At 39.8% G+C, this 72,089-nt stretch overlaps 1 protein-coding gene across 3 annotated transcripts; it reads right to left on the bottom strand.

The window, feature by feature from the left end:
• Positions 1–25,693: 25,693 nt before the first annotated feature.
• rnf24 (ring finger protein 24) lies at positions 25,694–66,821 on the bottom strand. 3 transcript variants are annotated; one of them, XR_003928404.1, is made up of 8 exons: positions 66,300–66,821; positions 47,416–47,565; positions 44,948–44,992; positions 42,128–42,170; positions 40,315–40,356; positions 30,418–30,497; positions 26,846–28,467; positions 25,694–26,712 (listed from the first exon to the last, which is right to left on the bottom strand). XR_003928404.1 is itself a non-coding variant. In XM_030054647.1 (7 exons), the coding sequence occupies exons 2-7, from the start codon at positions 47,556–47,558 to the stop codon at positions 28,329–28,331; spliced, it is 492 nt and encodes a 163-aa protein (XP_029910507.1). In that variant the 5' UTR covers positions 47,559–47,565; positions 66,300–66,821; the 3' UTR covers positions 25,694–28,328. The 3 variants fall into 3 exon arrangements, 2 of the variants coding, with proteins under 2 accessions (XP_029910507.1, XP_029910518.1); XM_030054647.1 differs by having other exon boundaries at positions 25,694–28,467; XM_030054658.1 differs by lacking the exon at positions 44,948–44,992 and having other exon boundaries at positions 25,694–28,467; positions 66,300–66,816.
• Positions 66,822–72,089: the final 5,268 nt, after the last annotated feature.

The raw sequence follows: 72,089 nt of genomic DNA, 5'->3' as shown, positions 1-72,089 counted from the left end.
ATCCAATGCAGTTTGGGGAAAAACCATCAAGTACTAAGTGTTATTTTCTTCTATTTAAAAATGGTATATTACTCCTTACTGGGGCTGAAACAGTCTTGGAGTTACATCAATTGGGCATCACCGGAAAGCTGACAAAATGTGTGTAACAAATAGTATAAACCCAAGAACTGCTGCAACAACTTATGAGACATAAATCGGCATGGGAATGGCCAACATATGCTCCCATCATAATGTTCTAACCCTTATACACTACAAATAAAATAAAATAAATAAATAAATAAATAAATAAATAAAAGGTGTCTTTAAAAAAGCAATGTTTATTATAGATTTATGGCTAGAAAAATGCGTGGTCATTGTGCTGAGCTGCATCTTAAAATGTACTTAAGGTTCCCAGCTCTCAGGTGATGAAAACCACTGCTATTTGGCATCTACTGTTGACCTTTTATCTCCCCGTCAAGATCCCCTGTCCCCACTGAAATGGATCTAGAAATGGGAGTGGAGAGGAAGAAGTTAAACAAAATATTACATATCAAATGATCAACTTCCCAACCAGGAAAACTCCTGATGACTGGTCTTTGATCTCATTAAGACATTATTCTTGCTTCACAAAGCCATAAATCTCTGGAATGCTAAAATTAAGGTTCATGATTTTTCTTTATTTTTCTATTGCAACCTCACTGCCCATTAGAATCCATGTCACCAAATAAATAAAGCATAACACAGGCCCCATGAAAGCAAAAACAGTAAATAACACTGAGTATATTCATATTGATGCTAGACTGAAAGTAGATGGTATCTGGAATCCCCTCATTTGAGAAAATGGCTGTGACCAAAATCCCTGACCAGCTGATTTAACGTCTCTACCTGCTTAGTCATCATATGCACATTAATGATGACTGTTCAGCAAAAGTCTCTTGTGTGTAAATATCTTCTGAAAACATTATCAACAGTCATTCCTACAATATTGTCACAAAATTGATATTGAGGTATTAAATTTTTTCCATATCACCCAGCCCTAGTTCAGTATTTGCATATTGTAATATTTCATCAGAAATAGTTTGCAATTTACATACTATTTGATTCATCCTATGGTTTCGGATGTATTAAAAAATCTCACATACTATTTTAGTGCACTAAACAACATGTTAGTATTTAGTATAGAATTTCAGATGCAGCCAAAAACTCTACCTTCTGTCACCACAGTGGCTCACCACTAATCATTACTGGTATTCCCAAAAGAGCCTGAAGATGGGGAGAGGCATATGCTTGAAAAGCCCTGTTCACTAAAGGGAATGGGAAAATAATCCACAGATGACAGGAGGAAGCTTGTGTAGTAATATGACATTGCTGTTGGCTAGCGTCTAAGTGTTTTTGCCATCTAACAGTAATAAGGAGAACAGAGTAAGATGAGCAAGTGGGTAACTTTGGTTTTCTGGAGATGAGATCAAGATGGTAAAGCAGTACAAAAAATGACAAATAGAGGCTCAGCTTCTTTGGATGATCTAAAAAGAGCAGCAAGGTAAGTGGGGAAGTCCATTCGATCTGTGGCAAAGAACCACAAGATGGACAGAATGACACTGAAGAGGTTTAGCAACAAATCAAGTAAAAGAGAACAGCCTAGCAAAAGCTGATCAGATTTTTTATAACATGGAGCTTGAACTTGCCAGCCACATAATGAAACTCGCAGAACAGTTTCATTTATTAACTCCCTTATAATGATAACTTGCATTTGAGTTAGCAAGCAAGAACTGTTACATCTGCCCCCATGTCCTCCACTTCTCCCTAATTGTCTCACTAGAAACTGGTGTGTGAGGACCAGTTTGACTAGAGCCACACCAGCCCGAACTGTTCAGTAATCACTCTAGGCTCTATATAAGCTCAGCTCTGCTCTTCACTCCTTGTCAGATCCTTGCAGTAACCTCTGTGCTCTCTGTTTGCAGTTCTGCATGCCTGGACCTCGCCTAGCCTTGCCAGTTCAGCCAGCATAAACTACAGCCTCAAGTATTGTTTGAAATTTGCATTTTTTGCCTTTCTGCTTTTCTGTCTGGTTGGGAATAAAACTCTGATTTTCGGAGTTATCCTGCCTCTGCGTGTTGAGTCTGCACTTGGGTTCAAAACTGACTAGATTCAGCTTAACAAGAACAACATTACTTCAGTGGGTTTTCACCAAGGTCAGACCAGAGGCCTGTATCACAAAGCGGGATTAAAGCATTAGCAAGATAACTTCAGGCTCAACTCCGGATTTTCTATATCACAAAGCTGGTTCACCTCTGATCGGGATAGGACACCTATCCTGAACCTGTCCTGAAAGCTAGCCTGCCCCGGAGCAGGATTGAATCCTACATAAAGCACCGCCCCCTAGCCAATCAGCTGTTTGCCAAAACGTGGCCTGCCCAATCACTGAAGATCACATTGAACAACGAGTTCAAATAGTGAGGAGAGCATTATGGCGTGAAAGGATTTTCCTGGTCCGATCAAATCCGTTAGATTTTGCCGACGACTATCTGTATGAGAGAAAGGATGTAATACTAATGTGAAACAGCACTTCAGCCTGGATAACTGCTGCCAGCTATACAGAGCTGACACTCTGTAGGAGAAGAAAACAGAAATGAGAGATCAATAAAAGGAAATTTGGTAATTAAAAGTATTTTTAGAGGCATTTCACAACATTTTAGGGATATTTAAAATGGCACAATTAATTAGCTCTAAATATTTTTGGGGGACAAATTATTCCTGGGTGAGAGAATGGGCCTAATCGGCAGCTTGCTGATGCAAATGTGAAAAAGGATCATTTGTACCCTTCATTCAAGAGGGCGAGAAGGCCTTTATAGTTGCCTTTTGTTCCTGCTAAGTTCTAATGCAGCTCAGTATATGATTTTATTCAGGCTATCAACTTGATGTACTGACGTGATTGAATTTTGGCGTCAGCTTTATTTTATTATAGCCTGTATAGCAGGCTATAATAAAAAGGCAAACTTACCAAATGCAATGATGTTCTTGTGTTGTGTTTTTACTTGCTCCCACGTCCCTTTTTAACCCCTGAGGGATTACACCTGAGGAATTCAACTATACCTGTTGTACACATTTAGATTAGTAAATCAATAAACAAAGATCCATATGACCTTGCACAATAAAATAAAAAGTAACAATATATACTATCAGACAGCAGAGCCTCTAAGTGTGTGTACCCATTTCCCTGCAGTTAGCACAGGTGCACCAATTTAATGTTGCCCCATGTGGGACATCAGGACCCAGTTAGCAATACCTGAATTACTACTAACAAAACTAATGCAGAGTTGCAAACTGCCTCCACTGTCCTAACATCAGCGGTGATCTGTCTCATAGCTATCAGGAAAACAGCAGAGTGTATATCCCTGGTGATGTTTTTTTCATGAAAGAAAGGCTGTCACCTTTCTCACAGAGTTTTACTTTTTTTTTTTTTTTTTTCCAGAGCCCAAGAGTCATCTAACCTTAGTTTTGTCTCAGGCTAGCATGCAAATACCTAAATTCATCTCACAGCAAAAACATTTTAACAGTCTTTGTCAATCTCATGCCAAGTAAGCTTTGAAACATTGCAACCATATAATCTTGTCTCATATAGCTTGTAAGAAATTATACTGTCCAGTTACATGCAATGTAGCTTATAAGATGTCGCCAACAACATTTCATTCCATCACATGCAACACTACTCTACATTTAGAGGCTTAGCAATCAATATGGGCTGAAAACACAAGCAGTATTTCAGCAAAACCATGCACTATATTTGTGTAAAATACTGCAATACTCTACCTTGTGAGTCGACATGTTATTTGGCCTCTGACTTCATCTCTGCTGGCTCTTAATCCTTCAGCTTGTAAACAAATGCACATGTGGATGTGTTTTTTACTTCTGAAACCATGACTAGTGTTGTAGTCAAGACCACCTAACCCGAGACCGAGTCACGACCGAGACCAGAGCATGCCGAGACCAAGACAAGACCAAGACCAGAGCATGCCAAGACCAAGACAAGACCAAGACCGAGGGGGGGCGAGACCGAGTCAAGACAGAGACTAAACCAATCATTCAATTATTGACAAATTACAGTATGTACTATGTTGTATGATCAGTATATGACACTGTATATAATCAACAGACGCATTAGTCTTCGTCATACTGAAAAATGTATTTATTTTAAATGTAAAGCCATTTGTAAGGCCAACAGGCCTGCAGTAGAAAATAATTTCTCCAAATGATGCTTTCAAAAGTGCTGTCACAGTCAATACATGAAAACCATGAAGACTTGAAATGCAAGTCTAGAATAAAACAAATTTACAATATAGAGCGGAGTGGCAACTCTTCCCTTCGTTACACAATCTATGTCAGTGCGCTGCTGTAGCCTGGAAAGTTTATTTGCCTTTCCATGTTAAAAATAGATTCCGTCTTATTTGGCTAATTCCGCGATTCCGTGATCGATAAATTCACCCCCCCCACCCCCTACCCCCACCCCAACCCCAAAAAACCCTCCACCACCACCCTAAAAAAAAAAAAAAAAAAAAACTTTGTCGGATCTGCACGATTCACACAAATCACCCAAATGGCCACAAAAAAGCGAGTTACGCTTTTCGGCGCGCCGTTTGCATCCCTGAAATAAAAGCTCAAGCACACAGACTGACCTTTTTCTATCAGTGTAACTTATAACACGATTCAATGTAGTTTTTTTTCTGCTAAGGCTTATGTAGCCTATATAGTATGCGTTTATGTGTATGCTCATTAGCAAGCTAACCTGTAATTAGCTTCTGAAAAATTAAGAAAGCTAGCGCTGACAAACTGTTGGTCATGTGTTAAAGTTTTGTTTATGGTAAAAAAAAGAAGAAGAAGAAGAAGAAGAAGAAGGGACGACAGAGCACATAAAGCTAATTAATAACGACATTAATGGCATGTTAATAGCTAGCTTTGCCAGCTTGACACTTACTTTTCCTCATGCTTCCTTTCGAGGTGACGATAAAAGTTCGACGTGGTCCCAGCCGTCTCAGTCAGCGTTATTTTACAGAGATTACACTCTGCCGAGTGTTTTCTCTTTCCAGTTGACTTGCAAATAAATGCAGTATGTTTTGAAAAAGCAAATTTTATTATCGCTGACTTTGACGACATCTCTGCAGCCACAGACGGTGCCCTCCTCTCTCCCTCGTATTCTCATCCCTGGCAGTGGCACATGTGGGGCAGCCAGGGGGCAGCGTTAACACTTTTAAAGTGACAAACTTTATTGATACATTTGAAACAGGAAGTATGCAGTTTTAAAAAATCACTGCAGATGCGGTCTTGGCTGGTCTTGAGGAAAAATCCCAAGTCCGGCTCATCTGAGACCGAGACAAGACCGAGTAAAATTGCGGTCGATACCGAGACAAGACCAAGACCTTGAAAATGTGGTCTCGAGACCGGTCTCGAGACCAAGACTGATCTCGAGTACTACATCACTACTATTTTATGAAAAAATGCAAAATGAGGAGGTTGCACCGGTACATTGCTGAACAGCCAAGACCTTGGCCTATAATGATATACCTTCAGATTTTGTAATTTAACTCACTTTTTTTTTTTTTTCAAAATTAAAACCTGTTTTATCCAAATTCCCAAGAATCAGTGAATTGTTTTAGACATCCCAAAGTTTCCAAACATTGTGAATATGTCCTGCAAAATTAAACTGGAATGTGTATAAAATTATGCAACACACACCTTGATATTCTCTATTTGATGTAAAAATGTAGTCATAAAACAACGGTGGCTTGGATTGGAATATTCACCCTGAAGCTTCAATGAAGCCTTTAAGCCAGCAGATAGCTAATATGGCTGTGACACTGCTGTACGGGGGGGTGGGGGGAGTGTTGTTTTTAATTTTATAACATAGGTCATTTCTTCAAACACTCAAATACAACCAGGAGGAACATTTTCAAAATTATTAAATTATACAAAATTAGGAGTGTCTCTAATATGACCCAAAGGACCATTTCCTGAGCTCGCTAGCTATTAGCTCATTAGCTAGCAATTGCTTGCTAGCTAGAGAGCTAGCCCCGATTACACTATTACTCAGTTATGGTCAGGATAATGTAGCTATTTATTAATGGTTATGAAAATGTTTCTTATAATGGGCAAGGTTATTAAAGTACTAGCTAATGTTAGCTACCATTAACTTACAGCAGCAAGCTAATGTTAGCTAACGTTTGCTGATACTATTTAGCTAACGTTAGCTCACTAAAAACAAACACAGCTCTAGCTTAGTTTTTTATGCAGGTTTAGCTGAGTGAAAGTTGTGTGGATTAGCCCACCATGCCACCCCACCAGCCTCCTTTCTTTGTCGTCTTCTTCATACTACACCAATGTGTGGGTATTTACAGCACCGCTAGAGGTCGCCTAACTTTAAAACAAAACATAATAAGCTGCTGTATAAAACCCAGATGGGATCGTTTTCTGCCAGTCTCTGATAACTTCAGCTGAGGTTGATAGAGCTACAGATGGTAGATTTTGTGATCGTTATGACTGAATCCTATCAAGAGGTGGTGGGAAAGAAAATATCACCTACACAAGGCACTGAGTCCAGCTGTAGCCCTGTAATCATAGGCGGAAATCAGGGGGGTGGGGTCAGGGGGGACACGACCCCTCCATCCATAAAGTTGCCCCCCTCCAAAAAAAAAAAAAAAAAAGAAAAAAAAAAAAAATATATATATATATATATAAACATTGTTAACAGTAATAAATTATTTTCAATAGTATAGTAATATTCAATGAAAGTACAATGCAAGCAGTGCTAATTATAAATGTAAAACAGTGTGTTTTTAAGTCTTAAAAAGTTATGACCCCCCCATGCCTCACAGTGGTTTGGTCCGCATCCTGCTGCCGGCAGAGCGGCAGCTCGGTAACTTTCAGTCCGTCAGCCTGAGAGGCAGCAGCCTGATGAGAACTAGCAAGAAAACCTCCTCAAGTGAAAGCCAGTGAGTCATTTATCACACCACTTGTTCACCAAGCACATGGTTGTAATATGAAAAGCGATATTTTTCCCCTGCTTGGTCCAAACCCTGCCTCTTTCAGCTCACTGTTTAAGCTAACAGCTAATGATTGTTTCCAAGCTGAAGCGAGTGCAGGACAGTGAGGGAGAGAGAGGACAGACCACAGGAGGAGCAAATACTGAGCTTTTTAGTCTTTCAAAAAGTCTGTCAGGATATTAATGTAAGAAATAGTTAATATTTTACTAATATTTTGAGTTTGTCTCAAGATATATATATATATTTGTATTTTAAGTTGCATTTTTATGTGGCATAGTTTCTTTTCATTTCCTTATTTGATCTAAAAAGGGACAGTGTACAGCTCAAACATATACTGTATGTCACTATTTGATGCTAGTTCTTGCTTTGTTTTTTGTTGACACTACAATAAATTTTTAAAAGTTTTTTGAAGAATAGTTTGATGTAGTTGGATTATTCAAGGTATTTCCTCTAGTTTTAGAGCTTCTTTTGAGTTTGCTTGTAAAGCTACTTTGGTGGACTGTAGTGGAAATAGAACAGTGAGCAAAGAAATTTGGTTAGAGGATTATTGCTTTTAATAGCATTATTTAAAACATATGAACATGTTGAGCGCTCAACACTGTACGGCAAGTTTCTAAGGAGCGTAAGAGAGAAAGAGGGAGGTACAGTCGTGCCAGACAGCAATTTTTTCCATGTCCCCCCCAGAAATTACTCTCTGAAATTTTGCTGTTTATTGTCCCCCCAAATAATGAAATGGGATTTTCGCCCCTGCCTGTAATGTTAAAAATCAAAGTGGTTCACCATTCAGCTCAAACTCACAAGTCACATTTCAATACGTTCTTGTTTCTTTTGGTCAGACATAAGTTAAAAGGGATGTTATTTACCTTTGACAGTTTCGGAGGTAACTTCTCCTTCCTCAGAAAGCATCCAACTGACAACTTATGTCTGACCAAAAGAAACAAGAACATATTGTTAGTGAAAAGGAAGACATGATGAATGTGTTCAAAATAAGTCATATTTCATTTTTTTTCCCTAGAAATGCCTCAAAGGCAGGTGTGTGTGTGTGTGTGTGTGTGTGTGTGTGTGTTAGTTACACACCTAACTGCAAGCAAATAAGTTTTAGCTTGGCAGCCCTTCATCATGAGTGAAAAAGTCAGTAAATGTCTAAAGAAATTAATGATTGGGGAAAAAACATGAATTTTCACAAAGCTGTGGCTCCTTTTTTTTTTTTTTTTTTTTTGAGAGCATGTGGCAGGAGTTTAGAGCACGTTTTATCAGTACATGACGCAGAGCTGAATAATTACTCACCAGAGACAGATCCTCCATGTTGGATGAGGATCAAGAGGCCTGTTGCCAACAACCTGAGCTGTTTCACAGGCAGACAAAACACAACATATAGAACATCATGTTATAATTCCCAAAATAAAAGCGAGAAACAAGCTGTGCTCATAAGTAATGGAAAGGACTCAAGTGAAAACAGAAATCAAGAGGAATCAAGGTGAACTACAGGATTTAGTGCAGAGAAGTGAAGATGGGACATTATGTTTTGATGTGGGAATACACACATAGATAGACAGACACGCCTATCATAACTTCTATCTATTCTTTTTATTTATTTATTTTTTTTTTTTTTTAAATCTGTTACTTTACTAAGTACTAGAGGCTTCTGTGAACCAGAGTCAGATTTCTTGTATGCATAAGCAGGCCTAAAGTTGATGCTTATTCTAATTCTGACTCTAAATAAATAAATAAAATCTTTGTGTTAATTTTCTGCAGAACCTAACCTCTCATCTTTAACAGTGCGTCACTGGATGTTCAGTGAATCATATACATTGGTTCCATAGTTCCATTCAAATGAGTCGACCTGCATTTTATCTCTGGTTTATTATTACTGTCAGAAACATTTCATCAAGCACGCATCACTCTGCGTCATCCAGGACCTCAAATTCCATCTGTTGTCAAACCAGTTATAGAGTGTGCATGGCGTGTGTGCATTGATTGAATGTGGAGGCATATGATATTTACCCTTATGCTATAACTGACACGCTGTCACTCCTGCACTTTACACAACATATTTATTGGTAGTGTTTTTAATTGTCTTGATGTTTTTATTATGATGTTTTTATTGTTTAACTATTGCTGCTAGTGTCGACGGGAGGCAAGACCTAAGATTTCTGCTCTTTTTTATATGTAATATGATGAAGATGCAATAAAGTGAATCTGAATCTATAGGGCAGAGGCAAAATAAAAGGTAAACTAAAATCATGTTAACGTCACAAAAGTTAAGTAGTTTTCATGTGCATCTGTGATTCTTCTTCTTTATATTTTTCTTTATTATTATCATTATGTCAGGTCATCAAACTTGCTGATGATGGTGGCATCCATGAATCTTGTCTTCTGAATATTATGAGCTTTGAGTGTCTCATTTAAACTGGACTGCACAAATATTGCAACGGAAATATATACAGAGATAGGGTTGTTACCAAATATCCCATGAATTACCGTTCTCTTCTCCCCAAGTGCGAGGAAGTGTACAATGTGGTTAGGTATCCAGCAGCCCTATAGGAGTCCCTTGCTGGCTGTGTGAGAGTTCACCAAACATACTGAGATATAGCAGGAAGGTTGTTGATGCCTAAAGAAAGAAAAAACCTGTAGCTAGTCATCAATCAGTGCATGTCATTGTAAGGTTGAGGCCTTTTGGCACAACAATTGAAAAAGCTTTAACAGCAGGTAGTTCTCAGTGCTGCAAAGACACAAGTAGGACCTGGAGATCATAGCGACAGAGTATGAGGGCATAATAAGAGTCTGTTGCAAACTGTATTAGTAAAAGCCATAAAAGGATATCTCCATTAGGGAGAACAAATACACGTGGAGTAAATACACTGGTTGTAAGAAGGAGTGCACAAAGACTTTTTCAGGCAACGTGGAGTGTGAGAACAAATTTGGAGGTAAATATAGCTGGGGGAGGCCATACATGGATATTGGATACAAACTAAATTATGGGTGCAGCTAATAACATTAGGGGAAGTGTAATTCAAAATTATTACTGTTGACTTTCTAATTACCACTAAACCTCATCCCATCTGTCACAGTGTCATGCAAAGCAAAGCAAAGCTCAAAGAATGCATTTTACAGAATCCACCAACTTTCAAGAGCTTTCCATTAATAAATGTTACCATCGTTTCTCCATCACTGAGGTTAACCTTCTCACAAACAGAAATCTGAACTTACAAACATGTCAAATTCAAATAAAATGTTGGATGTGGAAGTTTTGTTTTGTTGCAACTGTAGTTATTATAGTGAGGTGCATATTGTTTCTTGAGCTTTACCATTAAAGGGTTGATGTAGTTTTTCATAATTTTGTTGAAGTATGTCTTTGTAAGTGAGCTTTTTGTGGGGAAAGCTTTGCCATAGTAGCCAGCCAAATTTTGTAAGCCTTGCTAAATGTTAGCCAGCAAACTACTTAATTGTTAGGTAGCACCACACACCTTACCATGTTGTGACTGTGTTTTTATGGCATGCTGCTTATCATAGTTTTTTGTGGCCCCCTAAAGGTATTTTCAACATGTTTGGGGATACAGAATTTGTGGGAATTGTAGAACTGTATGTGGTAAGCATGTGCTGATACCAAAGAGTCATACATTATTTTGATAATGGTTTGGTCAGATCTGAAGTCAGTCCACTGCTTTTTTGCACATTGCAGGGAATCCAGATGTGACTTCACATGTGGGCAGAAACATTTCACATTAATTAACATTTGTGCTACTGCTACATCAACTGATGTAGTGGCCCCAGAGTAACCTCAGTCTCTAGAACAGTTACATGTTGACTGTCTTCTCAAACTTGTATGCAAATTTACTCAGTCTCTTAGGAAGCACACTTTTCTTAGGAAGCAGGCTTGGTATTTCTGTGTTATCAGTGATGTCAATCATGAGATAAACTAGTCCAACAGAGCTTTCAAACCTAGGGAGAAAAAAAGGTAAGCTAAAAATAGCAGCCTGAAAACATAACATTAAAAAAAGATAGATAGATAGATAGATAGATAGATACTTTATTCATCCTGAAGGAAATTTGCAAAAATTTGTACTGTAATATTATCACAGCATTGTTACTTATTATTAACAAACATAAGTGCTAGCAAAGCATGCAAAAGTTTTACACAAGTACATATTCACTGAATTTCAGCTACTGCAAACTTATCCATTCAGAGCTGCAGGTGTAGAAATTTCCTCACAAGAATTAGTGCCAGTTGTGCTGTAAGAGCTTTTGAGGCCCCTTCACATCTTAACATCCACTGGCAATGAGAAGCAGTCAAGCTGCATACCACCACTAACGTAACAGGTTGTGTCTCTATCAACTTCATGGGCCTTAGGTAAACAAGAATAAGATTCAGTATCACATGACATGAACAGTATCACATGACAAAGCTGAGCACACTTCTTTTGATCAGGAGTAGCAAATAAGTAATTATGCTCTGAGACTTGCCAGAACAGAGAGGTCAGTGAAATTTTGCCCCATGAAAATTAACTTAAAATGGTGAAAATAAAAATCAAAACAATTCCTCATCTTACTCTGGGCCTCAGTCAAGTTTTCGCTTGCCAGCTTAAAGGTCAAATAGAGTCTAAAGCCGAACCTCTTCACTTAGTCAAACAGGTTGGTAATGTGGCAGGTTCCGCATTCCTCCAGTCATCTCAGAGTCACCAAGTCATTTCAGCTAACCCTTGTACTTTACTGTATCATCTCTCAAGCTGCTAACATAGATCAACAGACAGACAGACAGACAGACCTTTCTATCTATCATAACTTCCATTCATTATTCTCTTTTTATTATTCCTATTTTTTCTATTCAAATTTTTGTCTCTATCTATTACTTGATGTAAGTACTAGAGGCTACTGTAATCTGGAGTCAAATTTCTTGTATGCACCAGCACGTTGTATTGGCCAATACATAGACAGATGCATACTTTATTGTCCCCATGAGGAAACTTGTCAGAGGCCCATGGCGCCATTGATTCATAATGATAAATAAGACATAGCAATAAAAAAGAAATTGCCATACAAAACTGTCATTCAATTACAATAAACCCCATCATTAAAACACATTATTATCAAATACACATGCACACTTATAACCATTTTAACCAGTTTAATGGCTGTAGGTATAAAGGAGTACTTATAGCTGTGTATTTGCACCTTGGTGTCCTATATCTTCTGCCGGAAGGAAGAAGTTGAACTGAGGACATTTAGTGCTACAATGTTTTCAAGTGCAACCTAATAAAAGATCAATATAAGCTTCTGCTCAACACCAACATTGAACTTTGCGGGAGAGTGTCATCAAAGTGGACTCCAATATAATCCAGTGTACATCTAACTCCCAGTGCTGGTTGATCTTACTGCAATTAAAACTAGCAAAGATTTCAGTGTGTGTGCATTAATTACTCTGCATGTTAATTTGCTTACTGATTGACACTGCCTACTTGGCCAGACTGACTTGTAAAAAACACTTCTAAACTGGTCTGCCCTGGTTAAAGTTTAAATGAAAAAAAGATAAATAAAAATATATCATGAAAGCTTTCGAAAGCTCACTGACTCTGAGCATGATTAGCACTAGACTGATTATGTTTCACATACCACTGGTACAAAACCTCACCAAGCATCCAAGATCTTAACTTTCACCCTAGGTCACTTTGAATAACATTTGGGATACTAACAACTGAAATAAACTCTGGAGTATTCCCAGTAGCTTAGGCTTGACAGTCAGCTGGCAGATGTAACAAGTTTTAATAAACATAGCTACATCCAGCTTTAAGGGAGATCAGAAAAAGTACTGTGGGTCACTAGCATGTCTTTTTGACCCTCAGGTGCCAGGCACATCACCATGGGCCATCTCCTACACCTCATCCTTGAACTTAGTAGGAGCAAAGATATGAAACCCTTGGTAGCCCATGGAACAGTCATCATCAGGAAGCCACTGACAAATACCTCAACTAGAGTGAATTAATGTGAACTATAGCTGTCCATCTCTTTAGCTGGCAAAATGCCCTCACAACCCCTACCGGTCAGACTCTTCTCAGTGGCCATGCTAATAGCTTGTTTCAAGACAATATAAGAGGCATGTCCAGCAAACAGAGGAGTAACATTATCAGGCTCTTTGTCACACAGGCTCAGCATGACTCACTGTGTGTCACAAGACACTTCACACAAGTGAAATAAAATTCCTCACACTGCCATTTATCTCTTTCAAAAGGGCACGGCTAGCTCAACAGTAGGACAAAGTGTCATTTTCACCACACCCTGCAAGACGAGAGTGTGAAAAATTCCCATACCTCCATGTCATGAAGGATCTGAATGAATACTTTTTGTGGACTACCAACCATGAAGATATAAACTTCACAAAAAGGGGATCAGCATGAATTCTTAGGCGACTGCACAGAGTCAAGATGCCCTCAGCGTCTGTATTAAGCCCTCAACCACTGTCAGGCTTGGTGAAGAGGTTGCCTGTGCCACAGGCTTAGAGTAATTAGTTTCCACCGCCACTGATGCCAGTGATCCAGATCTTTAGGCAGCCATTTACACTGTTGGCTCTTTCAGCACACACATTTTCCACTGGTTGTTGCCTAAACAGTTATTGCAAAGATAAACTGCAACCTACTCTGCCACAATCACCATAATCCGGACTAGATTAGGGTGCACTTGATCTCCCGCTGGCGTGACAACCTTTGTCAGCTTACACAAACTCAGCTGGCAGCATCATCAGCCGCAGGTTTTACCATTATGAATGTTTTCATTTCAAATTGGCCAAGTGCCAATCTGACACTGAACATTTCGAAAGTGCTCCACAGCAGTCAGTTTGCATAAAAAATGAATGTTTGCATCCAAATTGCCATACACTAGTGGTTGAAATGGTTTCCTAATTTCAACATGTTTGCTTTTTCACTCTCCAGTTTCAGAACTGTTGTCTGCATGCATCTTGAACCAGCTTGTAAGCTTTTAGAACAGCTACCATAAAGGCCAATGCCTGCGATGCTGTTTTATTTGGGGATTGAGATGTGTGTATGTAGGAGTATACACACAGTTGTTGTATCCAGGGCTGTTGTGTGTGCCAGGCACAAATACAGTGTGGGAGCTGGACAGAAATGCACAGCATTTTGTGCTGATTAAGGACTGATCACATTTGATTAACAATACCCAACCACATGAAGATATTTTGTCCACTGAAAACTGCTTCCCACCAGCACATGTGCGCACCAGAAGACTGTTCAAATTAATATTCACAACAGCAAAGTAACATTGGCCAGAAGAAATCAGGCCAGGGTGTTCACTTTGATGGATTACCCATCTCAGGCATGGTTCTCTGCAAATAGATTATTGGAATGTGACAAAATGAATGGAAACAAATGGATAGCCGAGGTCTGATGTTATTTTGCAGGGTAAAGATTAAACTTTCAGGTAATAAAAGATCAATACAAAGGTGATGCTGTTGGAGAGATGTTAATATTGGAGGAAAATGTAGTATATCACATGGATATCTGTCTAATACAGCCCTTATTTTTGACATTTGTCAGTGCCCTCATTTATATTTTCCTTGGGACTAATTTTTGGACGACACCAAAAATGACAAAGATAGTAATGTACTGCATGCAAAACAGTTCAGTTCCCCATGGCTGCCTGTGGGTGAGGGGTGGGAAATCTAAATCTTTTAGATTAATCTCTTAGTCCTTAGTTAAAATGTGTATACTATACATACAATGCAGACAATAGGCCAAAAATTAGAATTTTTCTTTCCACAAGTACAGCAACAGGGAAGCCACATTCAAAGCATTTCAGGGATAAAAAGAATTATCCACCCAACATTTATGGATATTGGTGCTTTGCAATTTGTACTTGTGAGAACTAAGCCAAACTAAACTAACACATCTAAGACCAGGAATACATTAGGAATACACAAGGATTATTTTGAGATGATTTGAAATACTGAGATATTGAGATAATTGCAAACATAATTTGAAATACTACACGTATTTGAAGATTAAGTAGAATATTAAAGTTACCTCTGAAGTAAATTTGATTTTGAAGGTGTGTCTATCACTTGTGGGAGGAATTGTTATGACTACAAAGGAATGAAATGCACCTCAAAAATTCAGATCCTGGCACTCCCATGGGTTGTCAAAATTGAAAAAGCCTCAAGGCTTTAGTTATTAATAAAGGGTTAGGCGTGTCACATGTCAGTCTTTTGTTGTCATGAATTTTACCCTGTCATTGTGCCTCTTCAACATCCAACAACACCTGAAGTTTTACTGAAGCTACCTGGTGGCTATATTGAATGTTTATTTCCTTGCTGTGGTTCTTATGCTTTTTTTAACATTGTGGTGTCATCTGTTGATGTACAAAGCTGTGATTGTGTATATGCATGTGTTTGGAGTAGGGAACCGAAGAATACAGTTACAGCATTACTTACCAAGCAGCAGGGGATAAATTTTGCAGGAACAAAAGTAGAATGGCTTTCCACGTTAAAGGTTGGTAGTAAAAAGCAACGTCTTCTCGATAAGATAAGCCTTTTATTAGTCCCACCACAGGGAAATTCACATAGGCCAATATATAACAATAATGTGATTTGACGTTCCACTTTCCTCTATGATCTGCCAGTATTTTGTGGATGTTTTGTGCATTTTTTGTGCTTTGTTCTACATCATTGCTCCTATTACGTTCAGGGATGAGGACTAGGAGATGGCCCGTGGTGATGTGCCCAGCACAGGGGGTCAAAAAGACTACAGTCCCACAGTACTTTTTCTGATCTCACTTAAAGAAGGATGTAGCTATGTTTATTAAAACCTGTTACACCTGTCAGCTGCGTCATCAGAATCTGCTTGAACAGTTTCACTAGGGAGGTGACTGGAGTGAATAGATTTGGAAAAAGTACCATGCACCCCCTGACCTTCAATTACAGTTTTTCTCAACTGCTTACACACTATAGCTGGGCCTGTTAACTAAACTTCAGTAAGGAAGGATAAAACTGAAAGGGAAAGGTGAGTTTTATTATGAATGGCCTATAGTTTGGTGGTTATACCAAACTATACTACTACAATCAAGAGCATGCATAAAAATGATGATGTAGAGGTTGGCTGGGACTGGATCCCCTGGAGTCTAGACCCTGTTGGTGAAGTGACTGCAGATGAAGAGTTCCTTTGAAGCTGGAGGTGATAGGGAGGAGATGGTTGGAGCACTGAGTCTGCAAAGGCAGACAGAAATCAGCTAAAATAGTCCAGCCTCATTCAGCTGACGAGCTGGCTAAATGTGGGCTGAATTGGATACCTAAGATTACACAGCAATTTGTGAATGAAACACAGAGCTTTAATAGCTCAGGGAGTTGTAAATGATGGTGGAGCACAGACATTCAAAATTGAGAGAGATTATCTTGTATATTGAACTTTCCCATAAGCTTCATATCCTAAATGATAACACCATCTTCCAAAAAACAGACCCATTTCCCAATACTAGAAATACTACTCCCATGTTTGATTCAAATTTGTTTAATATTATAGCACCTAAAACAGCACTTAATGCATCATGTGCTCATTTACAAAAGCACTGGTATTCAATATCAATGTAATGTGATTTTTTATTTATTTATTTATTTATTTTTAATGTACGTATTGCCTTTTGAAATAATGTGTTTTTTAATATTGTATTTAATTATTGTGTTACATGATGGTTGTGTGATACTGCTGTGATGACCCCTCCCCTCCGGATTCTGGGTGTTTGTCTTTGTTTCTCTTTGTAAGAGAAACAAAGACAGGTGGGCCAGGTGGATGAGCCACACCTGCACCTACTTCCACTAATTGTGCACAAGATGACCATGGTGTGGGGGAACCAATTGTGCAAGTTGTGGTGCCAGAAAAGTTCAGAGAAATGCTTTAGAGCACTTTCACCAAACTTTGAAATCACTCTTGCGTGCTTATTGCACAGAACTTGATCGTGACTGGGAGGAGGGCCTACCATGGCTGTTGCTGGCTGCAAGAGAGGTGGTTCAGGTGAGCGCTGGTTTTAGCCCAGATGAGCTGTTTTTTGGGCAAAGGTGCGAAGACCTTTGACAGTTTTGCAAAGTGGTTGCCAGGCTTAGGCACAGGCTCTATATGCCAGAGAAAATGGCAAAACACATTAAAGAAGTCTCAAAAGAAAATGAAATCCTTGTTTGACCGCAAAGCAAAACAGTGGCAGTTCAGTCGTGGAGATCAGGTCATGTGTCTTCTGCCGGTTGCGGGTTTGCCGTTCCAGGCACGTTTCTCTGGTCCATTTACAGTGAAACGGCATGTTTCTGAACAGGACTACTTGATTTCCAGGCCTAAAGGAAAGTCTAGGTTGTGTCATGTAAATTTGTTGAAGCCTTACTTTGCTTGTGGGGCCTCTTCCTCTGGCTCCCCAGAGGTCGGGTGTGTAAAAACGGCCCTGTGTGTCAGTACGGAGGTGTCTGCTCCAGTGGGGGTGATTTGTGGGGAGGGGGAATGGCCGACTGATGGGAGTGTTCTGCAGATACGGCTAAATAACTCGGAGGCATTAAAGTCTTTACCGTCTGAATTTGGGCACTTGGAGGAAGCTAGGCGCAGTGAGCTTGTTTCTCTCATAAACGACTACCCGGCGCTGTTTTCTGACACACCATCACAAACACATCTTATTGAGCACGGCAAAGATGTTGGTGATGCTCAGCCCATCAAGCAACATTTTTATCGTGTTTCCCCAGAAAAGAAGGCCCAACTGGATAGAGGTTAAATATATGCTGGACAACAACTTAGCAAGTCCCTCCAACTTGAGTTAGGCATCCCCCTGCTTGCTGGTCAGAAAAACCTGGTTACACTTTTCGTCCATGCACGGATTTCAGAAAAGTTAATAGTGTCACTAAATCAGACTTGTTTCCTTTGCCACGCATGGAAGATTGTGTTGATCAAGTTGGTTCAGCCAACTTTGTGAGAAAATTTGACTTACTTAAAGGATACTGGCAGGTGCCACTGTCTCCGCGGGCCCAGGAGATAAGTGCTTTCATAACTCCTTCCGGTTTGTATTCCTATAAAGCCCTTCGGTTTAAGAAATGCCCCTGCCACTTTCCAGTGGCTAATGAACCTTGTTGTGGCCAGACTGTCTGGTTGTGCTGTGTATTTAGATGATGTGGTCATCTTTAGCGACACTTAGGAAGATCATGTGCAGAGGATACGTGCCTTGTTTGACAGACTGGTGTGGGCCCGTTTGACTGTCAATTTGGCCAAGGGTGAGTTTGCCACTTGAGCAAAGTGGTGGGGCAGGGGGAGGTTCGCCCGGTTGAGGCAAAAGTGGAAGCAATCCAGAATTTTCCTCCTCCACTGACTAAAAAAGACCTAATGTGTTTTCTTGGCATGGTGGGGTATTATAGATGTTTCTGTAAGAATTTCTCTTCAGTTGTGGCACCCACAACTGAAGAGAAATTCAGTTGTGGAGCAGTTCTCTCTCTCTCTCTCTCTCTCTCTCTCTCTCTCTCTCTCTCCCTGATGACAAGATGGTGGTGTTTTTGGTCAGTTTTTGGTTGTGGCATATTCTCTTTGGCTGATTTGTGACATCCTGACTACAGCCTTTGTTCACGTATGCATACACCACTTTCACCACTGAAACACTGATACTCACCTTAGATGTTTTTTGTACAGGGGTAACTGTTATAAAATTAAATTTATTTCGTTTAAACCCGTAAGTATCTGTGTGGGCTCCCCTGTTTTTGTCTGGACTTTGAGCCAGTTCATGACACTGCAAAGCAACAAAGTATAGATTCAGATTCAGATTCAGATTCACTTTTATTGCATCTTAATCATATTACATATAAGAAAGAGCAAAAATCTTAGGTCTTGCCTCCCATCGACACTAGCAGCAATAGTAAACAACAATGAAAAATAAAAGCAATAAACATAGTAAAAACATTAAGACAATTAAAACTCTACCAATAAATACATATATTTAATGTTGCCTATATATATATATATATATATATATATATATATATATATATATATATATATATATTTAATGTTGCCTATATATATATATATATATATATATATATATATATATATATATATATATATATATATATATATATATATATATTGCAGTATCAGGTTTTTTACTGTAGTGTTTTGAATTGATCTCATCAATGTGTAATGGCTATGGCTGTTCTGTAATGGGCGTGTATTTGATGGCTTTTGTGTGATGTCTGACTAAATTTGGCTCAAATGGAAGATCTAATCACTGATCAGATCGTTGTTAGTAATAACATTAGCGTTCATGCTGGTGATTCCACTGAATTTCTACAGAGCTGCCCTTGTTAGCACGTCCCATCCTGGCCTCTCTCCACTGGCTGCCTGTGCACTTTAGGGTTCATTTTAAGATTCTCTTATTTGTTTTTAAATCCCTAAATGGTCTGGCCCCTTCTTACCTCTCTGAGCTTCTTCAGCCCTACGCTCCTGCTCGGTGCCTCAGGTCAGCTGACCTGCTGCTCCTGGAGGTACCGAGGTCAAAACGGAAACTCAGAGGGGACAGAGCTTTTTCAATTGCCGCTCCGAAACTGTGGAACGAGCTACCCCTCCACATTAGACAGGCCTCCACACTGTCCATTTTTAAAACTCGTCTTAAAACCCATTTCTATTCCTTGGCTTTCAACCCCGCATGAGACTCCGTTTCTGTTTTAGTGATTTATGGTTTGTTTTATTTATTGTTTTTATTTGTTTGTGTTTGTTTTAATTTACTTTTAATTGTTTTAGTGTTGTTTTAGTGTTTTATGGTTTGTTTTATTTATTGTTTTTATTTGTTTGTTTGTTTTAATTTACTTTTAATTGGTTTATTCTCATTATTAAATTGTTTTATATTGTTTTAAAAACAATCAAAACAAACAATTATTCTAATATTTATTTTCCTGTTATTGCCTATTTTTGTACAGCACTTTGTTGCAGCTGTGGTTGTTTTAAAGGGCTTTATAAATAAAGTTGAGTTGAGTTATGTAGGCCTACGTTATGTCTGTTATGTAGCTTATAGGAAAGATGGTGTGGCAGTGTGATGTCACAATATGCGTGAGTTACACTGGAATAACAAAGGCTCATGCATCATACAATGGGCAGCCACCACTTTAACATGCTGTACCGTATAATACAGTAGGTTGGGTTCAGTCTATTAGAGGCTAACGCCTAGGTCTGCGACTGTCCAAATATCTTGACTATGACTGTGATCTATTTTTGCTTTACAAGAGGAGGTGCTAGATTCCTTGCTTGTTTTTCTGAATTCCTCCAGTTTGGCACCTGCCTCATACTGCCAGTCCACACCTATGGCATGCTTACGTGCAATGTGTCAGAGCTTTAGCGGTAGGGTAAGGTAAGGTTGTTACAGGTGGGCTACATGATCTGCACCTTGCCAAGCTTTGAACCCCAGTGGCTCAATAAGGTGCTCTGAATAAAGGTGCTCTGTAATATAAAAGCATAATTTATAGTCAAATAATCAATAAAATCTTTAAATGTATTTTTAAAGCAATTATTGCAAAATTACCACAAATAATAACAATAATAATAAATAAATAAAGCAGAAATCAAATAATTTTTTTATAATAATGTGTTTTGAAATCTGATTTAACAGGCCCACCTGAGACTCACACAAGGAATTCCACAGCTTAGGGGCCCTCACGGTTAAAACATCAGAAAGCAGAAGAACAGTATTTAATGAGAGGAGGGTTCCCTTCCTGAAGGTGCAAATTTTCAGGCTGCACTCAAACTCAGGGTTAGGTCAGTAATGTAGCTTGGGGCTATAACTTTAGCAGCTCACAATAAAACCTTTACAGTTAGCCAGTGAAGTTAATTCTAGTTAACTAGAATGAGTGTAGTGTGGTCCTGTACCTTGGTGTTAGTGAACAGCCTCGACCGTGTTTTTTTTTTTTTTTTTTTCTTAGCAATTTACAATACCATTTCTCACCATAAATTTTGACAGAACTTTCTCTCACAACAGGTTATGTCAGCTATACCTGACAAACCATTCTCACCTCTCTACAGTCTCAGCTGCACATGCTGTAAATATTTCAGAACAGCTAGGCCTACATATTTCAAATATCAATGTGAAATTCTAAATGCCATATGCATATTAGTAAATCCATTATGAATACCTTCTTTCATCCATCCATCTTTCTTAAATGCTTGTTCTTATTCAGGGTGACAGGGAGCTGGCGCCTCTGTCAGCAGGCACTGGGCAGAAGGCTGGGAAACACCCTGGACAAGTCACCAGGCAACCAGTCAAATGCAGGTTTATATTTTTTAGTATTTTAGTATTTTTCTAGTATTATTTGTCTTTATTCTGCTGTATCTTTTTATGATGCTGACAGTTCCCCACAGATATGTACCAGTATTTTCCAACAGTCCAGTTTACTGCTGGTTTTGTTATATCAGGATGCTTGCCCTCAGTTGGAATCTGTGAATTCAAAGATGGTCTGAAACCATTCGCTGTAGAGGGCACACCATGCCTTGAATTGCTATATTGTTGTTACTTGTCAAATTCTTTCAGTCAGAGTCATATGACAAACTCCTGTGGCCTGAGATGGTGTTAGTTAAGCCCTGTTTGATTGCTCAACATACCAGTTTTCAATATTAAGGTTACACAATATCACCACCAGATGTCACTGTTGTTCTTTTAAGTACTTCCCCTCTCAGCTAAAGCTATTTCTTTTCAAACTATGGCTCTCAGGGGACTGTCACTGCATCAAAATAATATTCATTTTGAAATATGACAACATGAATTGTCACTGAATATCAAAACCAGTGAAAATGAACACCCAATTGCCTGAGAACCATCAGACAGGATAACAAACAAATTCAAGGAAAAACCCACATCAAATGTCGTAATGAAGTGTTCAACCACCAGAACAGCTTCAATATGTCTTGGCATCAATTCTCCAAATCTCTGGAGCACCATTGGAGCAGAATGGAGCACTGTTTGTCCAAAACATACTCCCTGGTGATTTGATGATGGTGGGGGAAATCATAATTTTCATCCACATCAAACCACACAGTGAGCCCTCGTGCCCTGTGGATGGGATCATTGTCATACTGGAAGAGACTGCTCCCATCAGGATTAAAATGTTTCATCATGGGATAAAGGTCAGAATAACTTTGCATTGATTTGCAGTATCCCTTCCCTCTGAGGGGCAAATTGGACCCAAACCATGCTAGGAAAATGCCCTCCGCAGCATACACTATATTGCCAAAAGTATTCGCTCGGCTGCCTTCACACACATATGAACATGAGTGACATCCCATTCTTAAACCATAGGATTTAATATGATGTGGGCCCATCCTTTGCAGCTAGAACAGCTTCAACTCTTCTAGGAAGGCTTTCCACAAGGTTTAGGAGTGTGTTTATGGGAATTTTTGACCATTCTTCCAGAAGTGCATTTGTGAGGTCAAACACTGATGTTGGACAAGAAGGCCTGGCTCTCAGTCTCCGCTCTAATTCATCCCAAAGGTGTTCTCTCGGGTTGAGGTCAGGACTCTGTGCAGGCCAGTCAAGTTCTTCCACACAAAACTCGCTTATCCATGTCTTTATGGACCTTGCTTTGTGCACTGGTGCGCAGTCGTGTTGGAACAGGAAGGGCCATCTCCAAACTGTTCCCACAAAGTTGGGAGCATGAAATTGTCCAAAATGTCTTTGTATGCTGAAGCATTAAGAGTTCCTTTCACTGGAACTAAGGGGCCGAGCCCAACGTCCGAAAAACAACCCCACACCATAATCCCCCCTCCACCAAACTTTACACTTGGCACAATGCAGTCAGACAAGTACCGTTCTCCTGGCAACCACCACACCCAGACTCGTCCATCAGATTGCCAGACGGAGAAGCGTGACTCGTCACTGCAGAGAACACGTGTCCACTGCTCTAGAGTCCAGTGGCGGTGTGCTTTACACCGCTGCATCCGATGCTTTGCATTGTGCTTGGTGATGTAAGGCTTGGATGCAGCTGCTCGGCCATGGAAACCCATTCCATGAAGCTCTCTACGCACTGCTCTTGAGCTAATCTGAAGATCACATGAAGTTTAAAGGTCTCAAGCTATTGACTCTGCAGAAAGTTGGCGTCCTCTGCACACTATGCGTCTCAGCATCTGCTGACCCCGCTCTGTGATTTTATGTGGCCTACCACTCCGTGGCTGAGTTGCTGTCGTTCCCAATTGCTTCTACTTTGTTATAGTACCACTAACAGTTGATTGTGGAATATTTAGTAGCGAGGAAGTTTCACAACTGGACTTACTGCACAGGTGGCATCCTATTACATTTCTATTACAGCACCATGCTGGAATTCACTGAGCTCCTGAGAGCGACCCATTCTTTCACAAATGTTTGTAGAAGTAGTCTGCATGCCTAGGTGCTTGATTTTATACACCTGTGGCCATGGAAGTGATTGGAACACCTGAATTCAATGATTTGGATAGATGAGCGAATACTTTTGGCAATATAGTGTAACTTGTCTGGAATATGGGGAAGGACAATTTATCTGACCACATCTCTGCATCTCTGTGGACCAGTGCCTGATTTTTTTATTTTTTTATTTATTTTTTGCACCATTTGACTATTAAGTGTGCATATGTCTTTGTAATAATTTATGCACTGCAACCCTCCAATATCCCTCTCTATGTGCAGTATCTTTTGGAATAATGTTGGTAGTTCATCCCTCCAGTAGAGTTCTGGTGGCTCCTGGTGTCCCAACACCTTGCAAAGATACATTATGTTGGTTTTTCCTTTGTCACCTATCACATTAGTAAGATCATCTATCCACAAGAGTAGAGTACAGCACAAACTCGAAATCTGTTCTCAATCTGACCAAATCCAAGTAACACCTCAGTTGGAAGTTTTGACTCGAGTTAAAAACATCTCATTTCATCTTTCATAAAAAAGCATCATATATGGTGCCTGGTTCAGTACCCAACTCCTGTCAAAGTGAGAGCCTATCAAAAGTACCCTTGAGCAAGACACTGAACCCCCTAACTGCTCTTGTTGAGCAGCTTGGCACCTTGCGTAGCAGCCTCTGTCATCAGTGTGTGAATGGGTAAATGTGAGGTAAACATCATTAAGTACTTTGAATGGTTGGTAGACTAAAAGGTGCTATAGACTTGCAGTCCATTTACTATGTATCACGTTTTTTGGATCATATGCAGGGCAGGGAATGCAGAACTGATGAGTAGAGAAAGAATTATGAATATGTATGCAACAAAAAATTACAGAACATTTCCAAAACTTGGAAATTTTATTTACAATTCAAGTCAGTCACATGCAACATTTTCTTAAAATGAATAAACATGAAATTAGCAAAAACAAGAAAAAAGCATCTTATTTTCTCCAAAATAGCAATTAAATATACAAAAATAGAGCTTACAAATACTGTACAGCAATTGTCTCCAAAAATATTCTGCTGCAGAATTCTTAGTTTTACAAACAATGTCTGTGAGAGTCCACAAACAGAATCAGTGTTAACAAAACAGGTGTGGGAAATCGGGTAGGAGGGCTAGGAGGTGTGGGACATGGTGAATACAGGGCTACTCTGGTACAGACAGGAGGGGTTTGTTTGGACATAGTGCGAGAAGTCAGCTGAAGGTTGGAGGGGCACTATATTAGAGATACAGAGGGGAATAAACACACACCATATAAGAAGAAGAAAATTCTGTTCAGTGGCAGTTCAGGCAGTGATAGAGATTATAAAGTCCAAATGGTCTGGTCACTAAAAAGAACCGTGGAAATGACAGAGATAATGAAATCCCGCATCTATGAAGGTGAAGGTGTCCATATCAGTTTAATGAATATACCAACTGAGTTTTACCACATATTGCCAAAACACTTGCACTTTAAACGCTTTTTTAAATAACACTGTCTGAAATATATATTTGTGCAGATAGGGGAAAAGTCATAAAAATGTGTTTCTGACATTATCAGTCAGTCATTTAGAGGCAGCACTGATGTCAATGGTGATTACAATGGGGGGAAGCTATTTTTTTTTTTCCTTTTTTGTTACTACATCGTTAATGATGGTTTCTATTCTTTTTGACCACAGTGTGTGAGTGACTGTTGATGTGTCTGTGTTCACTGAAAATGCAAAGCCTTGTTTCTTAATGCCAGGGACACTAACTAAAATCCCTGACTGTTTACGTTAACTGCTGTGCTGGCACTTCTATCTTACGTGGAATCAGGACGGCACAGAGGAAGAAAACAGGGAATTCACATGGAAAGGTGAAAACTTTCAAACACAATGCTAAAATGGCCAAATGGCAGTAAGTGCTCAGCTGCCATTTAATTTCTACAAAGGAGCAATTTTCAGTGCACCTTTCATTATGTATAAATACACTAACTATACTACTCTCTATGTACATTTAACAATGGTGATTTCAGTGGCAATTTGCTTACGCAACATAGCATGCGTTCACATGAACTCTTCTCTTATATTCTTTTCTCCCCTAAACCATACATTCAAAGACCAAAACCATTAACAGAAGGAAAAACAAAACTTTAAGACTTGTGTTATTATTAGCATTGTGCTAGCCCCCAAAAATGTTGTCTTCAGGGTCTGTGGCAAGGCTACAAATCAGTGTGTACTCTAGCCAAGCGTCATCGTTGGTTCTATGATGTTACATCTGTAGTGAGATACAAGGTCAGTGAAGCATCACAAGAAGAAGAAAAAAAGTAAAAAAAAAAAAAAAAAAAATCACACAAAATACTGAGAAGGGTCCTCACATGTTTGCTTCTCTTGTTCAACAATAACCCAGAATCTCTTCACCAAGGACAAAAATGAAAATAAATAATAATGTTAATTTCTTCCTGACCTCATAGTATTTCATTATCATGGAGTGAAATGATTCGGATACTAACCATCAACACAGGCCTGTGCTCTTTTTGTACTTATGGCCGTCAGCCCATATTTATTTTTGTTCAAGTAAAGCTAAAGTGGACAATATCTTTGTGAGCGTCTTTGAAGTGTTAAATTGCACCTGATAGTAGAGTCAGGATCGTGGAAATGGGATGGGTCTCACTAAAGACAAAGCATCAGATAAGGTCCAGCTGAACTGCTAGAGCCATCCGCGTTTCAGGAATCTCTGCAGTTCAGTCTTTGACAGTGTTTGGTTTCACAGGATAACATCTAATTGATAATATAGTGTTACTGAAGAAAATGCGCAACTGCCTTTTGACAATACATAACACAGGCAGTAAGACATCTCTACTATATGTTAGGTCCATCACTCTGGCACACCTTTTCCTCTCCTTCCTAAACTCATCAGCACAGCACTTTTACCCACAGAAACTAACAGGGGGATGAGGACAAAAAAAGCACAAAGGCATGGCTCAGGGGTCTGTGTAGTGATGAACAAAAAAGGCTGTACTGTACAGAAAGAGGGAGAGAGGGGAAAGCACCAGAATACTGGGCCCAAAAAGCAGGTCTACTGTGTGTGCATGTGAATGAAAATGCTGCTTCACTCCAACCTGCTGACCACTGCCTCTCTGACAGCCCATGGCTAGTATGTACTCATGTGCCTCTCTCTGGCTGTGTGTGTGTGTGTGTGTGTGTGTGTGTGTTGGGGTTACTAAGTAGTGCGTAACAAAAAGGTATGCTGATGAAGTGTGTTGATATGCTGAGTGAAGTAACTCACTTTGTACAGGTAGCTACAGTGATTTAAATTAAATGAAAATAAAATTCTATCTGGGTAAAAGGGAAGATGAAACAGATTTGTGCAACTGTGTATGAGTTGAGTAGCAAAGAAGGGAAATACGTGGATCATTCTGGAGTCTGCCTAAACTGAATTACCATTTTCGGACCAGATATGTGATACTACATCCTTGAAGATAATAATTAAAAAAAAATAATAATAAAAATAAAAAATAACAGTTACATATTAGCTGTTTTGCACAGTGTCTTTTCAATGTCAGTCAAATTTCTGGCATTTTTTCTTGTATTGTTTGATTTTTATGCCACTTCATTTTCAACAATGCCATAGAAGACTGGTGTTTGTTCTGTGAAAGGATATAAAGATGTTCAAGACAGTTTGGCAGATGAATCACCAGGCTACACTCTCTACACTCTCACAGAACTGGTTATCTCGAAATCTGATTCACATTGAAATCTTCTCAGTTGTTTCAAAAATGGCAATGCCTTGGAGAGAATTATTTATGTGTGGTCAGTGTGCTCTTCAAACTTATACAGAGGATTATAGCAGGTAAATTCCTTTGGGCAAAATATAATTTGTTCACTGTATTTTGCTGCATTCACAGTATTTTCTTTTTTTGCACTAAACCATCTCAGCACTGATGCACTACTTTACACCACATAGTTTTAATGGTTGGTTCTTTTGAAAGTACGACAATGGCCACTGTAACAAAGACAAACTGGTGATAAGAGAATAAAGTGTTTAGCCTTCCTATAAGGTAGATGCGCGCGCGTGTGTGTGTGTGTGTGTGTGTGTGTGTGTATGTGTATGTGTGTGTGCATGTGTGCATTTGTGTGTAAAATTCTGGGTTTCAACACACTCAAACCCTTAACCTTAATTCACATTTAGCTGGACATCAAGTCCCGAGGTTGCTTTAAGCTCACTTTCTTATGCGTGTAAATGTGTGCCATCAGAGCACAAAACACTGACTGCATTTCCTGACATACACTGACATACTGTAGGTATTGTTGTCCCTTTAAGATATATTTTGTCCTTTAAAAATAAAAGTTCACTCAACTAAAAATGAAAACCCATGTGGCTTTGTACATATAAAGAAATAATAATTAATGTTAATAAAATATAAAATCTGACCTTGCTACTACGATTACAAGCAATTAAGGTTTGACTTCTCATAAAGTGCTTGTTAAAAGAAAGCAACCATTTATTTTTCAATGTTTTGTAGTTCTTGGCTTTTGTTGTTGTTGTTGTTGTTGTTTTTCCTCCTTGTCTTCTGCTGGTGTCCCCAGAAAAGTGCTTTGGTTGTGAAACAGTTGCTGACCAAAGTTTGGCCGAAAAGAAAACTTAGACCTCTTCTTCATTGTCCGTGAAAAGAACAAAATGAATGAGAAATAGCAGTACAATATCAATAGGAGCTGACATTCTAATCCTTTTGTGATCCAAGGCAAAGATAAGAGAGGAAGGGAGAGCAGCAGATTCACATTTTTGCGAGTCTCTGCATAGTAACTCCAGCTTCTCCTGTCTGTACTCAAGACTCATATACAAGGGTACCTGTACAGCTGAAAGCGTGTGTGTGTGTGTGTGTGTGTGTGTGCTGGGATGCGTATGTGTTTGTGTGTGTCTGTAGTGTATGGTAACAGAAGGTCTGTGTCTGCTACACCAGGTTCTCAACGCCAGGCAGAGGCTGTATTGGCACAGGGGGGTCCGTGGTGCCAGCCTGCTGGGCAAGCTGCAAGACGGGCATGTTGCACAGCGGGCACACCTTCCTCACCTCCAACCACTTAATGAGGCACCTGGGAGAAAAGAAAGGAGTGGGTGCAGGGTAAAAGAGGAGAGGACAGATGGAGGTGGGTGGAGAGGTATAGAAAAGTAAACATGGTTAGGCTTGACTCTCAAAAATTATTCAACTCATGATTTTGGCCTCATATATGACCACAGATTATATTAATTAAGTTTCAGTTGCTCACTAAGTCTAACAGTATGAGGGACAATAAAGGACTGTTTCATGGTGCACCTCATATGTATTCTATTTCACAAAGCAGCTGAGCAATCAGAGCTTTAACAGTGGCCAGTGGCATAGGTGACATAGCTGCCTGCAGCACCCTCTAGTTAGGGACAGCATGGAAAGTTACTGTTCCCCTCAAATAAGTGGGGTTTCTCAAAACTTGACTTTTGTTTTGTGTTGCCAAATGAATTGAGAATCCCGTGTAAACCAGCAACAGCAGAGCCCCATTGGTGTGACGCCTGAGCATTTCTATAGTTACAGGCGTTACTTACAGTACAGATCATGTGTGGGAGAGTGGCTCTGCACTACGAAATTATTTGCAGAGTCCAAGGACTATTTTGGTGGTGGCGTGCGTGTGGGCTGCATGTCATCTCTGTAACAACATGGCTTATATGAACACACGCGCACTATGTGAATGTTTATTCAGTGAGCGGCGTTGACTCTAGCTGTGACTGGTGGAACAAAACTAGGCCAAGGGAGGTGCCTTGCTGAGATAAACAGCTCAGTTAAAATGGTCAGGACTCTCGAGTGGGCGGGTGGGAGGGGGGGAGGGCAGGAGAGGTCAAAGTAAGCCCATTGCCACCAGACTCCCCTCCCACAAACGATCCATAATGCCCTGCAGGAGTTCTCTACTTCATACACACTTGGCTCCAGTCCGGTGTGGAATCAGGTTATGTTAATTTTTTTCTAGTTGTTCTCATGACAAGGATGCAAGATAGATAGATAGATATAGATAGAGAGATAGATAGATATAGTAAGTACACATTATATACATATATTATGTGTGTGTGTGTGTTTGTGCAAACAGACAGCCTGCTGTATCAGGGCCAATTATTAGCCCTGGCCTATGGAATGGAGAGGTTTACATATGGATGACCTGTAGATGTTCAGTCAGACCATAAGCCCCTTGAAGACACAGTCCAGTGCCTGAAAAAGACTACAGCACAAACAGATGTGACTAGGGGGTGTGAAGTTAAACTTTGATCCTGCCTTAGGAGGCATTTACCCCTGGTTGACTCACTGAGCCGAGCATGCTGCAGGAGACCAGAGGCCCGGCTGATAAGGAGGCTGAGTGAATCAACATGCTGCATTACCTGCCAGTGTCTACTGACACACTACAAGCTATTAAGAAAGCCACAGCACATGAATCAGACCAACAACAGCTGCATAGGCACAAATTAAGCGCTGCAGGGAAACTGACATCATGACCTAATCTCATGTTAGGATTTGATTTCTCGCTGTACATGACAAGATCCATGAAAATGGGCCAATTTGCTGCTAAGTTGGCTAATTAGTTCCTGGACGCTCCATCAAGTCATTCATTATGAGTGCTGTGGTTGCCTTGTGAGCAAGCTTGCTAACCCGGTTAATGTTAGCTAATGTGCAGATTAGATGGCAACATTTAGCTACAGGACGGGACGTTGCCCAGTTGTAGTGCTACGACTGAGCTTAATGTCCTGTCACTAACACCCCAACCCATTTGTTCTGTGTAGGGTACTGTGTCAAACAGCAGCATTTGTTGGTGCAAAGTCTGCACCAACAAATTGAACATTATTAAAAATCAAAATTATATTAACAAAATCATGTAATGTGTGTAAGTGAATTTTTTAAGCCAAAACTGTCCCTGTCTGTGTGTGTGTGTGTGTGTGTGTGTGTGTGTGTGTGTGTGTGTGTGTGTGTGTGTTTGTGTTTAAGTGTGCACACACCCATGTCACAACAAAACATGTTCTGTACTTACTTTCTGTGAAAGGCATGTTTGCATGGGCAAATCCCTAGTTCATCTTTCTGCTTGAACTCCTCCAAGCACACTGCACATATCTGAGAAAGAGAGAGAGAGAGGAACAGGGAAATGAGACAGGAATTTCCACAGATTTCCCCACTGCACTGACACACACAAACATGATGCAACAACAATCAGCTGAAGCTCAGTACCAGCAAAACCACTGAGCTTGTGATGGACAACCAGAGGACCAGGAGGCTCGATGTCCTGCCTGTCATCCAGAGAGAGGAAGTGACAAGACTGAGTTACTGACCATTATGATGTCACAGATAAGGTGGCCTCTGACCTTTTGGATATAAAAAGTAATGACTTCATCATTGTATCCTATTAGATATTTGTGTAAAACTTCGTCACAATTAGAGTATGAATCTTTGAGTTACGGCCAAAACATGTTTTGTGAGGTCACAGTGACCCTGACCTTTGACCTCTGACCACCAAAATTTGATCAATTCATCCTTGAGTCCAAGTGAACGTTTGTGCCAAAACTGAAGAAATTCCCTCAAGGGTTTCCTGAGATATTGCTTTCATGAGAATGGGACGGATGGATGGACAGACAACACAAAACATACTGCCTCCACCCACAGCTGTTGCCCGCACGAAGGCATAAAGAAATGAAAATAAAAAAATACTGTCTGCCCAATACACTTAGCCTCTTCCTCCCTCTCCTCTCCTTCCTATCGAGCCAATGGCAATCAGCTGACTGACAACTTAAGAGCAAAACCCTCAAGCTCAGCAGTTGAGGCCTACATAAATTAAACAAGTCAGATGCCCCAGCGACACAGATGTACTTTGAAAGCAAATGAGCACAGGCTCTATCAATATTCTGACAAATTATCTAACTCATATATGCTCATCCAACACAAGGGTTACGTTACTTCAAGCCAAGTGTCAATATATGAAACCTGCCTATAGCAGCATTAATGAATGCAACAATTTAAAAAAAAAAAAAAAAGAAATTACCAATTGTTCTTTGGTACTTCATATCCTAAATAGTTTTTTGGTGGCTAAAGTAATAGCAAGCAACCAAAGACAAGCACTGTATCAACAGTTTAAAAAAAAAAAATCTGAAGCAATAATAACTCATTCACGTGCAGGAGAAGTGTGACACACCAGAACAGTAACAGACCTAAATACGGTGACATAAATAACTTTTACTTAGTGGCACTGGGGACTAATTCATTTGGTCAGTACAGGCTGCCTATTCCTGGCAGTGATTACAAAATTCACTGTGATGAGGATGGGGATAAAAGCCTCATCCTTGTACCCTTATTCTGTTGTTTCCATAAGAAGAAACTGCGGAAAATTTGCATGATGGCCAAGTGTTAAGGAGAGGCGACGCTGTTATAACACCCTGGTGCATGTCCATGCAAGTAGTTACAGGAAGTTATAGGAAGACTGGTACAACCTGAAACCTAATCTCTGCAGGCAAAAAAGAAATGCTCTTGATCAGTGTCAGTGATGAATCAGTTATGTAAGACACAGAGAAGGACAAGAGGCAGAGACTCATGTTTCCAAACACCGTGGTGGCAATGAAGAACTACTCAAGCACTTTTATGTAACAGGCGTGGGAGTGAAATTTTTACATTGTAGCCTTCAAACATAAATTTCATCCCAACCTTGTCCATCAGTTTGTGTCACTTTTACACACATACACACACAAAATACAAAATAACACACAAAATAACCTCTCACAACTTGATCAATGCCAACTGTGCCTGAAGCCAGTTTCATTCTGCTACACCTGTGCCATAACTAGGACAATTCAAGCAACAATGGAGACAGAAAAACAAGTAATAAGTCAATCCTGTGATTTTTTTTCTATCAAATGAAACTCCTAGTATCAGACTTGTCAACACCAGCACATCTATTTTGCAGTCAGGTGTGTTTAGAGGTACTTAAAATTCTTTTGTAAGTGCGACAGCAGGAACCATTAAGCTACACGGCTACATTCCAATAGTGATGTACTTGACACATAAATGCATAACATAGAGATTATTTATAGCACTTAGGGAACATTGTTGTTAAGTCAGTAAGCGTTGAAAAAATATTTATCAAAGCAGCAGGACAAAATCTGCTGCAAAGTGTTTGCTGAAAAAAAAAGGCATGGCTTGTATTAATTATAGTCCTGGAAGATGTGTAATGACGGCGGTTGGCATCTTGACAAAAGATGAGGAGTTGACAGTGAAAAAAAAAACAGACACAAAAACAGCCACTACAAGTGTTGTGTGAACTGGGAGGCTGAAGTTTGGTTCATGCTTGCTGCGGACACGGATGTGACCGAGGGTGTGTTGCCAGGAGCGTTGGCCCGTCACAAGTGGCAATTAAAACAACAGGGCCGGCAGCCACGATAAAGCGCCTCCTGCGACTGAGAGGTGGGAAGGAACTGGGCAAGGAGGTGGAAATGAAGTGGAGGACTTCCACCAAGGACGGAAGAGATGGATCAGCATGAAAAGCATGAATGCCTATTACTTGTGGATGCAGCTCGCGCCCCCAGTCACATCCGTGTCCGTGGGAAGCATGAACCAGTGCTCCCCACTTCATATTCATTCAGGCATTCTTTCCACCTGATTTTTACCCAGAAGATAACACTGCGCCTTCCTCAGTGAAATTAAATGGTGGTTAGATCACTGAACGTTACCATTAGTGACACGCATTGGCAAGAGTAAAACACTTGATAACTGGAAGTCATTAGATGGCAGTGCACACAAGAGAACAGTCAATCACTGCCACAGAATCTGTGGAGGAGGAACATCTGACTCAAATGGCAGCATGCGGGGAGGAATGGATTTTTTTTCAGTGCTTATTCATATCTATCTCTGTCTCTCTATTTGGAAATATGTAGCAAAGAGCAATAGTCTTTCTCACCATAATCCTTTAATAATAATTCTGCAAGCATAACGAACCAAAGAAATGCATAATTAAGGCTGCGCTATTTTCATCCGTCCAACGTCCCCTTGTATTTGATCTAACTTAAGTTAACAGAGTAGCCTAGTCTCCTTGCTTCCATGAAACTATCGCTGCTGTTTATGGCAGCCTAGATGGCAGGGCACACCAGCTAATGTTCAAATTTGGAAACTGGTTATTGGGTAATCACTGGGAAGGTATTCCTGTATTCCTGGTTACATCATACAGTTTTTAAAACCATCGACACTGGCCCGAAACAAATGAAGACAAAGCAAAATAGTCTCTACAGCGTCATGTGAACTGGGAGTGCCTCATATTCATTACAGTGTGCCCTCTAACACAATGGAGAAGGACCTGATGAAGTAATCAGGAGCGGCAGAGACATAAAGAGTACAGGCAAAGTGAGTGCAGTTTGTTTGCCATGCGGCGGGACAAGTATTGTGCATGTCCATGAAAGCTATTTAAAGCTGCTGTGTGTTGGATATTTATCATTCGCAGATCAATCCTGATAGCATAGTATAATAGCAGGTTTTTTGACAGTCAAAGTAGAGAGCGACAGGAAAGGCAGGGGAGAGAGAGGGGATGAGATGCTGCAAAGGGGCAAAGGGTCTGAGCTTGGATTCAAACCCAGGACGCTGTGGTAAGGACCCAGCCTTAATAAGTGGTACGCGCTCTACCAAGTGAGCTATCAGGGCAACTGATGCCACGCATATTTGACTATTCTCCTAATATACTCATGTTTCTCTGCAGCAACTAGCTTGTAAAGTTGACAATTTTGCTCTGCCCACTCAAACTGCTATAATAATTAAGCAGTTAATGGCAAAATGCTGATGGACATCTGATGCATGAGCTACTGTTCGCAGTGGCACGGCCATGAGCTAGCTAAGATGACCCAGCTGCACTGTCTCTGCTACAGTGATGTAAAACACTACTACCTGGGACTCAATGGGTCACCAAATTTATCGTATTTGATGCTATACTAGTGAAGCTTTAAATTACATACACTGACAAATAACCAGCATCACCATGGTGTCAAAATTATTCAAATTAATTAAGCCAATAACAGTAAGTATGCATTTTGTATGGCCTTTTTTTTTCCTTTTAGTTGAAAATTATCTATACTGTCAACAAAAATCATCCTTAAGAAATATGGTTCCTTTTCACTGGATCATTGCATTTGTCTTGTGGACAAATGCACAGCCGATTTTACTGTTAGTCACAGCCGATTTACTGTTAGTCACAGCCGATTTAAAACATGTCGAATAAAAGTTGTACTTGTCCAGAAGCCATGTCAGCTGGCAAAGAAACATGTCAAAAGCAAGGAAAAACTCAAACATCAGTAATACACTTGGAAATTTCAACAATTAGCCTGATAAAATGTCTGGCCTTACTAGGGCTAAATGACGGCTAGACTCCAGCTCATCACAAACCAGCCCCACGTTCAAACCTGTGCTGACATTTCATGTTTTCTTCGCTTCCAACACACTCAAACAGCCCTACAACAGAAAAGAGCACTGGCCAACATACCTTCAGTAGTACCAGGTGAGATACACACAGGTGTGCATGTCTCTTTTCCTTTTTAGGCAGCATCACTGAGCTACTCTTACAGCAACTGGAACAAGCCAGCAAGCAAGCCAGCAGTCTGTTTTTTTTTTTTTTTTTTTTTGGTCAATCAGTTAATATTTCAATTAATACAGTGCTAATGTCAATATTTAAGGTTGTGGGTGCCAGTCACTTCCTAACTACATTCTGGCAAACATTAGCAGGCCTTTAATCTACTCTTTATCAACAACAATGTCAACAACGTAAGTACTTACATAATCAAAGTGACAACAACACACGAATGCACAGGTTCACTGAGTCTTACAATAACACATATATATCTTACTCTTAGATAGGACAACAACAACAAAAAGCATGACCTCTAGCTTATACCTCCAGGAATAGAGCACTGTAATGCCATCATACCAGTTAAGCTTGTTTAACACAAGGAAATAATATTGAATGTGTTTTCACACCAGTAGTCCATTTGCTGTGGTGACAATCAGTGGAATAGCTGATATTTTGTTGCATTGTTCATTTGGTTTGCTTTGTTTTCGGATGACAAAAAATTCAAATGAACCCAAATGTATTTATTTATTTATTTTTTTTTTTTTTTTTTACCTTTCTCACTTGGGTTATATACCAACATATTTCCATGTCAACTCATGCTTCATTGTGTTCCTGTGTTGCTAACTGCTAGCTGCTAACACTATTACTATTACACACTATTAGAAAATCTGAGGTTGCTCAAACATTATCACAGCAAGGCTACGGCAGAGTTATCCACTTCCAGATACCCAGATATGGTCTCCCTTCACAATACAACCAAGTGTCTCATCCTCAAAGTACAAAATGTACAAAAGTAGTTTGACACAAAACTGAGACAATATTACACAACAAAAAGAACATCACACTCAGTCAGACAGTATTTTATGCATTTAAGCACAGGGGGGAAACAACAGTTGCATATGCTTTTGGTCCACCTGAGTTACAGATACAGTTAAATGTGACTGCTTTGTTGCACTATAGCTAAAATGTTATACACGTTTGCCAATGTTACATATTTTAGATTTATACAACAGAAGATTACAGTCAAGCGATGTGATTGTCCTGAGATCCGTGCGATTTTTACCGTAACATCACAGAAGCCGCATCACTTTATCTGTATTCTTCTGCTACAACAGCTGTCAGACTAACAGGTGATTATCCATCACCTACAGGTGATTCTGATTCTGTTACACTAGCTAGCCGCTGACAATAACTAACTCAAACAATATTCTCTGTGTTGCTAACAACAGATAGGTTTCTATTAGATTATGAGTCTGAATAAGAAAACAAAAACAAGACAAACATTACTGGGCATGAGATTTCTGAAACTCTTCACCACGTAGCGGTCACAGAAAAAGAGGAAGTTAGCTCCAAGACATATGGCAAAGGCCCTTGACTTTTTTAACACTTGGCTAAAAAACTAATATTGTAAGAGATGTAATGTTGCATGTAGGCTATAAGCAATTCTATCCCTCAAATTGGTTTATGTTGCTAAACAAGTTTTAGTTTGGGAAGAGCACTTTTTGACAGGGCATTTAAAACATTTCAAACTTCATGTCAGCAATTTATTTGAGATATTGTTTCTGCAATAGAACGCTCAAGGCCTGTGTATTATAGTAGCTAAATCACTCCTCTGTGATGTTATTTACTATAATACACAGGCGAGTGTTGCATTGTTGCAACATGCATGACATTAACTTTCTAGGTTTAGCTATGTAGCTGTCTTCCACACAACATATCAGAGTGTCACAGGGATGCTGGTATCATCCTTTAATGAACAGTGCAAAGTTAGGATGTATCAGGTTACACCATCATACAAACTTCAGCACAGTGTAGGAGTACTTATCTGGCCTTTGAGAAAAGCCAGAGCCCTGATCAGCACACACCTTACCATAAATATGTAAGAATAAAGCTGCTGAGAATTGATACATGCAACTCAATCTATACACAGTTCAAGGCAGTCCCTTCTGGAGTAGTTGTCTTCAAAAGTGGGTCATTCCACAGGCTGGTGTGTGTGTGTGTGTGTGTGTGTGTTATTGTCTTCAGCTACACAAAACAAAACAGCTTGGCTGCTCTGTCACACACTTCACTCACATGACACATTCTGAGGCTCTCTCTCAGTTTCTAATAACAGAGAAAATGAAGGGCACAGGGTGCAAACTGAAACCCAGCAGTGGACTGTGGGAAATTCCAGCCCTGATGACAAGAACTTTGTTTAGATTGGTGGCGTGGCATGATCCCATTAACATGTAGATACTACTGCAAGCATTTCATTTGCAGCAATGCGTTACAAAGGGACAGTGGTCTTGGGTGACGTGTCCCATGAATGAAGGACTGAATGAAGACCTTTATTTGAATTTGATTTGCACATTATAAGCATGTACAATAAGGCACACTGAGCTCATCAACAACATAAAGCATCCATTTTCCCACTGTTACAACTGTTGGACAGCTGTGTGTGTTAGAGGTTATAGTTTTCCAACTGTGCTGACATACAGCAACAACAGTAAGGAGGTCATCACTGCACCATAAGATGCTAGTTTTCACTGTACAATATGTCAAGAAGATTTCAATATGGCAAGAAATTGTGTGATGTAATAACTCAAAACAGACCAAAATCAAACCAACATGCAGTCGCACATGCCCGCAAACCCACTGACTCAAGCCACGATGACACCTAATACATCAAAATGTGTCTGCACAGCAGAAGTCCACTGATTTCAAAACGGAGACTCTGTCACCAGTGCAGATTCTGCGTTGTTGTTGCTCTGAAAATTTTCTGAAGGCGTAGAATGCCTGCCTCTGTTGGATTTTTTTCAACTGGTGCATGGGACAAAGCATGCATCAGCCAAGCTTAATGGCGACATTTCATGCAATTGTTTTCTATCATCTGTCTCTACTCACTATCACATAAGACAAACAATCACACACACACAACATTACAGTTAGCTAGTATTGCAACTTTTTTTTTTTTTTTTTTTTTGGCATTTCTGCTTTATTTGACAGTCACAGGAGAGATAGACAGGAAAGGCAGTGGAGAGAAAGGAGATGACATGCAGCAAATGGCCTGAGGTCGGATCCAAACCCAGGATGCTGTGATCAAGACTAAGCCTTAACACGTGGTACGCGCTCTTATCCAGCGAGCTACTGCGGTGCCCCAGTATTCCAAGTTTTTTTATTGCAATTTTCGTCCCAAACCACAAGTTAGCAAACATGTACCATCTTGCCTGGTACCTCCTAAATTAATGCTATTTTCCTCCATTTGTATTGTTTTTTTCTGCATTCTGGCTCTGGTATTTGTGAGAAGGAATGAAAACACGTCAAATTCAATGCATCAGTGTGTCCATCCTGCAATTACTTTGTGTCTTTTGACGCAGTAAATGTTACCCCAGCCAGTTATCCCAGCCTGACATACTGCAAACATCACCAGCTGCACTGGGATGCTAACTCGTGGAGCAAATCTCTGCTCCTGATGCACATTGCATAACATGTTCATGCTATTTGGGGCATTTTATTGGCCTTCCTGAAGCTATTAATGTTTATGTTGATGGCAGCAGAGTGTACTGCCCCTTCAGAGTCACAAGGTTCAGCGTATCATTTGGAATTAATATTTGATGGTACAGTGCATCATCAGATTCCATTCACTGGCACAACCTGGAGGATGAAAACAGATCAGATGTTCCCACTAGTAGCCTTTATGTAAAAAATGAGAAAAGACATAAAAAATAAATACTGAATCATAATTTTAGATGCAAATTTTTTTTTGGTGTCGTTATGTCACCATGTCCTGCCCAACACTTACTCAGTCACACTGGCTACAGAATATGCCCGTGCCGTGAACTGTTATCCATTGTTTCCCCCCCCATATTCACCTGGGTGGCGTGTCTGCAGCATGTGAAGCTTTTTTACCCTGCTTGGAATCTATTTTTACCACCTTATGCTGCATAAGGCCATAAAAACACACAACCAAACACAAGAAAATACACTATATATTGCGATACATCAACACCGTAAGTTGTGTAGCCTTTTAATAAAGCCACTGCTACTGCCTACTAACTCCACTGTGTTAACGCATAACCAAATTAAAAGGAGCAGGTTATTTGCTAAATTATGAAAACAATTGATGGTACCCAAAATGAAAAGTAAATCTATTACACAGTCCAACTTTTCACATTTGCTGTATATTGAAACAGCCCAGCTTGTGACTTTTCTAGGTAAAAGTCTGACTGCTTTGTGTTTCTGTATTTACAAGCCCACAATTTACAGAAAACGAAACATTCCCTGACCTGAACCCTATGTTTAAGTTTAGTCATAGTTAAGATGGGTTGTCTGCAGCTAGTCATCACAATCAGAGTTCTCGTTCAGGTGTAAATTACCGTAGTTTACATTTGTAATTCCAGTCTGCTGAAATAGAAGGGCTTTATTTACTGTAATTTAGCTTGCTATTTTTATACCAAACCTATATTCATGTGCTTCATACTGCATACTACACATTTTTAAAGCAAACACGGTACAACAAACACAAATAAGCTGTAGTAGTAGTTTTATATGTTTCCAGTAAATTTGATGATTAAAAACTGACAAAACCACATGCATCATGACTACTTTTGATAATTCTGTGACCTAAATACAAATGAAAGGCACTTTGTCTTTTCTCCTTTTTATGTGGAAGCGACACTGAACAGAACTGAGATTTTCTTTTGCTTTCAACACTTTCCTTCCATGTAGCTCACATCTTTTAGCTCTCCTTGTCTTGCCTTTCGTACTTTTTCAGTAAGTGGTAGAAGAGGTTTATTGGTTTATTTATTGGTTTAATGGCAGAGGTGCCCCCATCTTTAGGCACAAGTTCCTCATCTTGTCCTCGGCAGGCTGAGTCCTGTTCTGCATCGCAGTGTTGCGGGGAATTTCGTTTTCCTGTTTGTTTGTTTGTTGTTCATGCTCATGTGTACCAATGATGCATTCAAGACAGCTAGGAGCTCCACTTCAATGAAATAACATACTGCCCTAAAGTGGCTTGGGACACCAGCAATAAAAACTATATAGGAAAATCTCTACTGATAGACATTTTCTCTCGTCCCACAATATATAGTCATATCGCACAGCCCTACCGTCAACCTGTGGAAAATACTGGATGCACAAGAGAGTATGACCTATCCATCTAAATGTCAGACAATGTGACTGTAGCATTATTGAATTTTGCAGCACATTAGTCCAAAACTAGCAAAGATAGCAGGACAGTATGTACTTGTTTTTCAACAAAATGTTCCCGTCCCCCAGATAGGCCAGATATTGACAGTGTCGAGTCGCCACATCAACTGGCAATAACAGACAACAGAATAAGAGATGAGATTAAGTGCTTACCTCATGCAAATTTAGCTCTTTGACTTTTTCCTTCTGAATAACCTGAGGGGGAGAAGAGACAACATATTATGAGAGATACTGACTAATCACTAACTAACACTACTGTTTATCTTGTATTAAGTGTTATTTCAAAGAAATAATATATAAACAAATACAACAAACAACAGGAATAGATTTCGGTACATATGCAATACAAAGACATGAGAGTCAACAGTGAATGTGCTATTCATGAGCTGCTATGAACAATCAACTATTCAGGCTGAATGAAGGACACAAGAAAGAAATAACAAGTAATTTAGTCTCTGGTCTCCAATATACATCTGTCTGTGTGTGTGTGTGTGTGTGTGTGTGTGCGTGCGTGCATGTGCTTGGTGGTCTTATATAACCCATCGAGGAGGTGGCCAACTTAAGCTCACTGCTTTCCAACAAGCAGCTGGGGAGACAGAAAGATCAGAGTGTGAATGTGTTTCTTAACGTGTGCATGCTAGTGTGTATGTACGTGTGTGTTTATTTGCCTTTCACATGTTTTGGCGGGCCCCATAAACTGTTTCACACACTGGTATTATATAAATAGAAGAGGAGAGTCATGTTGATGCCCTCCACCACTTCCCCTTGCTACCCTTAAGACCAATGCTTTGCTGACAAGGTCAGCTCCAACTAGCCGTGAACCTGATTTTTCCGGCTGAATCGCTTTCTCCCTCTAGAGTTAAACACAATCCAGTGTGCTTGGGCCTACAATAGTACACTGGAGACTGGTTGGAGACGAGTTTGAGCCTTCTTTGTTTTGTTTGAAACTGGCAGGATATATACTGGAGGAGTGTCACTGTTGTAAAGTTCCTGCAGCTGCGTGCCTCATAACTTTATTTTCAACTGTTCATGTTACTCTGTGCTCTGTGGATACTGCTGAAAACTGTGAATTTCCTTCAGGATGAATAAAGTATCTATCTATCTATCTATCTATCTATGTTAGTTTGCTAAAATACAAACAATAAATCAGCCTCTGTAGGATACAATGAAGTTCAGCGCAGAAGCAGAAACACTGAGAACCTGTCTAATGTTTGAGCTAAGGAGGAAGACATGTGGATATGCCCGAATGCAGCCACAGAATACATTCACTTACCTTTGTCATTTAAAGATGAGAATCAACAAGAGTCTCATCATTTTTTCATTCCCCTTTCCCTTCATTTCCAATTTGATACATGGGGCTTCCATGCAACCGTTAATCTGTGACTTTATGTTGGATCTGTTCCATAGTCAAGTAAGCCCTCATGCATGTATTCCCTTCTCACTCAACCATCAACCACCTCATGTGACCTGAGATCTGATTTGTTATCTCTGAACTGGCCACTCTTTATGAACTGAATCATTGTACCATCATGGCTTTGCTTGAACTCAAGTTTGTGAAAAAGGGTGCTATATGACATTAACACCAGTACAAGCTTGAAAAGTGTGACAACGCTGTAAGAGATTTTTGGCTTGTTCCTCATTGTTGTTAAATGAGGAAAACAGTATTGAAGAAAAGCTGATTTTCGATCTTATGTCACATTGCTAATGGCATTCTATCCCTGTTTTTATGTTCATTCTATGTCGATTTACATGTGAAGCGCTCGGTGCATGTAACTCTGTATTGCAAGGCACTTGGAGCTGCACTTGTTGCACTAACACTGATCAACATGCTACACAATTCAAGTTTATTACAATTACTATTATTATCATCATAATTATTTTTAAACAAGTCATATTCTGTGATGTGTAGGCGTGTGTGTGTGTGTGTGTGTACATGTGTGTGTCGGTCAGTCACTGGGTTACTTACTTGTTTGTATGCATACAGCTCTTTGTGCGCCTGGTGCCGCAACCTGGGGAGACGTAAAGACAAAACATCTTTTTGATTAGTAAGTGACTTGCCTAAACTGGCTAAAACACAAACTGACAAACTGACATGAAAACATCCTGGTAAAGGAGAGGGAAAAAAGCAAACACAGACGGCATTTTCTTGCCATTCACTAGTCTTTTGATAAAACTTTGCATTCTAGTGTATTACTGAGATATAATATAAATAATACAGTTCATAAAACTGTGGCATATATGTAACTTTTTTCTTTTTTCTGCATCAGGGTTTGGCCTCTGATACTGACTGAACCGACTAGTTTGTTGGCAACATAATCGAAACCAGTCAGGATATAATTTGGCTCTTCAACTTCCTCTCAAAGCATTATAATAAACAAAACCAACTGTCATCAGGTGGCTCTAACTGGTGTGTTCATAAGGCTCTAATTATTAGATCTTGGTGATTTTATATTGTCTTGGAGCTGTCACATTCCACCCAGTAGCTTTGGCTGCCTCTGTCATTATAACAGTTGTGTTTCATAAATGTGTTGTTGCTATAGAGTTTATCCTACCTAATAATTGGTGTTATTAAACCTAATGTCCACAGAGAATTAAGCAATAAATGCAGCAGCTCCAGGCTGTACATCAGATTACAATATGTCCTCTAGTTTCCTTATCTGGAAGACACGTATTCATGTTCAATTTGGTGATATTCCTGTTTCATATTGTCTTCTCTCTGTTCAAACTGTAACTGAGTTACTTAGGTCTCGTCGTTTGCTTGACAAGTAAATGACCTTCCCTAAACATCAATAATTTTCTCCTTAAATGTTCAAGTATTATTAATACTATAATGACAGCATGGTATTTGTGGTACAATGTCACCCACTAACAAGGTCTTTTCCAGTGTAACACAGAGAAAAGACATTCTTACAACAGATTTAACCAGCATGTTTGGCACTGTAGCTTCTCTCTGTGTTTTTGAATAAGGCCATCTAAAACCGTCATGAAATACATAAAACACTAAAATCAGCCAAGAGAATGGCAGATAATGGAATGATCAAATAGTTACTAACAAATAAAGGTCCTGTTATAACCAATCAAGGCACAAAGGCACACAGGTATGGGCTCATGCCAACAGTATACAGGGGCATGATCAGCATTTTTTGTTGATCTTGTGCGCAGTGGTGCAAACACAGCAGTGTTGCACCTACGTAATTAGGATTAGGAGGAGTAAATTATCAGTGGGTGTGGGGTCAATCAAGGCCACACACATCACCCAAATATAGGCTACACAAAAGGACCACAAGTCAGCAGGACACTGGCCCTTGCGAATCGGAATTGATCCCACATGGTTTATGTGACTTTGGAGGACTGTGTGGGTGTGTCCTCTCCATCTAAACTCAGAAAAACAACACAAAAATGTCAGGGCTTGCACCAAGATCATGAAGTGTGAGTAAGCAAAGGCACAAATGTAATTTTTGCTGCCAAAACTGTGCTGCACCACCCATTTTGTATTGAAATGTCATGGTGAGCCATAAAATTGCCAAACTGCCAACAAAATATTTGCAATTTGCCAGCAAAGGTCACTGCACTGACAGAGTCCTATCATGAGTCCAAGGAAGAGATCTGGCCCAAAATATCACTGCATTCTTTTGCGAAAAAAATCCTGTCTGGAAGCCTATGATAAAATGTTGCAGGTCCTTTTGCTGGTGACTATTTATATTTTATTTCTAAAAAAAAAAAAAAAAAAGATTCAGTATCTAAAGAAAATGGCCACTTTAGCTAAACTGCTGCAATGGGAAAAAAAAAAAAAAAATCGGTAGCCTTTTGGTTTGTCACATGACTATATATTGGTCATTTCCACTGTCTTTCAATCTATTATTTGATTTTAGCTGTTTTATGCATTTATAGAGACTTTTACATTAATTATTTTACACACCCTGATAAAGGCCATGTGCAAAACATGCTGGTCAGCGACTAAAACCTTTTTTTTTCTGAGGTGCTGCTAGTATTTGCACTTTCCAAGGACGGAAACTACTGACATACTAACCTATATATCCACTGGAACAGAACCATAAAGGCTACATAAGGTTAGCATATGGAGAGAAACATACCTCAGCTATTTTCAGACAGAGGCAGCAAAGCAAAGAGAGGGCAATCCATTCTTGAGTGTGATAACATTTGAGTGTGTGTGTGTGTGTGTGTGTGTGTGTGTGTGTGCAAGCATATGCCTGTGTTGATTATGATTCTGCCTAACCACAGTCACGAGACTGATGCCTGGCAAATTCAAAGATTAACAAAGTGTAGAGAAAGTGTAAATTCTGACAACACACTGACATTTTACCGACCTCTGTCAAATATCTCTAGTGTACTAGTAAGCCTACTTGAATATTAACAGGCTTCATGCAAAAGACTGTAAGTCTTCATGTTACTTTCTTGTCAAAACAAGCACTAAGCAAAATATCAATTCACAATATCACAAGAATAGATACACTGAATAAAACATTAATATACAGTACATTCATGTAAGTGTTGAGGTACTCTGAAGAGGCTTGCAAAACTCCAAATTAAAAGGAGAGTACCATACAGATAAAAGATCATGTTCACCCAGGTTTTCACCAAACTCTTGGGCATAAAAACAACAAGGAAAAACAAACAACTCAGTGAACAAGGAGAGAACAGGAGGAGCACGGGATAGGAAAAGTCTAGGTACAGAAAAATAAAAATATGTAAAAGCCAGGGAGGGACCAAGGGAAAAAGTATGAGCAAGAGAGAGAAGAGAGATTCATAGGTTTGTAAGATTTACCTCATTACAAGTAACCTTAACCTCTCGCAGCAGAGTGAGAGGGATCTGTAAAACAAGCAGCACAGTCTAGGAGAGAAACTGACATTTTGAAAGAGACCAGCAGGTAAAGGTGCAGAGACTCCCGAGGGCGGGGGTCAAGGTCAAGGGTGAGGGGTCATGGGTGAATGACTGGAGTCGGATGTCTAGGGGTGAGTGGCTGGGGGAGGGGGGGGTTGCTGAATGACCCTTTTAGCACAGTGGTGAGAGGGAGCAAGGTGAACTTGTGGCTGAAAAACATGGACGTCTAAGTCAACCTTTCCCTTAATGCAATAAATATCATAATATCACTGCAGTTAGTCAGGCAACTGAAAATGTAAAATAAAATATGCATGCAAGCCATCACTGTGCAGTTAAAATGGTTTGGTCTATCTTACGTTAATCATATATAAAGACATTTCATTGGACATTCATGAGCTCTAAATAAATGTTAAAAATAAATCTTAAAAAAAAATGTAGGTGTGGGTTGTTTTGTGAAAGCTCAACCTGCAGTTGGTTACTGTACCAATTCATAAATGTTTCTGTCATGCTCATGAACTGACCATTCAAGGCCTCCTTCACTGCCTCTGGTTTTCTTTTAAAAATATTCCCTGCTCAAGAAATATTTCTCAATCCTTGTGTGTGCTGCACTGCATATTTTCCATATGTGTCTGTGTGGACTATGGACCCACTGACGGAGGTAATAGAGTACTACTGTAATGTTCAGCCTTGTTTCAGTCTGTGTGTGTGTTTGTCTTTGTCAGCATGGTGGGTATTCACACACCAACTCCAACACACGACTCGTTCGTTTCATTCACCTGTCTGTAGCAGGGGATCCAAACAAGGGCAATAAGCTGTCTGCAGAAACACTACAGGACACTATTATTTTGATGCATCATTTTTGAGGTGAAACTAAAATGTGAATAATATAAAGCTGAAAGAAGTCTAACCATTTCATTTTTTTAGGCCTAATAATTACCTTAACTCATCTGCATTCTGACACCCTTGTAATCACATTTCAGTATGGAGGCTTTGAATTGTGAAGTCATTCCTGTTGGTGCATACGATTTAACCCATCCCTCATCTTGATCTGCATGAGGAGACTGCATCTTTAGAAGCTGTTTTATGGAGCAAAATTGCTTTTTATTTTTTCCTTTTTCCTTCAAATGACTTGGTAATCTGACAAACTTTACTTTCAGTATTGAATCACGGAGCTAGACCAAAGTCAAAAGGTTTCTCTTTGGGTTTGATAATAACACAGGAGTGCATTTAACCTACTTACCAATGACCCTGCCGGATAGGACTGGACAAGGTGGCGAGGGGTGAGTTTTGATGGGAACTGCTGCTTCTCACCATCTTAGAGATGCTGGACATTAGTTCCACAGTTTGCCACTGTCAGAAGATAACTCTTCTAGCAATAGTGGCCAAGTAAAATTTGACTGGACCAGACATGGCTGAGGCTTTCAATTATTTTAGTAATTGAGTATTCTACTGATTACCCCATCGATTAATCAGATAAGATATGCTTTTGTGCCTTATTATTACAGAGCAATACCTAATATACTGAATATATAATAAGCAGGCCAAATTTCTTAAAATGAACAATTACTTTGTTTCCTAGTAGAAAAGGAAATCTTTTTTTTTTTTAAATGCAGCAAATAAACTGCAACTTGGGATGTTTTTCCTGTAAATTCAGATTATCAAGTCAGTAATTGTAGTTTTTCATCTACCTTCTCCAAACTGTGCTGTTGAAACATTCTTCTCTTTGGTGAAAGAACTATTTCATTAAAAGCAATAAGAAAACACACATTTCCAAAAGAAAAAAAAGCAACAGATCTGTGATCCAAAATAAACTGGAGCCACAGTCCCAAGTGCCATACAGTATGTGGGATAAAAAATGTACTTGGTCAGCCAATATAAAACATTACTAACTACGTTGCACAGATCATGGGAGTTCAACAAATTCGAAATGCACACATGCTTGGTACTGACTTAGGCTGAAGAGCTTCCCCTTTATTGGGAGATTTACAAATAAAGTTTCACCACTGCTGCTAAGCCATGACATTAAGAACACCTGGAACTTGTTGATGTGTCCTGTCGATGCTAATCTGAATACAGCTACAGTAAAATAGCACACGTGGACACTGCACCATTAATTTAAGAGCTTAATTGATGTGAAATGCAAAAATGCCACAGTTTGTGTACAATTGCATCATGGCAATCTGTGACAATAAGCCTTCACATCTCATGTAAACTGTGTTCAAAAATCTGCTTATCATGTACATTTAATGAAATGTACCTACTCATAGGAGCATGTTTAACGAACACTTAACTTGACTGACTTAAGAAACCCTGTATGGCACTTAATGCAATAAGCCCGAACTGCAAACCACCACAACACACAGTCAAAATGCTAAACAAAGAGCCAAAGCTAGAGGGTGTATGGCTCTTACCTTATCAAGTAGCAGCAGAAGAGAAGGCTGAGGATGAAGACAAAGATGGCCGTCCCAAACACCACAATGTAAATATTAAGGGGGAGGTTCTGGAACCCTATGTTTGGCATCCTGAAACTGTAGTGCTGGAAATCGGAGCTCATGGATATTCTGCAAAAGAAAGAAAGAAAAAAAGAAATAAAGAGGAAAGAGAGAAATGAGAAAGCTAGGAATTTCCAGATTTCCCCACTGCACCGACACACACAAATCATCTTCCAATGATCAAAGCAAAGATCCCACCAATGAAAACTGACATAATAACCCTTTAAAATCAGTTTGTTGTGCATAAATCAAACAGATTTAAGCCTGACTCTTTAAATGATACTATTTTTGGTCCCTGAACTGACACTGGCCCAGATTCACCAACATGTGTAGAAATGTTCTTACTTTGCGCACAGAATAAGCACACATGCAATACTGCAGCCAGGGTCACAACACATGTGTACCAGTCAATTTTGTTCTAACCCCGGTGCCTGTGTTAGTGAATCAGGATCATTCTAGACTGTCAGGCGCATGCCCACAATCCATCATTAGTATAATACCATACTCCCTTTGCTCTATATAAAGAAAGCTGTTTTAGAGAGGTGTAGCAGTGGAGAAAGCTGCTAAGCCACTGAAAAGAACAGATACATGGGTCATGACGGTAAAGTGAAAAACAAAAAAATTCCCTCATGCTGAAATCAGATTTGCTACACAACTGGTACACCTGCTTGCAGAACTTTTATGAATCCTACAGAATATAGCCTGCATACGTAGAGATGCCCACCACTGTATTAAAACTGTCTACCGCTACAGAAACCTGTCTGAGAAACAAAAACAAACAAACAAAAAAAAGATCCTCTACACTTTTTTCCTAAAAAAAACCTTTGCAGCACATTGCCTTCTCTGTGTAGAACAAGCTCCATTGAAAGTAAGTCGGCCCTCCCCCGGCGCCACCACTGAGCTGTCAGACTGTGGGAAACTGCAGAGTATGAAGTTGGGTGCCTGCTCAGTGTTCAGAGCAATCTGATGGGGGATTGAAATTAACAAAAGCCACACTACAGTACAGAAATTCCAGTACATGTCGTTGTCAGCTAAAGGTGGACCCATAACAATATTAATAGTTAAATTATGTTTATGATAATGGTGATTTATTGATAATAATGTCTTATGTACTGTGTATGAGTATTTGGGCCATATTTTTTAAAGTAACTGTGGTTATAATATAAAATTTACATCTGAGGAAAAAAAAAAAAAAAAACTTGTCCTGAAATGTTTATCATGCATGATCTTTAAGCCATAGTAGTAAATTCAAAAATATATACCGTATTTCCCCAATTAATCGCCCGGGTGTTTAATACGCAAAATCAACTTGGACCCCAGGCGTTTAAAAGAACCAGGCGGCTATTCGCTGCAGGCCTTTATTTATTTTTGTACAGACCTGCACCAGGCCATTATTGTGATGACAGTTACTGTCCAACATATTTACAGTCGGGCAATTTAAGATTACGGTACACCCTTTTTTTCTAACGTTAGCTAGCGCTCTTATTTTGACAGAAAACAGAAGTGCCGCGCAGTTATTGTGCAGCTAACTGTTTACTTCTGCAACAATAAGGTGAGTAGCCTTATTTTGGGTTACCTCATTATGATGCAAATAATCGCCCCGACGGTTATTCGGGTGGGCGTTTAATACGCGAAATGGGTGCAGACCCCGGGCGTTTAAAAGAACCAGGCGGCTCTTTGCGGCCGGGCGATTAATTGGTGAAAAACGGTATACAAAAAAGAAATAAAGAAAAAAAAAATACAATGGCGATGGCCAATGGCGATCTGATGAACAACTTAAGAGCAAAACTGATATATTATCTCATTCATATGTTCATTCACCACCACAAGGGTTAATTCAAGCCAAATGTCAGCTTCCGAAACCTGCCTCAGCAGCTTTAATGGATGCATGAAATTCTTAATTAGTTCCATGGGAAAAACTGTATAAAACATCACCTCCTATGGTAGTCTCAGCATTTTCCACACACGGCCAGCCCGCTCAGGTATAACAACGACCGCCCACATTCAGGATGTCCCATCAATGTAGTAAACCGTGACGCTCCGCATAGCGCCACTTTTACATCACCCCTCATGTAACCAGCACTTTTGTTTGCCGAGACACGAACACACAGTCTTAAACATGTTATTAGTACAGCTGTGTATCAAAATTACATACCTTTTTGGCACCTTAAATGCCTCACTACTACAGATTATTGGATGAGGGAAGTTTCATTCAATACCATGTTTGTTTCGATCGTGTCACTACTTGAAGCCACCTCCATACATAGCTCAATTTCTGTTGTGAAAATGGAATCACGGGTTTAAAAAATAAATAAATAAATAAATAAAAAATCCAAGACGTGAGTTGTTTTTTTGAGCAAGTTAATACTGGTGACGAAGAAAGTCAATGGAGCAGACACACACAGGGAGAGAGATATGAGATAAAGAGGCGCGGCGGGGCGGGGTGAACCAGTGTGTGGGCAGTCAGAGACCCAAGAAGTGTGTGTGTGTGAAAAAACTGAAGGAAAAAACGAGGTAAGAAATAGCTTGAGTCAAAACACTAAAATAAAAATAGAGAATTAACTAGAATTAAAATGGTGAAATAAGAAATACTAGAAATAGGCTAATGTTTTCTACTCAACAGACCATAATATTCGCCAATCTCATCGCCACCCCACCACCACCACAGTTAGTGTCATTCTGTGGGAAACACAGAGTCCACATCTGTGAGCTCAGTGTGTGACCAGACAAAGAGAAACAGTCACCAGCTAGGTGGTCCAGGGGCACAAGGCTGCTAAAATAAATACAGCAACTGGATTCATGGGAACATCCCGCATTAAAAACTGAATTCACTATTTAAAAAGTAGTCAGCTGAAATCAGTTCACCCTGGCTTGTAATATAAATCAGGCCAAGCACAAAGGTTCTCACAAATTATATAAGCATATATTTACACAATGCACAAGATACCTGAGTCAGAACCTACCTCACCTTCCTAGATGTGATTCATGTACAATAAAAACAGTTCCTGAGTATCAGGGTTCCTGCACATTTTCCGTTTCAATGGATTTGTTTCAGACCATGTTTGACATCTCAAACTGCTGATAGCTATGTTTATCATGCATGTAAGCGCGCCAACTATTGCATGTGCTGCAGGCTTCAACACTCGACAGCCTCGCATTGGTGGCCAGAGCAACAAAATGATGAGATACTGGGTGCTGACGATGCCTTCACAACATCACTGTGCTTTTTCTCTTGCATATGACTTGTGACGGTTGGTTCGCCCATGCAAGAGATGTTTGAAACAGAGTGCACCGTGCTTTTTTTTTTTTTCGGTTTTAGAGTCCTTCACCAACCTCTGGGTAATCCTGGCCATTTATCAGAAAGTTTTTCCCATCTTGTGGCTTTGGATGGGAAAGCACAGCAAGACCCACCGTTGAACTGCGCACCGTAATATGGAGAGGTGTTTGGATCCCTCTGCCCCACCCATTCACAAGAAAACACATTCAGCTATCAAAATATACTGCATGTATGATTCACACATTATTGCAATTTCTGAATTACACTATAGAAAACTATAAATACAAGCAATAGTCTGGAGATGCAAATATGTTTCTATTCTCTCTCCTCTTTTTTCATAATTATCCAGACCTGGAAATTATCAAAATCGTATTACGTACTTCTTCATACTTTTCCATTCAGTGCAGGAACCCTGGAATAAAAGGGTGTGTCAGTCAAGCCCTCCCTCTCCATAGACTAAAGGGGACATGACTGAACATGTCTGAGGCTATCCAGAACAGAGAGGAGGAGGGGGCAAGAATGAATGCACTCACAATGCCAGACTTGTCTCTCCTCCCTACTGAGCCAAGCCAGCAGACACAAGGCTAAGCCCAACTCCATATGTGGTGCTGACGATTGTTGGATATCACTCAACACAGTTCCCTCTCTTACGGTAACCTATCATTAAATCAATGATCAATGGAATGAGTTTATTACTTGAACTGACAAATGAATCCATCAGATAATTTTTTTGTATTTAGGGGTAAGTATATCAGCATTTTGGACATCATAAACTATTTGGGACTTGTCACTGTTGTGCACTGCTTCCCCTGGCATAGAGTACACACTGCCTGTGAATTTGGCCATGATTTCTGCTTCTTTTTTTTTTTTTTTTTTTGGTTTTCAAACCAGATCTGAGTGGTGCCTTCATGCTTCCCAGCAGAAACAACTGTATATTTCTATGACACAAGCTATAGAAATATATTTAAAGGCTCTCTATGAATCACTGCTGCTGTATTCAAAGTCGGGCAAGTTAGGGTAAAGACCACAGGTTTACACAGACAGTCTTAAATGTAATATTCAAGATGACTTAGTCGTTCTCCTCTGCTCTGCAGCATAAGACTGTCCCCCCTTCCTTTGTGCAACACCCCTACTTACAGTGCAGCACGTATCAAGATTCGCTGAGCTAGAGACCCACCCAGTCGTCTAGAAATCTTACCTCTGAGCAGTAAACAACTTCCTTACTACTAAAATGAGTCTGAGCTGTCACACGCTACAACACGGGTTTATATTATGAAAGGAGCCCATACAAACTATTTGAAATGAAGAAAAAATACATCAATGAGAGCTGCTAATTCAGTCAGACATGGACAAATATGACTTGATATTTGAATTGTGAATATGAATTGTGTGCCATTTCATTGTCCCTGTTGTTTTCTATCATATTTCTAAGGGCTACAAGGATAACTAACCTTTGCACCACAATTAAAAACTCTAAGCAGAGTATCTATAAAGTTATCCAATCTCCCAAACTGAAGAAAATGCAAGCAAACTCTATGACATTCAAAATGAACTATAGCCTAGGCCTAGCACTTATTCCCGAGCTCCCTCCTCGATGACTCCTGGTACTAAATGGCTTCCTGTGCATCTAAAAATACCTTCCAATCTGCCTCCCTTTTAAAACTGAATCACCCACTCAGGACAGAACAAGCCGAAATGGCATGTTTGACAGAGGACACGACAAGAGGGGCTGAAAACGCAAATGTACAGTGAGGCAAAGTTGACAGGGCTATAGGGAGGTCTCTTGATCTATTGCTGAATGTTGCAAGAGCTTTAACTTAAATATGGTATGTGCATACAGATGTGAAGTTATTTGTCACACAGAAACACTATCTGTCACACAGAAACAAGCCTTAAACCCAGCGTTTGTCCTACCATCAGCCTCTCTCTAACACACTTCCACATAACCTCACCCTATTACATAACCAGCAATGAGACTATGTGCAGTACATCATCACATTCCTGAGAAATGAGTGCAAGTGCACATGGGCAATCACTCTTCTCACAGTCATTGGGAAGTATTTCCTGTCTTGTGATGTAAACAAAAAAAAAAGGTGTTCAAAAAAAAGAATGAAATGTCAGAAAAGAGGAAACCAGCTTTACCCAACAAAAACATTTCAACAGTATTTTTTCAGTACTCGCTTGGTTCTTCGGGTTGGCTGGAATTTTCTCATGTAATCCAGGATGAGCAGCATTGTGTAAGATTTTCCTCAAGTCCTGAAATGAGTAACTCACATAGCAGCGTTGGATCTATATATGCAAACCATCATTTGGTAGGTCATGTTCATACAAGCTCCTTTATGCGAAACCTCCCAGCCAATCCTGTACTTAAAGAGTTCTGTGTGGCGAGGCATTGGCACGTACAGAAATGCATGTTCTGTTCAAGACAGTCCAAGCCACAGAATGCGGCTGAACACAACTACCAAGCAACCAACAAAACAGACTAATTATTATCTGGGGGACAATTCACAAATCAGCCAAATGACTATTCTTCAGTCACTGACTAGTGTACAGATAAGCATACTGAGCAGTTTAAGACTCAGAGGCTGGTGGGAAAACACGATTCAGTGCATCAGAGCATACAAATACACATGAAAAACGCTGCTGCAACACGTGTCCATGTGTACCGAACTCATATTTTGGGTTTGAGTAGAGCTTTGATGGCTTGGCATGGCCTTACCTGTGTTTGAGCAACAAACTCAAACATACAACATAGGTTCTGTTTAGCGGAGGAGGAAAAATATGAAACCAACACTAAGCTTTTCATGCCCAGTGAAACGTCCTTTGAATAACATTACAAGCCAAATGTGTGGAACAAACATCACTGACAGAGAGGTACAGGTAATGTCAGTGTTAATGCTCTTAGCAGAACAGGTGTGTGTATAATTTTACTTCCTAGTGCAATGCTGACCCACACTACACCCACGTTATTCTCCAAGGGTGTTCACCGGTATGCCTGAGTCATCACTTATCTACTCAACAAAGGGGTTTTCTTCCACATTTCTGCTTATGTTCACTGTTTGATATTATCACAGTAGTTTGAGTACAATCTGAACAAGGACAATTGCGGCTGGAAAAAAACCCAGTTCAATTCAGAGGTAATACAAAACCAAAACCAAAACATAAACCACAAACAGTGAATTTTTCACAACCATGGAAATTTCTCAATTGAAAAAGAGAGCAAAGAGGGGCAGTGGTGTTTTCAAGATCTCTAAAACCCTATTTAAGACCCAAAAACTGCATCTACCCATTCATTAGTAACTGGGAATTTTGCATTATGATGGCCAAGTGTAGCTAAGTTCACCTGTAAGGCAAAGCTGAGTTCCAGTTTTGGCAAGCAAACTTTGTCTTGTCATGTGACTTACTGACAATTTCCTCTTCAACTGGAAACTCACAGAGCAAAGTTAAAACCTGGCAGTGTCCTAATTTTCGGTTTTGCAATCTGGCCGCCTACAATGAATAAACAGTCATGAGTTCAGCTGAGTTTTCTTGAAGTGTGATTGCCAAAACCTAAACCAAAACTAAAACTTCCCAGCCTTTGGCTCATTGTGAAAGTGAAAACACTGTTCTAATTGCACACTCTGACAATGGGATTTCCTCTGAACTTGGTGATTCATATTGCCAGTATTTGGCATTGCAAAATTGAGTATCATGCACTTTTGTTACATCCATACAGATGAGTCTCTAATGGGTCACTTGACAGTATTGTGAAACAGGATGAATAAGGCTAGATCCTTAATGGACAACACAAGAGCACAGTGCCAGGTGACAGTATGGCAGCAGTTGCAGCTGCCATAAATACAGCTGCTTTTTGACACTTTTACAACAGTGGCTTGAAAATTGCAATTAAGTTGACCTTGCATTTGCAAGGAAAAAATGTTTTCATATGAATAACAAGATTTGTGCATATAGGCTGCATTGTTGGTAAACTACAGTGCAATTATAATTGATGGCTGGCGTAAATTTAATAATATAATAAATAAATTGTGGCCTAGTAACAATTCAGCGTGGGGAAAAGAAAATTCAGCATACTAACGTCACAAGCTGTCCTCAAAATTTTGAAACTCCATTCCTAGCTTCAGTCTTTATTGCCATTTTACACAGTTGAGACAAAGTTAATGCAATGGACAACATGTCAGACAAAATAACTCTTCCTTTCTTGTTATGCTCTTCACAAATTATATAATTCATCATCGTGCAAAGGCTGCAGTGACGTAAGGGGTGAAATTCTGCTCTGTGGATTATTCTTGAACCCTCAGCTGTTTAACTTCATGTGAGCTCTGAGAGCTTGCTGGCAACTGCTTCAGCATCGAGACCGGAGCTGAGCTGAAACTGGAGATGCCTCCAAGCCCATCCCACCAAACCCAAAGCCAAATAAACCCCAAGAACGAGCAGCTCCCCTACATGATCCTGGTAATATTACACTGCACCTGGCAGGTCTCAAGCAGGAGCAACACAGCCAGATCAATAGTCAGCTAAATGGATTGTGGCAAAATAAAAGTACCTATGGAAAATCTACTCAATAAGATGAGAGGGACTACAGTGTACAAGGGCTTGGTCCACTGTGGTCAAAATACCTATCACTTGAGCCAGATTAGTGGTGGTTCTTCTCCACATTTTTCTTACAAGTGCTATACGTAAGTTAAAATAAACCTGAAATCTGATGCAGTAAATAGGTTTATTAAATCACCTTAATCAGAGGCTGGTCTACGGAGAAGCTGGTTAATGTTTGATTTATGTCTGCCTTTATACTGTTCACTGACCCCTCCCTTCACAACACCAAGACAATAATAATTTAATAAAGGATTACATATCATCACTACTGTCTGCATAACTACATACTTCAGTAAAAATGCTTCCCATATGACAGAGAAACAGGGATGCACTTTTTTTCAGACTGAGTACGAGTACTCCCTTTTAGTTGCTTGCCGATACCAAGTACCAAATTACCAACTTGATCATAGGTCCACACTGCCAAAATTTTTATCTAATTCCAATGTTCAGTTTTTTAGCGGTTCGTGGTTGGATTTACATGCACATGACAACGCGACAAGCTGTATCCATTTTGTATTAGCAAGTTTCCATCACTTCGTATTGGCTTGTTAATGTTGCAGTTACCATGTTTTTCTTTTCTCAGAAACTTAACACAAAACTGATTGCAACACTTGAATCAACATGTACTCTGTGTTTTGGTACTAACCTGGTGGCATAGCATAGTGAGACTGACATTAATGGCATCCGTTTGTGTACTGGAGCATTTTCATGAGTATGACTACTTAAGTACAGTATCAGCACCAGATACTGATACCAGTGTCGGTATCAGTATCAGTTTCTTTTCTGTTTCGGCATCCCTACACAGAATAGGAATAGAATCACCAGTATTAAGTCTTTCCCCTGCCCCTAACACACGTTGGCTCTCTCCAGTGCAGTTAGTGTTTATTTTAGTTCAAAACAAAGGAAAGCCCCACAATTCCTTTACTTATGTTTATTTTAAACAGCCAACAGGCAGAGCCTAATTCTGTCTTTTTTTTTTTTTTTTTTTTTTTTTTAGTGTGCAGCCTTCTTTTTTAACTGAATTATGTATGCTCAGCAGCCTGCAGCTCCTTCTCCATCCTCATCCTTCCTCCTTTGTTTATATTAGTTTGCTCATTACTTAGACCTGGTGTAAAAAATCTATAGAGTTGCACCACAAACTCTCTGGACAGATATCTGCAAGGTCTACAGCCTGTGAACATGACACCCAAACACAGTGAACAGACCCCTCCCCCTCATCCCAACAGACCTCCTCTAAACCCCCACTCATAATCAATAGTGGTTGTGCCATTAGTACATAAATCACATGGACAAATAATGACCTTTGAACCCAAGATTACATTTCATATGAGTCACACCAACAAAAAGGACCAAGTGCCTCCCCTTCCCCCACAAAAGTTAAACTAGTTATGTATCCCTTGACCTCCATTTCCCCTCTGATGAAATATCTTTCCATCTTTCACAATAACCCCAACCGATTAGTCCTGTAGTTTGCTTGTGGTGAGCCCACCACACCACATTCAAAGGCTGCTGCCTGAATGTGAAGTGGAAATTTCCACTAGCAGCCATGGCCAGCCATTAGATTTGCACATCTGAAACTTAATATGCCAACAACAACTCTCTGGACCTCAGAGGCAGAGCAAGGGGCTCTTCAGAATGTGCTGGCTGTCATAAGTGCAATGCCCACATTTGTGTGATGACAGTTCATTAAGATTATATTCCAAATTTTCTGCAATTGGAGTGAGAGGTGGGTGGGGGCATTAGCAATTCTTAAATCTAAGAAAACATCTGTCCACATGCAGTCGTTGCGTTTTGTGAGGACACTGGCTTCCCAAAGGACAGATAAACTATTTAATACTAAGTGCAAGTCCAGCCTACCTCCATCACTAAGGGGTACAGCAACTTTGAAAAGCTCCTTGTTTGATTGAAAATGAAGGACAATGCACAGAAGTTGATTATACTATTTTCCAGTATGTTATTTTCTTGAGAAGAAGGTGAGAGTGATAAACAGGCACCCCGTCAGTTCTGAAGGAAAGCATGAATGCTTCCACTTCAGGCCCTGAAATATGCATTGCAAAAACCTTGTTTTTCCACAGTTGTGCCAAGTTCTGAAGTAAGTAGGTCGCTGTAACTTTAACTGCAGTTCTGGAGATGTGGGAGGCACAGGCCTTGAGTGAAACTGACAAGGTCGACCTAAAGTCATCTGCTGATAGAATTCCAATTATTGGGCTTCAACCTGCTATCACCCCATGCGCCTCTGACATCCAAAAGAAATATCTATCAATGTGTCTATCTATCAAGCTAATACTGTACATATATGTACTGTTTTTGGTTCATGAGATGTGCTGTTAGTTCAAGCGCTTATTTGCACATGCCACATGTGTTCAGTGTTATGTTTATTTACTGTAGGCATTGATCCTTTGTAATACATGTAAGCTATTATAATTGTACATGAAGTGTGTTGAATCAAAAAGCTTATTTGCCATTGCAACATGTTTATTTGCTGGCGTGCTTATTTACTGCAGTTATCACAGGCAATAGAGCAACTAACACAACTGTTAGTTAATACAACTGATTAAGGGAAAGCACTAAGCCAAATAACTAGCTTTATGATCTGTTCAATCTGCCCCTGAGAAATCAAACAGCACATACTGCCAAAAACTTGACGGGGGGAAATGAAATAAAGTACAGTATGTGCACTGTAAATTAAGTGCTTGGATTAATGGTAACATAATCGATCAAATCAATAGCAAAGTAGCCATGAACAATTCTCAATCAGTAGATCCTGTATGAAACAATGGCCAGGGTTTTAGTTAAAATTATGTAAAAAGCACAATAGTTCTACAGCTAGTACAATGTAAATTTGGGCCTTTTGCCGTCACATTTTCATGTTTGATTTTGTAATAATTTGCATAGCTAGGTCAAGGCACGCGCATGTCAGTACCTCTGGTTGTGCGCAGGAATCAAACCTGATTAACCCTTATGGGCTTTCAACACATTTCAACGCATTTTGGTGAACTAGACGAGTTCCGTGCAGGTAACAACGAACAGGTTGTGCATATCAATGAAACAATTCCTTTTTGTTGCCAAAACAGAGCAGAAGTGTTTTGTGTGTGGATACTGAAGTGGTCCAGACACACAGTTTCCCTTCTAGGAGTTAACTTATCTACCCTGTGCAGACACTCCACTTCCTTGACATGCTGCAGTCTGTTTGGACCTCTTAAAAAGTTTTGTCTATTTTGGCAGTGGATGCATAACACACACACACACACACACACACACACACACACACTGTACAGAGGTAGTTGCCAATTGGGTAGACAGAATATTTTTGATTGGGCTGTCTGATAGCCTCATACTGGTATGAATGAAACCATCAGCTTTGGTAATAAACTGAGCATTGTCTTAATGAGTTGTTTAGGTTACACGCCTTGTCTTGTGATAATGTACGCGATCACTATTAAAACAGAAAGTGGTCACAGCAGTCACAGCATCTGGATAACTGTCAATATCAGTATGAGCTTCATTCATTACCTAACCCTAACCCTCACACTACACATTTAAAGAGTGACATTAAATGTGCCTTTCCACCAGAAAGTATGTTGAATGAGTGTTTGTGCAAAAGTTCTCAGATGTAACCTATAACACACTGGCAAGATTTTCTGAGTAGCCTGTGCTGCCCGATGTTACTAGACATACTGAGATACACTGCTACTGCATAACCACCCCCCTCCCCCACATCACTTTCAGCTTTGGACAAGAAAGCGATTGGTGGAATATTGATGTCACTCACATGATTTGTATGTCTCCAATCTTATTAAACCAGCATTTTCATAATAAGTACTTTGTAGTCGAAAATGCAGTCACAGCTTCACTGGCTCGCTAACATTTCAGTCTGCTTACATTTGTCAGTTATTACAGAGGCTTGCCCGGCTTTTCTTACACCTTTTCTTCATATCAACCAATTATGTAAAGGGTGCGAACAGAATAACTCTCAGTACATACAGCTGTAAAACATTGACACTTACAGCAACATTGGTTTACATGGTGGTTTCTGTCATTCAGGGACTAATGAGGACACTGTGGCCTCATCAGCTTTTGTACTGCCCTTACTTGGTTTGGAGGCAAGGGCCCTCCCATGGACCTCACTGCCTCCCAGCCACAGGAAGGAATAGAACTTATTTCACTGTTTCTCAGTGAACTATTAATAATTCTTTTCACTGATCAAATCTCTATGTGTGCATTTGTTTGCCAAGTGAAACTTGTGAATTTTAATGTCATGCAGTCTTCATGTAATAAGAGTAAAGTCAGTTCAGTTTGTGACAGCACTACCACAACATCACAGCTGAGTCTGACTGACCACATCAAATAGCATGCTGCAAATCACTGACATGTCAAAGGCATTCAGCTTAAATGTTGATTTCTATGTTATAATTTGGGTAGTTTAGTTCTGAACACAGGGCAACTTTCCAACAGTAGTCAGACTTTATTTGTTTGCAGCTCATCTTCCCACCAATACTGATCCTGTTGTGTGTGTGACTTACATTTAAAACGTGAGTAAAATATTTATTGTTTCTGCGTTATCATGATGATTATTGCTGGCAATTATCTGATACGGGATATCTTAGATAGTTCTAATCCCCAGCCATTCAGTGCAGTATTGCGAAATTGCTGCCGCCCACAGGCTAAAATTATGATTAACACAAAATAAATAAGATTACGCCTAATTTGTGTGAATAGAAAACGATTTCTGAATATTGTTTGAGGAAACATTAAATGTAACATTGATATGCTGGACATATAATTTCCAGTGTTGGAAAGGGATAATTAGTCATAATCATGTCTTGAAAATATTGAATATGCTACAGAGATGAGGCTAAATTTGATTTATGGATTATTATGTCGATCATATAGAGCTGAGTGTTCAACTTCCTTACGTTCCTTATGAGTTTATTTCTTATAAGACTGTTTACCTATTGCTGCTTTACTGCGAGTATGCATTGGTGAGTTTATTTACTGGTGAGTTTGTGTAGCCTATTTGTTTCAAAGTAGTGCACACAATACTTTAAGATTAAATATATGCCTAGAAGTGGGTAAAGAATACCTCAGAGTCCTGCCACCTCTATCATCAGGTGTTAAGATCACTGTGTTCACCTCTTGACAGTCATGCTTTCACCACTGCCATTCAGCCTGTAGGAAATCAACCTCCCTTTGCCACAGCAACACAAAAATCCTTGGCCAATGTCACTGCAAAATGCCTGGTTTTGGAAGAACTCCAACAGGTCTAGCAGTAAAGATACATTTGGTTTCATACTTGTTGCCAGAGAATGCCATTAGCAAACTAATATTAGATCCTCTTTTGAAATAGGCTGGGCACTGCTACTTGCAAAGAGTTATTCTAATTTAGAAATCTCAACAGAATGAAATCAGAGTCTTTTATACCATTTTGCAGAATTCCTGGCCAACAAATCAAGTTTCAAATTAAAAAAAGATGAGATGAAAGGGAGATTTATTTCTTGAGTGGGACTAGAAAGAAAAGTGACAGATTTAGTATTTAACTGTCAGAATACGAGAAAGATAAATACATACTTGTACTTGAAATACAGACAGCCTCAAGCACCCTCAACCCAAATGAGACTGAAATAAGAAAAAAACGGTTACTTTGACATTTTCTCTGTTTGCTCTTTGCCTCTCCCATTCCCTTAAAACCCCAGTCTGGAGAAAGTCAGACATATCCCTGCATCAACCTTTCTTCCTCCTCCTCCTTTATTCCCTCATTCCTCGGTGGACTTGAACAGTAACACAAGCTGACACAAACAAGAGGAACTGACACGCGCAGCTGTCTCACAGCTCTCTTGTCTTCCCCTCATCCAGTATCACATTTTTGTGGAAGGCTTTTTCTGCTCTCTGTCTTCCCTGTCACCTGACAAACAACTGTCGCTGTGTTTTATGTTTTAGTGGCTGTCTTTCCCCGTGCTATTTTTATTCACTTTGCTGCACTCTTTGTCCAGTAGCCATACACCTACATGCCTTCAATCAGTAGTAGCACTGGTCATTTCTTGGTTAAAAAAAAAAAAAAAAACTTCAGTAGAATATCACTGAAGAAAATATAAACAAAATACCTTTACGATTACAAAATTTTTCATTGAGTGACAAACTGATTAGTGGACCTAACCAGTGTCCTACCACAGCTGCCCGCTTTTTAGAAACAGGACCCTTGGTCTGCAGAGAACAGGGTCACAGTCGCTAAATAAAACCTGTAGTCATGTGAGGGTGAGTAAGCCAAGCTGAAACATGAAAACAACCCAAACTCAATGCAAGTCATATCGCTGCCTGGGGTTATCTACGACTGACCTGTTAGTAATAAACAACCCAGACAAAAATATCAACTGAATAGACAAAGGTGTCAAGTTCACAAACACTGGCTCTGGTAATTCTACAGGCGCAGTATTCAATTTTTCTGTTGTTTTCTAATAAAAACAGCCTTTCTATGTGTGCTCAATGTGCCTATTTCCAGCTAACACTAATGCTCCACTGTATTCAATCTACATGAGAAATTAGTGTTTAAGTAGGGCAAATTCCTTGCACTTGCAACACTGAGGCCAAAAACAACAACTTCATGATCAGTCCATAATCCAAAATAGTAACAGAAGTACGCAATATTGGAGACTGTTCAGCATATTCGTTTAATTTTAAATGTCAGTTACTATGAATGCAGAGCACTGTCAGTGTTAAGCAATTTTTTTATTCACTAAAGCAACACTTAGTTTTGGAATGAACGTTTTACGATGGTTAACCACCTACAATAGCTATCCCTGTAATCAGCATGAGATGTGGGTAACTTTTCTTTCAATAGTTTCAAGATCATGCTTCTTATGTGTACTTTTTAAAGCAGACAGGTTGAGACAGTATTTCTGCTGTATGCTGGATAAATACTTTTTTTATGGCAAGCAGTATTCAATACTAAGAAAACTCACTGTACAGTAAGTTGGACGAAAACATTAAATCATGATCATTTCTATGTGTGCATTATGTTAACTGCATCCAAACATCAGCTTAGCCATTAGACCTACATAATGCACTAAAGGAAAAGGGAAAACAATCTACTCTTGAATTTACGTAAGGGTGCATTATCTCTTGAATACATTTACCATTTTCCTGGCTGTAAGCATGGGATAAGAGTTAAGCTGTGGCCTAAAGGCAAGCTACACTGCTGGTTAAGTTACTAACAAGAATGAAAATAGCCCTCAGTGACACAGAATTACTGCTCACTGATTGCACAACTAATTCTCTTGCAAGTGAAGCCAGTCCTTCTGCATTGGGTTTTTCCTTTTGAAATACAATTTTTGCATGTTGGACCAATTAACCAATGAGAAGTAGGCATTTTCTGGAATCATATCCTTGGCCGAGTAACATGTTGATTACCTCTTTCCAGTGCTTATTTGTCCTGTTATATCGAGTGCCTTTTAAGTTAAAAAATTGTTCACCCGGCCTTGTTTCTTCAGGCTGTGTGGCTGAGGCTGGTGCTCTCTGATATCCCCTAACTTTACTTTCTCTTTCTCTTTTAAAGTGGTTTAAAAGGCTTGCTGTATTGCCACCCAACAATCATGTCTTTGCAAACTTTCCGAATAACATTAACTATTATTTACCGTTGATTTAGCAGAAACCACACCAGTTCTAAATTACTGATGGTGAATTTATTTTAGTAACCATCTTTTCTGTGTTGTCAGCCATGCTGCCATGTTGGCAAGTAAAAAAGGGAAGAGCCTACTGTTTGCTGTTATTAGTTTAGTGGTGTGTCTGTCAGAGAAGGGGCAAAACAGACAAGCAAATCGTGTGATTTGAAATTTGACTGAGGAAACAACTTTGAATACATGAATGGGCAGTGTCAGGACAGCTGAGGAATGTGCAGTGTCACTTTAGTGTGGTACTCCTGATCTCTCAGTAAATGAAGATCGTGGAGATCTTTTAATTGTTCATGATCTATTTCAGAAAAAAATCAGTGTATTTACGTGTGCCACTCATTCACAATCATGTCATATCATCAGCGATACCAGACTCAACCCAGTGCATCCAGTGAGATGAAACCTACAGGCTGCAGGCTAACCATGCTCACGCAACGAATGGCTGCAGGTGGGAACAGCTAGCCTAGACCCTGTGAAATCTGCAGAGAAGTCCATCAAAATATTTTGAACAATACACTGAGTATGACAAACAAAAATAAAGACAGAAAAAAGGAAAATAGCCCAGTGTTTGGAATTATGTCATGGCTTCATGTGCGCATGTGCAGAAGGCTCTGTTCCTTAGCATGGCCTCATGCTCCAATACTTCCAGCAACAAAGCCCAGCTGACTCAGTCTGCTTTGCCTACACTGTTGGCGCACAGGCTTTTCATCATGTCTGAGTTTGATGCCAACAACGAGGATGAATTTTTCATTACAGACACAGATCAAGAGCTGTAACATTATTTGTATAAGCTTCAATACACTGACAGGGAACTTCTATTACTGGACACTGAACAGGCGAGAATGGAGGCAGAACCAGCCAAGCCAAACAGACAAACTGAGGTCGCAGCTACAGCCAGAACTGACTGTGATTTCTGGTGCAGTTGTGGGTCGTGCCAGCGTGTACTGAGCGAAATAGTGTGTTTTTGTTGCCCTGAATGGGATTCTGTATTGCCATCAATGCAGAGACTTCATACCTCTGATAAGGATGGCAATGTATAGACAATGTCAAGACAATGCATTACTTCCATGGACGATTTTGAGCTACTCCTGGAGTAGTGGGGGCTTTCTCCCACTGTCCAAAAATAAACTGGGAAAAAAAAAAAAAAAATCCCTGAGGTTGCAAGGTCAGCATTAGGCTTGGGCAATAGCCAATACTGTTCCCCCCAAAACTTGCGATACGTGATATTATATGATATATAATATCGTATTGGGGGTCGGGAAACTTTATTTATTTATTTATGTGCAGTAGCCTTAATCTATGAATAAATAATGGACTGAAATGTTGATATGCTGTTCACTTCTTTACTTATGTTCTGTATCAAATATTTCAGTAGAAAACCTAAACGAAAACTGGAACAATTAAATTCAAACAGAATTTGCACTTGGAAGTCCACTCAGGTGAAATAAAGTACGCTGTCAGTGACATATATGGTGTCATGTCAACACCGGACTGCATATCTGTTGCTAGTGAGATGAACCCGGCACCACTGACCAAGTGTCTTACCCCCTCTAAGTTTATTCTACATGTTAGGGATGGCCATCTTGGTGAAATATTTTCAGCTAGGCAGCATACTGGCAATCCAATTTTCAGTCATTTCCCTGAATGAAAGTTTTCCCAATATGTGAAGCGGCATCATACCTTTGACAAGATAGCGGATCGCAGCATTCATTCCACCTTGCACTTGTTTCTTTTATATTTTGCTGATTTGGCAAATGCACTGATAATTGTAGGCTGGTGTTGGTGCTGGTGGCCGCTCCCTCTCCAGCTGATACCGAGTCAAGTCAAGCTCAGTAATAGACTCTGAGGTGAGACTACAAATTTGTGGTGTTGACCGTGTTCAGCCATCACCTGCCTCTGACAAAGACGACATATGGCTTCATTTAGATGCTTTGACACGCCATTTTCTACACCATTAAAGCCAAATAAACTGCCAAGCTAGCATTCTTCTTTGAAACTAAGTCTTCCATGTCTGTATATTAAAGCGCTGCATGCATGCCTTCATCATGCTGCAACCAAAATAAAAGTCCAAAGATGCCATAACAGCTGTTCAATATTTGATGTTATGAAATATATCACAAAAGACAGCAAATATCGCGATATTCGATAACATATAATATCAACCCAAGCCCAGTCAGTGCGCAATCTATGTTAGCAGTGTACCTGTTAAAGGAGAGCACAGTGCACAATAATAACTGTAGATTTTAATAGATGCTCCCATGGTAGGCACACACTGTACAGCTGAATGTGCACTTGCTTGCTGCTAACATGGGGGCTGCATGGCTCAGCAGTCATGCCCACAGGCCTGTGTAATAGGTGGGCTCTGAAGACAGGCAAATTTGCATTAAAAACAAACCAATGATACAATGATACATGCATCTTGTAGATTATTTTAGTTGTGTACAGAGCATTAGCACAGACACATGACCACTGTACACTTTGCACAACAGATTACAATTATTTCACTGTGTGGGCGGATGCTCAGACATACAGCTAATTTACACCTCGATGTTTCACAGCCCAGCCGCACACTCCTGCCACCAAGCAACTCCACTGACAGCACTGGATGGTTCACACAATGCTGACAATGTGGACGTAAACAATACCAGAGGGGCGTGCATGCGTTTACTGTTAGCCAACAAGCTAGCCATGCATTTTCACTGAGGGGACACAGTCGGATCGGTGGCTTTACACGGTCATGGCTGCACTTTAGGTGCAGGCCGGTGTAAGGTATAGACAAGAAGTTGAGGTGCGAAAAATCAGTGATTGTTATGGCTATAACAGCGTAGGGATCACTACTGTGTCAGTGTCATGTTGTCTCCTGGTGGGTCATTTGGCGCAGTGAGGACTAACACAGACGATTTCACTCATAACACGGCAAACCTGGCATCTACTGCTTAATTAATGGACACTTTGCCTTATCTCATGACGGGAGACAACTGGGCGTAGGCTCGTCAGCTAGCATTTCGCTCAGTCTTACACCGGCTAACCTTTAGCTAGAAATGATGATACACATAACTTCAGTCTACAATACAGACTAATATTTTTTGACTCTATGATATACACCCCTGCTGTGTCACCGTGTCACAGTATTAACTACAAAAAAAAAAAAAAAAACTAAACTCAGCTGACAAAAGACTGCGTGACTGCTTGTGAGCTGGAAAATTCAGCAGCATCAATGCGTGTTGCCAGCGTTACACTGAGGGACACGGAGAAGACCACTCACTCACCGGCGATTCCCTCAGCCTTCCTTAGGTCACGCAGAGTGGGGTGGAAAAAAGGGGGAAAAAAACAGAAAACAGCGCAGCGACAAATCAATCCAAATCGAAGGGGTCGGCTAATGAAGAAAACTGTTATTTCTGTGCGGTCCAGTCCATGCAAGGCGACCTCATCACACAACCTCCGCCTGTGATGTTGGTAACGATGGTGGCACGGAGATCTCGCCGCTGGGTCCGGCTGGAAAACAAGAGAAGTGTCGCTGGCTGACGACGAAAACAAAGCCAGGGGAGTGCGAGAGTCCGCGGCTGGTGGACCGAAACTCGTTCCAGGGGGACTTTCTTGGGATTTTGTAATCGTCGTTAACGAGGGCGGCTATGGTTGGTAACCTAGGCTCGCACGTCGCCCGAGACGGCTAAATCCCTCCTCCTCCTCCCAGTCGGATGAACGTACACAGACCGACGAGCGTATCAGCGGTAGTGGTTTTGAGGACAGCGCGTACGAGGGGAGTGATGGGAGCACGAGGGAGGGGAGGCTGCACATGGTCACGTAGCTGGTCGCAACAGCGGCACGCAATGTTTATTCATGCCCGCTTGCTGTAGTGAACTGCATGCTGCCGCTCTTTATCAATGAAGATGATGGCGGTGATGATCGTGATGATGCTTCATTAAGCAGGACAGCTGACACACGGCTCTGGAAGATGGGAGTGTGAGCGTGTGCGCCGTGACATGGCATCTGACTGCAGCCCATTCCGTGATGACAAAATAAACGCCTGTAATTTAAGATTAATCCTGGAAATAGGCATGTGTTTTCGCCCTGTTCATAATGCATTTGCCAGTTAACTTTTTCGTTTTACACCCCTCCACCTCCCCCAGTCTTTCATCTTTTATCTTTATTAGCATTAACATGAATATTCAAAGAGACAGATCACTGCCTAGGGAGGACATGCAGCAACAAGAACAAGGTAGAGTGTGAAGTGTTCACGTTGGTACTGATGTTTATTCAGACTGGGACGGCTACCTGACTGTGAGCACGTTTACATGCACACCATATTCCTGTGTTATTCGGAATATCCGCAATGTTCCGGTGTGACTCAACTGCCTTCACAAAGTGTTGGGTTTGTATTGGAATACCTATTCTGGCAAACACATCCAATATAATATATATAATAATGAAAACTAATACTGAAACTAAAGAAAAGAAAAAAAACACTAAACACTGAAACAATGAAAACTAAAGTGAAATGGAAACAGTAGTTTCCACTTTGGAAACTACCTGAAACCAAACTGAATTGAAGACAAAAACAAAATGAAAATAAAAACTGATGAAAAATACAAAATTCTAAAAACTCTGCTGTGGTGAATAGACAAAAAAAAAAAAAAAAAAAAAAAAAAAAAAAAATCTATCCGTGATCTTTCCTAACCACTTTTCCTTGATCTTGATGGAAAACGTCATGAGGTCAAGGAAAGATGTCAAGGAGAGTTCCCAAGGACTTAGGAAAGGACAACAGCAGTGTCAAGAGAATTCAACTGCATTTACACTCCAGGACGTGAAGGCTGATGTCATTTAAGTGGGTCTGCTGTGGTAAAACTACAATGTTGACTGGACTTGAATGGACTTCAAAAAATGCATCTTAGATACTTCAGCCCATGTGTTCTTACTATGTTGTTTCACAAAGGATATATAAACACTGAAAAATATTACGGCATTACCAAGGTTATAATTGAAAAATATAAAAAGGAATATAGGGTACCAGTCACAAAAGTGAAATGAAATGGTTTTACCATTAACAACGGCTGCTCATGCTCATCCTCCTGTCAACTTGACATGAATCCCAATTAGTGTGATTGTATGAAAATTGTTAGACTCCTGCAAGATAGGTAAAGCATGTTAGGCTTACAAGTTTCAAACATGCTGAATTAAAAACATTATCTGGCCAAAAACATGTCATATTCATTTTCTTGAAAGACAGACTTCTTTGTTATAGTTAATACTCTGACTATGATGATTATAGGCCTATGCATATAATAGCTTAAGAACAACCACAAAACTCAGGAATTGTGGGATGGCCTTATCTCCTTTCCTTTCAGAAAGGATGGTCCAGTGTATCTTATAATAAAAGGAGATAGGTAAGGAAGTATTGAAGCACCTCTTCCTAATATTTAGATAATTCAACCAGCTGTTATCATGGCTGCACTTTGATATTTCCAGGTCATGTCACTCTGTTATGAACCTGCCTAAGAATAACAGACTGTTCAACCCCAGCCTGTGTCGCAGGTGTGGCTCACTTTCTCTCCGCTGGCTTCCTACTTCACGACCTCACCTGACTCCTGTCTCATCAGCTCCACACAATAAAATCCCCGGCCCTCCTTCCACTCATTAGATTGTTCAGCCCACTAGAGTGGATTCCCTCGTGCCTTCTGCCTCTGTGTCTCCCCGTTCACCCACGCTACTCCGGCCTGCCTGTTGCATCAGCTCTCTGGACTGCCTGCCCACTGGCTCGGCCTGGCTTCGTCTTTCTGCTTCACCTTCTCGAGCAGAATCATCAGCCTCCTGAAAAAAGCCAAACCATAACATAGAGAGCTGTATTCCTAAATGTTCAACACAGTTTCTAATTGGTATGTTATCTATGTTGGCCATAAAGGGCTTAAATACAGACTCATTATTTATTTATTTATTTATTTATTTAGATTTTTTTCTAGGGTGGGGGCATTTTCTGTTTTTATTACACACAGTGGGGATAGACCAGAGAGGCAGGGCAGAGAAAGGAGGTGCCATGCAGCAAAGAGTCTAGGATGGATTTGAATAGAGGCCGCAGCGGCTTCACCCTAGCATTGCATGGTACGCGATCTACATGATGAGCCAACAGGGTGCCCATTATTTCACATTTTAATAAACTGTGATATAAACCAGAAGCAAATGAGAAGAGTTCAATAATGTCAGTGCTTTTAGCAACCTGACTCCAGTTTCTTAGAAATAAAGTGGTATCATCCGATAGCTGTGAAATCTTAATCTCCCTGTCAAATATGGTGATGCCTTTTAAATCAGATGTTTTTGAAGGACGAGATAATAATTCTACAGCTAAAAGTAAGCAAAAGAGGGTTATATGACAAACTCTGTACACCTTTATTAATAGTGAAGCATTTTTAAGTGTGCAACTTTAGTAATACAGAGCTCTTGATATCTTTATAGAACTAGAACTTAGCTGCTGTATTAATAAATGTGTCACCAAAACCAAAAAGTCTAACACATTTCCATAAAAAGGGTATGTTCTGAATCAAACACCTTATAAAAATCTAAAAACAAAATAGTATAGGTTCAGAAATGATTAAATGATAAACACAAGCCAGATGTTGGAGTTTATGTCTGTCTTTCATAAATCCATTTTGAGTTTTACCGGTTATTTGATCAAGGCCAGATTTTAAATGCTTTGCAAATACCAATGTAAGCAATTTCTAATCAGGGTTTAATAACATAAAGGGGCTCCAGACACTAACTAAGTAAGGATCTTTGTCAGGTTTTGGGATTAAAGACATAAGCCCCTCTTTCATTGTAGAGGTCATTATACCTTCAAGTAAACAGTCTATGAACATGTGAATAATGGGGTTCATAAAGAGTCCCAAAAGTGCTAGCAACAGATCATCTGGTCCAGGAAGTTTAACTTTTTTCACAAATTTGAAGGCTTCCTCAAGAATAGATATCAGAGTAGCATCAAGATTTAAACTAATCTGTGATATGGGGAACTACACCATGAACCAGTTCTCCCCTATTGTCACGGTCAATAGGGGAGAACTGGGAAGAATATAAATTTGCATAAAAAGGAAATGCATGGATAAATTTCTGACCTTAAAGAGCAATGTGATGATCATTGATGTCATGTCATGAATCATCCAGTGAAAATCAGGATTTGGGTTTGCATCACCTTTTGGAATATTTCTTTTGTATTTGTTGACACAACAACAGTAAAACTTTCAGTCGAACCCTGCAACTAACAACATAAAAGTTGCAGTCAGAGAATGATGACACTTCGATACACTCTGGAGGAGCTGGGGATCGAACCGGGAACCCTCCAGTTACTGAACAACCACTCTACCAAGTTATTTACAGCCCAAAATCACTCCCTCACCACTGCATGGCACATACAGTCAAATGTTGGTGGTATTACAAACTGTCAGTCTGTATTACCAGAACAATTATTGGGACTCTGTGGTAAATAAATAAGCTAGTGATTAATCATGGAACGGAGGTGTTCTCTGTCAGGGTGCAATCCATGACACCACATCTGCTTTAAACAGCTCACAGTTCAGCATTTCACAGAGCAGCATCATGATTCCTCTGCTGTCGAGTTTGTTGTCTAACAAAGGAATCCATTCCCAGCTCCATGTTACATCATCTTTTTGAGAATAAAGCGTTTCCATCTCCCATTTAGCACATTAAGTCTTTTCCAAAAAATGCAAAAATCAACTCAAACAAGAATTAAAACTTTTGTATTTTTTTAATGTAATACTTTGAAAAGCACGCCATAATCATTTGATGGAAACAAGGCTATTGACTCACTGTACTGAGTGATGAAGTTACACCATTGGAGGGCCAAATGTTAGAGTGTTGTTCCCCATGGGCTGTGGCTCTTCCAAATGAATTGTTGTTAACAGTTTTCTGTAATGTTCTCATGTTCTCATTATAGAAAAAATTACACTAATTTTACGCTAAGAACAGAATATTTATCTGATCTTGGATACTACTGAAGATGGAACGCTTCTGAATTCACTGACCAGATCATGTTGTCCATCTCTCCGGTGTAAGTGAAATGCTTCATTAGTACATTACACATTAACCAGAAATTTAAGTTAATGTTACACGACTGTGCTTGGAGATGTCGGTGATTAACTTCTGTAACATCCGGGCCTTATTGAAGCAGGGTCATGCCCCAAGCCTGCTATGAAGACACTGAGGTCTGGACCGCTGGACCTTGGTAATTATTTCATTTAAAAACTAAATCAGCTCTGTTTAACTGTATAAATAATCAGGGTTTGAAAACTGCTGGCCAGTACAACCGCTGCTACTGCGTTAATCTACAGGAATTGTAGATTACTCGAATGAACAACTCTCTCTCTCTGATGGACCGACCGATATGTTGGTGTACAGGGGGCATTTTATCAGTAACTTTCAGGTCAACTGAGGTATTGATTCAAAGCCAAAGTCAACATTTGTCTGCTACAAGTCTAGGCGTATCTGATCCACATCTCTCAGCCTACATTTGTCAATAAACAATTCATTTAGTTGCCTAAATGTAGGTATTATTGTCAATACCTGCATAATAAATTTCATATAAATTCTTGAATTAAAAAAATTACAAGATATTTCTTCATTAATGTCCAGGCTACATTAACATTAGTTAGTTAGTCTGTAGTTACCATAGAAGAGACAAAGCATGACTTCATATTACATTTACGATATGTGTTTTGTTAGACCTAAAAACACCTTGGGCAACTTGTGAATATGATAATAATCTCAAAGTAGATGAGTTAGAAATTCATTGCTTTTGAATTTTCTCTTAAAAAGAAGCAAGAATACTTTTCATGAGGCAACCAGTTTCCAATTAAAGCGCATTAAATGTTTTTTTGACAAGTCTGCCTAAATGTGCAGAATGCACCTCCTCTTTGATCCTCATCATCTCAAAGTTCTCACTTAAATCAGCCCTCAGAAAATACGCATTATGCGTCTTTAACAGGAATCTGTGTGAAAGCTTGGTTCATAAGGAGAGTCATAACCTGAACATCCACACCATTTGCTAAATTGTGAAT

This window comes from Myripristis murdjan, chromosome 1 (genome assembly GCF_902150065.1).
Source record: "Myripristis murdjan chromosome 1, fMyrMur1.1, whole genome shotgun sequence".
Taxonomy (NCBI): domain Eukaryota; kingdom Metazoa; phylum Chordata; class Actinopteri; order Holocentriformes; family Holocentridae; genus Myripristis; species Myripristis murdjan.
The sequence above is the reverse complement of the archived record's forward strand: the minus strand, read 5'-3'. Positions and strand labels throughout refer to the sequence as shown.

Excerpts from the sequence above, each read along its gene's own strand:
- rnf24 (XM_030054647.1), bottom strand. The coding sequence starts at position 47,558 with ATGAGCTCCGATTTCCAGCACTACAGTTTCAGGATGCCAAACATAGGG. Across the intron at positions 44,993-47,415 it reads TTCTGCTGCTACTTGATAAG|ATCCCTCTCACTCTGCTGCG; the intron begins GTAAGAGCCATA and ends CTTGTTTTACAG. Across the intron at positions 28,468-30,417 it reads AAACATGCCTTTCACAGAAA|GTGCCTCATTAAGTGGTTGG; the intron begins GTAAGTACAGAA and ends CTTTTCTCCCAG.